Here is a 72,089-nt window from a genome sequence, read left to right as displayed (position 1 = left end):
TCAATAGTATACAATTTGAAACTAATAGAATACATAATCAAAACTAGTAAATTAATATTGTACTATAAATATAATATTTGATATATACAACTAAATATTTTCATTTTTAAATCACAAAGCCATGAAAGTAGGTTAGCTAACTATTTCCTTATCCCTAAACATAGGATTGAATGTCCGTAGCCACCTACACTTTCTAAATTTAATAATATCTAAAATTTGTCTCATATATTTTTTGAATTTCTTCATTTAATAAAAACACTTAATATAATATCATCTTATATTTGTTCACTTTAGAAAGTTACATGTATTCAAGAAATAAAATTATGTTTTTCAATGAATTACTTAAGTTGTTAGGGGAAGAGTACCAATTACTACCCATGTTCTAATAATCGTTGACTCCTTGCACACAAAAGCCTCCAATTACTAACTTTAAAGAAATAAAAATAAAATAAAAAATTCTATTAATAAATTTCACATGTACCAATAGTTGCTCATTATTTTAGCATTTATAGACCATAATTGTGTAAGGAAGCAAAGGTGTGCGGAAATGCTTCCTATGCTAATCTTGAGAGGGCGATTATGCAAATTTCAACTTAACTATCACAGAGATCACAAGAAGCACATCGAGTAGAAATAAAACTATAAACACATAGCACAACGATTATCATGGGGAAAACCCATACGGGTGAAAAACCCCACACTCTAAAACCTGCATAGTATATTAACAAATCAACAAGAGATTACAATACACTTGCAATGCAAGTTCTTACAAGAGCATCACCTCAACTCAAGCTCGGAGAGACTTCACTAGCATCCTTCTAGCACCCAGCCTTGCAAACCAAACTCCATCATGCAAACTTCTCTCCAAGCCCTCATTATACTATGGACAAGGCAGGAGTTGAGAAAATATAACACCATAAGAGCCCAAATAATCTCTGCAAGCTAAAAAACCTGTTACAAGGAGAAGCAATGAAGCAAATCACAGAAAGAAAGAATACACAGGAAAAATATGCTCCAAAAGATGAGAGCTCAATAATCTCCAAAATGTATTGTCAAAATAATCCTTCTTCTTACAATGAAAAGAAAGTACTCAACCTTTAATAGGTCAAGAAACCCTAAAAGGGAAAACCTAGGTTTGCACATAATAATTAATTATATGCACCTAAAGTTAGCTTAAGTGTAAAAGAGATAAAGGGAACTTGAATAATTAAACAAATAATATTTAATTAATCAAGTAAATACCTGAATACTCTAACACCCCCCCTTAAGCTAGACTTAGGGAGAAGCTAAAACCTAGAACAACTACTGAAAGCATCAAAGATGGGTCCCGACAACAAGGCTTGATCAAGTACCCAAATATAATGAAATCTCTATGAACTGGAGAAATAGAGAAAACCACGTGGGAACAAAACTCTACTCCAAAAAGAGATGAAAAAGAATATCACTGAAGCATGAAGAACCTACAAACTCTGTCTAAAAATAACTGCTAATCTGGAGAACCTCCACTGAAATAGAACATGACCAGGTAGAGAAGACTATAATCTGCATGAGTGCCCTCAAATGACACTACTCGTATTAGATGGTAAACAAGGCAAACATTGAACTCGAAGATACAGATGGCATGAGAAACCAAAGCCTGAAGAGCTGATCAATCGAACCATGGAAGCATTAGAACCAAGAGGATAAACCTCCCCATAATGCGGAAGTGGGAGAGGGACAGGAACATTGAAAAGGACAGCCAAAAAAACTGCATGACGAAGAACCAAGAACATCAAGGTGCTGAGACACATCATCATGAGGCGAATGTTGTGGAAGGAACACTCACTTGATAAAGGAAGATGGCAAACAACGGGCAAACATCAACCCCCTCATGGCACTTAATCAATAGTGCATGTACAACAAGACACAAGATATGCAAGATTCCAAGTAAACAATGCATGATGGCACTTTATCTCAGTGTGTGTGCATATATACAATGCTACAATGATAAGAAGACTGGAAATAGAAACGAGAATCAAAATAGAGACACCCTACTCAGAAAAGAGATCCCAGGACCTGAAACATCCACGATATCCACCAGAGTGCTGAAAAGAAAAAAACTAAATAAAATATGCATGAAGTAGAATCTAGAAAAAAAAATCATATTTCTCGAAAGTACACAACACACGCTTTCTGAAAATATAAAGTTTTCGAAAAACGGAGGTTGGATGCTCATTCTACGTCTCCCGGAGTGCAAAAAAGAGACCTCACTTTGACTGCAAAAAAAATAGTCAAACAACAAAATTGGAAAAAATTACCAACACCATGAGGTCGGCCTCGAAACCAGCTTTTTGACGCCTATTCGTTTTCAAAAAAAGTACTCCGTATGCCCAAGATAGGGCCAAAAAACCAAATCCACCCCTGAAAAAGCCAAAAAAGGGGGTTTGGTGGCCAATGGGTGGTCCGGTGGCTAGGGAGCGGCACTCTGGTGGTGCTTCAGTGGCTCGGCGGTGTCTCCCCGATAGCTAGGTGGCGGTTCTGGGCGGCGGTGGCCGGAGGTGAGCGGAGGCCGGGGTGCAGGGAGGTTTCTGGTAGGGGCCAGGGAGGAGGCTGGGGGCTACAGGCAGCGGCGGGCCGGTCGGGCGACGGCCGGGGAGCTGGGGGCCGCAGGGAGCAGAGGCCAGGGGCTGCAGGTGGCGGTGGGCTGGTCGGGCGGCGGCCAGGGAGCTGGGGGCCGGAGGGCCGGCAACCGGGGAGTGGAGGGACAGGAGCCCAAATAATCTCTACAAGCTGAAAAACCTGTTACAAGGAGAAGTAATGAAGCAAATCACAGAAGGAAAGAATACACAGGAAAAATATGCTCCAAAAGATGAGAGCTCAATAATCTCCAAAATGTATTGTCAAAATAATCCTTGTTTATGGTGAAAATGGATAACAATAATAACAAGATTCAAAGGCTAAATGAATTCAACCACCAAACCCTAGCCTAACAACAACAAAGATCCACCATAACATATGAAGATTACCTAAGACAATGCAAATCAAATGAAATCACAAAGATTATACCATCACATGTCCAATAGGGTTTTGATCTCCATTCTTCCTATCTCCATTGATCTTGCTTGATATATTTGCTCTCAGATTTTATGTGCACAAGAGCTCAACAAAGAACGGAATGTGGTTGCAAGTAGGATCGTAGTATAATCAAGTCCTTAAGATTAGCGATTAGGGTTTGATAATGAAGAAAACATCTCCTTAAATAGAAGACACAATATGAAATGGAGGGATAAGATTGAGAGGTGTAAAAGGAGGTCGGCTAGGATTAGAGGGTAGGTAGAAGAAATAATAAAATAATGAAAGAGGTAGGTAGTGTAGGAATTAAGAGATGAATGACATGTGTCATGTGTAGAAAAAGCTAATGAATTAATTAAATAAATAAAGATTTATTTAATTAATAGAAGAAATGAGATCAATTAAATAAATAAAATATTTATTTAATTTAGGAAAAGGATAATTTAAATAAATAAATGTATTTATTTAAATGAGAAATAAGGTTAGAAGAGGATAAATGAATTAATTAAATAAATAAAGATTTATTTAATTAATAGAAGAATTAGGCTTAGATAATTAAATAAATAAAATATTTATTTAATTAGACATGACAATTTTAGGTGTCTACAGTTTGCCCCTCTTTGAGACAATGCGGCTTGTCGCGTTGTTTCAAAGAAGATAAGATGAACTGATACAAAGTTGCCCCAAGATGGGAATTATATGCCCTCTCGAGAGATTGGATGAAAATGTCTAAAAAGATTGCAGACAATCTCTCGATAAGAAAGACGGGATAGAATGGACTAACCGAATAAAGTGACAAAGTCACGGGATAAAGAAGACTGACTCGGGAAACGAGGGCGAGGGCTAGGGTAGGCTATAAGATAGACCACGGGGGAAAATACGTCCTCATTGTCATCCACACATCCACGAGAGTAGAGTGCAGAGCGAGAAAAGAGCAGCAACAGTCAGCAGTGATGGCTTTCGTTCATAGATTCGACCGCGTTCGCCGATTCCAGAGGCCAGCAAAGGCAGAAGAGCCGGTAAGTGTCGCAAAACCTCCTCGTACTTTGACGTATCTAATTTTGTCATTAATGCACGTCGAATAGGGTAATAAATGCACTTAGACTAAGGTCCAAAAAAGTGTCAAAAGTCATTTAGGCGCGTCTGCGTTGGTGCCAGGCGCGTCTGTGTTCGCTAGGCGCGCCTGTGTTTGTGCTAGGCGCGTCTATGTATGGACCCGCGTCTGTGTCAAATGCGGCCACGTCTGTGCTGTTCAGGCGTGTCTGCGTTGTTTGGGCGCGTTTATGCACAACATAGGCATGTGTGTGTCAAGCAGGCGCGTCTACGTTGTACAGGCGCGCCTGTGCAGTCTGTAGGCGCATTTATGTAATGTAAGTGCATTTGTGCTGAACAAAATGCAAATTTTGTCTTCTAGGTCAAATCGGCAGTTCTGTGATGAACATACGCTGTCGATTGGATAAGCTGCTGAGAGGATACACTCAAGCAGGTCCTCTAGAGAAGATCAGGATAGATCAAGGCACTTTGTGATGAACAGTGAGTACCAAGATAGAGTACTTTGTGATGAACAGGGAGTACCCAAAATGTGAGCAACACTTTGTGATGAACAGGGAGTGCAAAACACGTAGTACTTTGTGATGAACAAGGAGTACCACTAGAATAGAAGCAACACTTTGTGATGAACAGTGAGTGTCACTTGGATAGATAGAAACATTTTGTGATGAACAGTGAGTGTCACTAGGATAGATAGCCATTTAGATAGCGAGTAGCATTTTGTGATAAACAGTGAATGCCACTATAACTGACATGATTGATTTGCTTGTCTGCAAGAGTATTTGCCTATGTTGGAGTCACGGGAGAGATTCCCGTCGACGCAGAGGTTGCGACCTGAGTTGACACTTGGGGACAGAGCTGCCATCGAGGAGATGGGGTTGAGACATGTGTTGTATGTGCCTGAGTTTTGGGCAAACATGGGTTTGCTGAGTACGTTGGCTGAGAGATGGCACTCAGAGACGTGCACATTCCATTTGCCGATGGGTGAGATGACCGTCACCCTTGAGGATGTATACAGGATTCTGCGGGTGCCAATTGATGGGGATCTGATTCCGTATGATCGAGACGGAGACAAAGAGGCCTTGAGACGGGTATTTCAGGACCCTGGATTGGAGATGAGGGCAGGACATGTGGCATGGGACACCATGACAGCCACAGGGTTAGCATTGCCGGCAGTGATCGGAGGAGCTATCAGTGGGTTCCTGTGTCTAGACAGGGCGACACGGGGGTTGGCTGTGGGCTGGGGGGGAGCACTGGAGACACTGGTGACACAGCACACCAGATATGCCTGGGGACCATGTGTGCTGGCCCATTTGTATTACAAGCTTCACCAGTTTGTGTATCATGGATCAGTGGGATTGGGTTGTGGAGTGACACTGCTGCAGGTATGGGCTTATGAGAATCTGCCAGTGACGAGGCCGATACACTTCAGAGGCAGGGGACATGGACGCAGTTTTGTTCATTTGTATGACATGATCATGTCGCAGCCATGGATTGGCAGGTTGGAGCACTGGCGACGAGTGATAGACGACATTGATGTGGTCATCTGGAGGCCATACCTGGGATGCGAGGAGTGGGAGGACGATGCAGTAGAGCTTCCCTACACCTTTCGGAGCATGTATCTGATTGAGCAGATGCCCTATGTGCTGGAGAGACAACTTATAGATAGGGTTTGCTGACAGTATGGCAGGATCCAGAGGATGCCACGGGGCTCGGGCATGTATGCCCGCAGAGTCAGAGATCAAGCGCAGTTTGGGCCGTTACTGTCATATGATCAGGCACTCACACAGCTAGCAGAGATGGTGCCCCTACCCTGGGACATGTGGCCTGAGATCGAGGACGCCGGGATGGATGCTGAGTATATAGCATATTGGGCAGAGCATCCATTCCCCCGATTGACAGATCCAGGAGAGGCACTGGAGGGAGATGGTGGGGGAGATGATGATGATGGTGGAGGCGATGGGGGCAGAGGCCGACAGAGGAGGAGAGGAGTAGTGGGAGAGAGGCGAGTTGCACCTTGGAGGGAGGGTGGGGAGGAGAGACAGGCTCAGGTGGTGAGGGGTCGCGGTGGATTGCCCTTACAGGTGCCAGCAGCACAGGGTCCCAGGCAGGTACAGAGACAGGGACAAGTACAGGGACAGGGTCATGTACAGAGATAGGTACTCGTACAGGGGCATGTACAGAGACAGGTACCCGTACAGGCACCAGTACAAGTACAGGTACAGGGGCAGGCACCCGTAGAGGGGGAGCCACAAGCAGAGGCAGAGGGGGCTGACCCAGAGGAGGATGAGCTGATTGAGCTCAGGGAGATCTGTCAGGGACAGGCAGATGAGATTCAAGAGCTGGAGAGGGAGAGGGATTGGCTCAGGACCAGGCTCAGAGATACTGAGCGAGAGAGAGATCAGGCTATCCAGCACTATACAGAGGCTGAGACAGCACTGAGGGTAGGGAGACAAGCAGCTGAGGACACAGTGGCAGGATATGCTTATGTCCTACGGGCAGGAGAGGAGATAGCCTACTGGAGGGACCTCTACTATGGTGTAGTGCCAGCAGATCAGCGGGCGAGGAGCTTCCATAGACCGTCGCGTACAGCGACAGCTACGGGAGGGAGTCGGAGGAGACAAGCATCGAGTGGTGGGGTCATGGGTCCTCCACCACCACCAAATAGAGGGGACAGGCGGGATGATCCTGGGGTGGGTCCCTCAGGGGCTCAGATTCCATCGAGGCCAGGCGGCTCCGAGGGAGGGAGTTCATCATAGCCGTAGAGGGCTCCCTTTGTATCAGTATTTGTACCATTTTTGTATGATGATGTAGACACCTGCGGGTGATTTTGTAGCCATATGATTTTTTACATCATTGTATCATGACACTTTTGATTATATATATGAGATGATTCATTTTTGCGGCAGCTATATGCATGTGTACCTATGTGATGAGAAGTTCTTATGATGTATGTGTGATGCTTATAATATGGATGCAAATATGTATATGATGCAATGCAATATATTTTTTTGTTCTTTTATGTTTTATATGTGTATGCATGATGCAAATGTGAATGTATGTAATGCAAATGAATATGATAATGCAAATGAAAATTGTGCTAACATGTGTTATGTGTAGGATGTGATGCAGTTGTAATATCTATATGTATGTATGAAATGCTTATATGTGGTAATGCAGGTACAAACTACATGAAATGCAAATGTTTTTGGTGTGTCATTATACTCACTCATGTGATAGCGGGCTACACGGACTCAAGAAGGATGATGGAAGTCAATCAAGAAAGGGGGATGAAAGATAGAAGATATGAATGTGAAAGAGCTTCTTGTGTGTTATCATCATTGAGCTTTATTATGGCAAGGAGGTGATGACAATCGAGGCATATGTTCGACCCAGAAAGTCATTGTACCTGTTTGCATGGAGATAAGACAGTCACAAACAAGGAATGCCCCAGTTCACACTAGACTCACAGTGTCCTCATATCCTTGGACAAGTCATAGCATTACTAAAAGACAATCCACAGACAGCAAATACAAATAGGTGATGAAACCCCATCCTCGCCTTTCTAGTCAAAGACATCCTGGAGATATAATCTCTAGTCAGAGACATCCTGGAAATGCTAAAAGACATGTCACCAAAAGATAAAATCAAAAGAAAACCAAGACTCGACACCAACATCCACTGTATTCCTCAAGTTTAGTGTCTCTTGTCACTTGTATAAGTCTTATTTGATTGTGGTCACAATGTTTACTTTCACAAAAAGGATAGATAGCACTGAACCATATGTTGTCTGAGTCTGTTGAAAGATTTGATTTTGTTGAAGCTCATTGTTGCTACTGTGTCTCATCTGAAACTGATTGAATCCATGAAACTGATACTTTATTGCAGAGAAGATGAAACTTTATTGCGGACTGGCGATGCAGATGTTGTTTTATTGCGGATTGTGCGCGGATAGACTGAAGGAAGCTAGAAGAAACTGTACTCCTTGAAACATGTGATGTTCTCAGTTCCACCCATCAGTAGACGTAGGATTTGCCTTAGCCACAGATAGGATCTGATTTATTATGGATGGAAAGGGAGGTTTATTATGAATGGCTAACCAATCTTGGGTAGATCAATAACAAGCCATGATGGGAATGTGTAAGTTTATTGTGAATGGATAGGTTGTGAGTGTGTGCAAAGTGAAAGGATGAAAGTGGATCCTGAAGGAAGGAGGAGCAATGTCTCTACAAATGGTGCTGGTGACCCAGTTTTCACCATGGTACTTTCCCAGGGCGCCACCGAAGTGGTTTTCACTGTTGGACGAAATTATTTCTCTTTACTTTTTTCGATTTTTTGTTTTTTTTTCTGTGTCACAAGGCGCCTATTTGCCAGGTTTTCACCAAGTAACGATTTTTTTTGTTTTTATAAACTTTTTTTGTATTTTTGAATTAGGATATTCCGAAGAGCTATGTGTAGAACCTGTGAAGGTGCATGTTGTTGATAGGATCCTCTAAAGGTTCACCTTCTGTAGTTGAAAGCTGATATGCCCCGGATCCATATACTGTCGTAATGATGTAAGGACCAAGCCAATTTGGTTCAAACTTGCCCTTCTTCTCTCTGTCCTACTGATTCTTGGGGTTTTCTCTGAGGACCAAATTACCTACCTCAAATGTGCGAGGCTTGACCTGGTGATTGTAGTTGCGACTCATTCGTTGTTGATAAGCCTTGAGATGATTGAAAGCAGTTTGTCTCCGTTCATCCAGTAGTTCTAGTTCCTGTAAGCGAGAGACCCTATAGTCTTCATCATTGATAATGTTTTGCAAAGAGACCCGTAAAGAGGGTAACTCGACCTCAATAGGCAAGATAGCTTCAGCGCCGTAGACAAGTGAATAGGGTGTAGCTCCTGTAGGTGTGCGAACACTTGTACGATAGGCCCAAAGTGCAGGATTAAGTTGGATATGCCAATTGCGGCCAACGTCGTCGACTGTCTTCTTAAGGATTTTAAGGATTGTTTTATTAGATGCCTCAGCTTGGCCATTACCTTGGGGGTAATATGGTGTGGAGAAATGATGGGAAATATGAAAGCGGTCACAGAATTCACGAACATCCTGATTTTTGAAGGGACGCCTGTTATCAGTGATAATGGAAACAGGGATACCATATCGGCAAATGATATAGTTCAGGATGAATGTAGCAATTTGTTTTCCAATGACTTGTGTGAGAGGCATGGCTTCAATCCATTTTGTAAAATACTCTGTAGCAGTGATAATGAATTTATGACCATTAGAAGAAGGAGGGTGAATCTTGCCTATGAGATCGAGTCCCCACTGACAAAAGGGCCAAGGAGACGCAAGTGGTTGTAGTTCTTGTGCTGGCGCATGTATGAGGTCTCCATGAATTTGACATTGCTTACATTTCTTGACAAACTGATATGAGTCTTTTTCCATGTTGGGCCAGTAATATCCAGTCCTAATGAGTTTCTTGGCCAAGGTAGGACCACTAGCATGTGGACCACATATCCCTTCATGCACTTCACGTAACGCAATCTAAGCTTCATCGCTTTCTAGACATCTAAGAAGAGTGCCATCTAGACCTCGCCGGTATAGGATATCAGCTAAAATGACATATCGAGAGGATTGACGAATGAAGGTGCAGCGTTGATTATTTGATAGATCAGGAAGTAGGGTATTGTCGCGAAGGTATGTGAAGATGGAACCATATAACTGGGATTCGGGACCAACAACACATATCATTTCAGTAGGAGTGATCTCATATGAAGGAACCAAAAGGTTGTCCACCAAGAACTCATAGCAAGTCTCATTTTGAGGTAGATCAATCAGTGAAGCAATTGTAGCCATGGCATCTGCGGCACGATTCTGCTCTCTTGGTATCTGCTCAAAATCTATCTTTGTGAAATGTTGTTTCAGGTCATCCACCATTTGTTTGTAAGGCATTAATTTTTCATCTTTTGTTTGGTAATCATCAGTTGCTTGACGGATGACTAGTTGAGAATCCCCAAAAACATGAAGTTCCTGAATCTTCCACTGAACTGCAATTTGTAATCCAGTTGTTAATGCCTCATATTCTGCTATATTGTTAGTGCAAGGAAATGATAAGTGGTATGATTTTGGTATAGAGTCGTCTTGAGGAGTTATAAAGAGGATGCCAGCTCCTGCCCCATGCTGTGTGTATGAGCCGTCAAAGTATAATTGCCATGGTTTTGCATGTGATATTGCTAAAATGGATTCATCTGGAAATTCTGAACTTAGAGGAACATCATCAATCATGGGAGCATCTGCTAATTGATCTGCGATTGCTTGTCTTTTTATTGCTTTTCTGTCCACATACTCGTTGTCGAATTCACTCAGGATCATTACCCACTTGGCTAGTCGCCCAGTAAGTGTTGCTTTATTGAGAAGGTATTTCAATGGGTCTATCGTTGCAACCAACTTAGTCTTATGAGTGAGCATATAATGTCATAATTTCTGTGAAGCAAAGACCATGGCAAGACATGCACGTTCGATTGGTGTGTAGTTTAGCTCATATCCCACCAATGTGCGACTGATATAGTATACTGCCTTTTCCTTGCCCTCAGCAATTTGTTGTGCTAGGAGTGCCCCCAGTGCTATTGGATTAGCTGAGATGTATAGTAACAGAGGCTGATCTGGAACTGGTGGCATCAAAACTGGCGGATTCAAAAGATAATCTTTGAGCGTCTGAAAAGCCTATTGACAGTTATCATCCCATTTGAATTTGATGTTTTTATGTAGCAGGTGCTGAAAAGGATTACACTTATCTGCAAGTTGTGCTATGAATCTCCATATGGACTGAATTCTGCCTTGTAAGGATCGAAGTTGACTGATATTTCTAGGTGGTGGCATTTCCAAGATAGCCTTGACTTTTGCTGGATCGGCTTCGATTCCTCTTTTGGACACAATGAATCCTAGGAGCTTCCCGAAGGTTACTCTGAAGACACATTTCTTGGGGTTTAACCTTACTTTGTATTTTTCCAACCGATCAAAGACGACTGAAAGTATGTCCAAATGTGTATCTCTGTCTACTAATTTACCCAAGAGATCGTCAACATAATCTTCCACGGTTATGTGCATGAGATCATGAAAGATAGTAGTCATGGCTCTTTGATATGTAGCACCTGCATTTTTTAGCCCAAAGGGCATGACATTCCAGCAGAAAGTTCCCCAAGGACAAGTGAATGATGTTTTGTGTTGATCCTCGGGTGCGATCCTTATTTGATTATAACCAGAAAATCCATCCATCAATGATAACATCTTGTGACCTACCGTGAGATCCACAATCAAGTCAATATTTGGCAATGGGAAGTCATCCTTTGGACAAGCTTTGTTGATGTCTCTGAAATCTATACATATTCTGATGCTGCGATCTGGTTTACTGACAGGTACCAAATTGGAGATCCATTCAGGATAATCAATTGGGCGTATGAATCCGACATCCAATAATTTTTCAAGTTCTGCTTTAACTAGTAATGCCACTTGTGGATGCATTTTTCTTAATTTCTATTTCACTGGCTTTGCCCCCGGTTTGACTATCAAATGATGCATTACCAAATCCAGATCTAGTCCAGGCATGTCAGCGTATGACCATGCAAAGTTGATTTGTCGTTCTTTGAAGAAACTTATGAATTTTGACCTTTCGGACTCCGTCAACGATTGAGCTAGGAATATATTGTGTGGAACCTCTTCTGTACCAATGTTTGTCTTGATAGTCTCCTCTACCAACATGGATGACTTTTCCTCATATGATGCTGGGAGAATGTCGAGCCTTCCATCTTCGGGTGCCTCAGAGAGGTTTTCGTCCTCAGATACGTCCTTTCTTTTTACTTTTTTGGGATCAGATAGTGCCATAGTGTGGTTTTCGCCATAAGACCCTTGATTTGTTCTTATTTTCACATTTTTGCGACTGGAAGGTCCGACACCCTCACCAAAATATGCCATGTTGTTGAGTTCTATAGTGTATCCTGCTTTGTGGTCCCCAGGGGGAAGATCATCTCGTATGCCAAGATAGTCAATAATAGCTTCATCATTTTGGAATGTGTCAAACTGTGCTGGTCCTTCATGATCCCAGCCAATGAGTTGGTGGTGAACAAGGGGAAGGCCTTTAATATCTTCGAAGTTAGCAGGGCTAAGAGTGAAGATGTGGTTATATTCAGGTATATCAAGGAAATCGTCGAGGTCATCGATGGCACTCTCCTCATCAGTTTCGATCGCGAGCGAATCCAAATTGTCATCACTAGTAGCGCATTCCGGGATAGGTGTTCTCATCCTATGTGATTTCAACCTAGAACCTTGAGACAAAGACTGTGTGGAATTATCTTGGGTTGTTTCTTGACCAACTCTGAACTTTTTATAAAATTCCTCTTCTTCTATGGGTTCATCTGGCTCTCTGAATGTCTCTGTGAGCTCATAGTCACTGGAGGATTTGTCTGAACCCCATTCCCATTCGTTGGAGTCTGTGGAGTAGCAATCCTCTTGTTGAATTTTGGCAACTTTGATTTGTGATGCTTTTTCTGTCCTTTTAGTGTGGATCTTGGAGGTTAGAAAACCAAGTCCCTTCGAACGTTCCCTTTTTACAATCAATTCAGGTTGTAAAGGTTCAATGACACCTTCCTTTCGTAACCCAAGAGGGCTTTTTCCATCATACCCGAATTTTTGTAGAATCTTGAAGCCTTTGCCATATTTGTCACAGGGTATATTGATGTGACCTTGTGTGTTATCTTCAATGTCTCTGTATAGCATTTTGTATAAACCTTCCTCTTCCAGTTCGCCCCATCTTTGAAAGGTAGTAGGGTCCCATTTGAATACCACAATAGATATTTGCTTGTTAGGATGTGTTCTTCCATATTCCTTTGGAGAACTCATGACTTGTCGTAAGTACATGGTCTGATTTAAAGTGTATTCTCCCATGCCTTTGTCTTGAAATTTACTTTTAAGCTCACCTTGCTTTGATGTCGAAGGTTTTAATGACTCAGGATCAATGTATGCCGAAGAAGGAACAGCTCCACGATTACTGGGAATGATGGTCTCAGTATGTGATGTCAGGTTATTGCAATATATGAATGGATTAGGATCACCGTTAACTGTTACCTCGACTCCATTGTGAGGAAACTTAATGCATTGGTGATATGTCGATGGGACTGCCCTCATTTCATGGATCCAAGGACGTCCTAGCAATATATTATAAGTGAGATCTGGATCCAAGACTTGACAAACCACATCCTTTGTAACTGGTCCAATTCTTAGAGGTAAGGTGACCGTGCCTTTGGATGAGCACTCTTCATCATCATATGCCTTGATGGTGATTTGATTTGTTGAATTCACAGCTTTATTAGAATATCCCAATTGTTTAATAGTGCTCAATGTACAAATGTTTAGACCTGCTCCTCCATCTATCAGGACTCATTTGATTCTATGTTTGTGTATGAAGGCTTCAATGTGTAACCGTGCATTATGTGGCTGACTTACAGAGGCGTCATCGGCTTCTGTGAATGTAAGGGAATGTGGAACGGAAAGGTATCCCACCACGGCTTGAAACTGGTCCACGTTCAAATCAGTGGGAACGACGGTTTCTCTCAAGATTTTGTCAAGAATAGCTTTATGAGCGGGGGATATGCGTAAGAGCTCAAGGATGGAGATGAGCGTGGGTGTCTTCCCTAACTGTTCTACAAGGTCATACTCAGGTTTGGTTGATGAAGAAGCGGTATTTTTAATGGAGGCACCTGGCAAAGTAATTTTACCTTGACGGGTTGTAACATGACATTTAGAGGTAGGTTCGGAAGAAGATCCAACACCTCTTAGGATAATCTTGGGTCGCTGGGTAGAACTCTCAGGAGTTTTGTCCTTAATGATAATAGTAGAGACATGATTGTCCATCGAGATATGATTGATAGTTGAATCATAGTTGTAAGGTGCTCTAGTATAGTTGGTTTGATCATTTGTGGCTTTAGCTTTTCCCTTGTCATGCTTTGGGAACGACTCCTTAAACATCTCATGTTCTTGATTGGATGAGTGTCCCTCAATCTCAATGTCACCTCTATCAATGAGATCTTGTATGATATTCTTCAGTCGATGACAATTCCCTGCCTTATGACCCTTGCTCTTATTAAATTCACAATACTCATCATCATTCCACCAATTTGGTTTAACCTTTGGTTCATATGGAGGAAAATCTGGAACTGTGATTACCTTGTTTGCCACTAGCTTCTTGAAAACTGACTCAAGTGGTTCTCCCAATGGAGTGTACTTCCTTCGTGATCTAGAAGTTGTTTGAGTATTCACTTGATTGTCTGTAGAACTTGATCCCGAAAAGATGAATTTGGGTTGCACTATGTTGGCATCAACAACACCATCATTGACTGTGTTCTTGTTTTTATTCCAAAATCTTGGCTTGTCTTTTCCTTTAAAGTCATATTTGTTTTCCTTGAATATCTTAATGACTCCTTGTTCAATTAGGACCTTCTCTGTTGCTAAGCCTTTTTCAATAACATCCATGAAGGTGGACAAACAAGCTTTCCTTAGATCATAGTCAATGTCTTTGTTAACATTCTGGGTGAACATTTCTACCATTTGTTTTTGTGGAATTTCACAAGAGCATCTGCTGGCTAGATTTCTCCATCTTTGTAAAAATGATGCAAAAGACTCTCCCTCTTTTTGCTTGGTGTTGCACAAAGTAGTGACTGAGATGTCTGTCTCTATATTGTAGGAGAAATGTTGAATAAATGCCTCTGCTAAGTCACCCCATGACTTAATACCAGGTGGTAGTTGGGAGAACCATTCCATAGCTTGATCACCTAAGCTTTGTGGGAATAATCTCATCAAATATGTCTCTTCTGAAGCTACTTCAATGCAAGCTGTGAAAAACTGTCTTATGTGTGCCTTAGGATCCCCTTTTCCTCTATACTTATCAAATTTAGGCATCACAAAGTGTGTAGGAAATGGAGGCATTGGAATGCTCTTGTCAAATGGATAAGGACATATGTCTCTCATTGTGTATGTTGGCTTCGGTGTATTTATGTCCTCCATTTTCTTTTGTAAGTCCCTGATTTGTTGCTCCAAATTGCTCTTAGGTGGAGATCGACTTCTTGAAGCATACCCCATGTTTGAGGCACCCATTGGAGGAGGAGCCTGTTGCATATATGGATGATATTGATCATACACATGTTCATATGGAGGAGGTCTATAGTGATGCTGCATATATGGACCACTTGGTATAGATTCATGTTGAGGAACACCATATCTATTTTGTGCATGTATATCATACTCTACAGGTATGTCATGTTCTAATGTGTTGCCCCCAAATTTGACATGGGGTTTCCTTGTGTCCAAATTTTGAGCATGCCTTTGCATATCCAATTGTTTTGGTTGATCCGTAGCTTGAGTATGTGATTGAGCATATCTGTCTGCGTAAGACTTCCATAATGGTCTGCGAAGGTGAGTATCATATGCTTGACCATGTGTATGTGGGACCTCTGGTTTTTGAAGCAAAGATGATGGCGATTCAGTTACCATATATGGTCCTCTATTTCCTCCAATATTAGGCCTCCTTTGATCCATGTTGGAGTGAGTTTGTTGCAAAGGTCGATTTTCCATTATTTGAGACATGTCAAAATCATGAGGTATCTTGGCTCCACTTTGTGCCATCATTTGTAAGAAGTATTGTCTATCTGTCCTCATTATTTCCTCAACCAATCGATTGAAATGGGGATTCATAATGGATTCTTCCACATCTGCTAAATGTATTGAAAAATTGTCCATATTGTCATTGTGTGTAGCATTGTTGTTTGTAGTGTCCGTGTTCTCAATATTTGGAATGTTTCTATAGACATCCATGTCAAGTAATGTAGTGTGATCAGTATTGAAAAAGACATCATTGTCATACTCATAAGAACTCATGTTTGCGGACTCTTGAGCCTCTTTAGTTTCTCTCCTAGATTTTTGAAGATGAGTTTCAACCATGAAGTAGGTATTGACCAAGATGTGTGAGACTAGATGAAAATGGAAAGAGTATGGAAGACCAAGAGCTGGATGGAATGTAAATGAATCTGAAGTGTACTTGCAATGCCCAAAGTGTAAGACCAAGTATGTATGTAGTAGAGTAGGTGTGACTTCCAAAGAGAGGATAGTTTCTCTTGATGAGGTAAGTTGACCTTGACTCTAAGTAGGACCAAATGAGACCCAAAGGTAAGAAACCTTGATGAGGGACCACTTAGCAAAGTGTTGTTGTATGTAGTGTGTTGACAAAGTATGATGAGGACAAGCAATTGACCTTTTGACTCAAGTTTAGACAAGTGTGAATGTAATGCAAGATGTGAAGCAATGATGGACTGTGTGAGACCCAAAGACAGGTTGAATGCTAAATGAAACCCTGGAGAAATGACCTAGGAAGCTCAAGAATTCCGAAACTGATTTCTTTTGTTTGTTGGACTGTGAAATTTTTTGCAATTCTGGACATAGACGCTCCTGTATACTTCACAGACGCGGTTCCCCGACACAGACGTGTCTCTGTTCAACATAGACGCTGTTAGAAACACATACGCGATTCTGCCCTTCACAGACGTGCTTAGATGACATAGACGCGATTTGAATAGACACAGACGCGTTTCTGTAAATTTTGTGCAATTTTTTCCAATCTGTGAAGTCGTTTTTGTTGTGACCAAATCTCCCTGTTTGATTGTTTTTCGTGACAAGAGGACACAATGTTGATGAGGACTCAATGTTTGCAAGTGTCTAGACTCAAAATGACTCCAAGAAAAGTGTGTTGTTTGATGTAAAATTTGTTTTGCATACACTTGAAGACACAAAAGACACAATGTTTTGCTGTTTGGTCTTGAATGTTTGAATGTTTAAAATAAGTCAAGCACAATTCTTATGGCTGGCCAAGACAATAGTTGTTGATCCCACATAGGGTTTTACCCTCGAGGCTATGCTATTCAGAGTGGATACTTAGATGCTTGACCTCACTGGCTCCACCCTCGACACTCACTTCTCGGGTCAGCCAAGCATCAGTCCCCATGAAAACTCCCCATGGAGAACTTTGTATCTCTACTAAGAACCGTATGTGTGTGGGTCGCTACCAGAGGTCCGACCTCCTGCCCCAACAACTAGAAGGATTTGGGCTTCTAAAACAAAAAGGTGCTAGTAAGGGCATTTGCTCGTGTGGCCATACATGCGGCACTTTCAGCTCTGTAAATACAGAAGGCTCCCAGCCGGTAGGGGTTACGCCCTACAAATGATCAAATAAATTTGATCAAACGGGTTTATGGGGAGACATAGTGTCGGTATGAACTAATCAGCACACGTTATTCATAGTTTTCACCATGAATACATTTGATTATAGTGGTTCAGAAGAGGTGGGTTTTCCTCGCTACCACTTGGGTCATTCTCTTCTCACTAGTAGTCCTAATGACCACACGGGAAGACAGGCCCTCTAAAGATTAAACAAAAAGAGCCTATTGCTCAAGACACAAAAGACAATGATTCAATTTTAGTGCACCAATGGAAGTGTTTGCTAGTCTATGAAAACAAGGCACACAATAAAAATCCAAAAACCCTTGCCAAGGACCTGCAACCAAAGGTTGTTAGTAGTTTGGATTTGTTTCAAATAATCACCCTTTCCTGCAAACACACAAGTTAGGTAAATTTTAAAACCCAAAAGACTTTGTGAAATAGGGGCCTTCAACCAAACAATTTAGCATATTAGTATATTTTTATCTAGGAAAATTATTATGGTTGGGTTGTACTTTGACAACTTATGTTGCACAATTTTTCAAAAAATTATGCTAGGACAAGACTACCATTAAACCCAATTTACCACATTCTGGACAATTGAGCCTCAATTAAATACATGCACAAAAAAAGATCAATTGTAATGCATCCAAATTTGATTAAAAATATTTCAATGTTGAAAGCATATGACACAACCCTCAACATTGAACCCACTTTACCATAGATGATGCAACCCTCTACATTAAACACAGTTTAACACAATATGGACAATTAAAACTCATTTGAATACACACAAAATAGAAAAATATCAATTGTAATGCATTCAAATGAGTAAAAATTATTTCAATGCTAAAAGTATATGACAAAACCCTCCACATAATGAAAAATACAAGTTGTCTAAATGCAACAATCAATATATCTAAAATTCATTTCAATGGGAATAGAAAAATAGAACATGTTTCAAAATAGAAGTTCCAATCTAATTGAGAAACCTATTTAAGCATAATCAGGTCAATTTCCATTAAATCCACACCACCGCAATGTTGAACAGTAAAATACAATTTGAATGCATATAGCCACTATAAGTACTGCAGTCCATTTATCTAAAATTCATTCGAATGTGGGCTAGGCATGAGATCTACTTCTATGCAATCCAAATACAACTCATATAACAAAAAATAGTCCTATGTAAATGGATTCATGCAGTTTTTCTAAGGCAAACAAAATCACATGAAACTCATCTAATTGCAAACATGTAACCAAAATTTATTTTAGTGGAATGAGCTGAAATGAAACTTATTCTAGTGTAACTAGACAAAATAAAAAATCGTTTGATATGTGAGACCAAATTCAATTAGTATAGAATAAATTAAGCTAATTTGAATGCAATGAGATGAATCAAAATGTAATCCAAGTATATAAACCATTCCACTATCAAAAGCAAATTGTGGCATAAGCCTTAAATGAATGTAGCCTATCTTAATGGAAATCAAATGCAAAAAAATTCCTATAATAATTGAGATATATTTTAGTGTATGGAAGACAATTGAAACACATTAGGAAGACACAAGACACACCTCAATGAAATTCAAAATAGATAAAGACCATTTGAATGGATTGGATTAAAAAAAAAAGAAGATTATTTTATAGTCCATGATGCCAAGCAATCTATTTATGGGTCTACAAATGGCTTGTGGCAACATGGGACTACCCTATACTTTGTAGGAGGCACATAACTATGCTACAAACAAGGCATGCATACCTTAACCCCTTGTGGGATTTGAACTTGTGATCTCTCTTTCAAGAGAACAAGTTTTCAATTCAATCCACATAAGTAATGCATATCCCAATCCTAAAAACCAAATATATGGAATCCGCAAGCCAAAATAATGAAACTAATTCAAATGTAGCCTATATTGACAAAGTCCTTTGAGCCCATTTTTAGTGGTGACCCAACCAGAAAGACCCATTTAAAAGCTTGGAAGCACATCAATCACGTGCAATCTAAACCAATATAACCCATCTAAATAGAGATATACCAATTCTAATGCGATTCAAATAAAGAAGAACCATCCCAACATAATCTAGATGAGAAGATAATTCATCCTAGTACAGTCCAAATGAGAAATCAGCATGTCCCAATGCAATCTTTTAAATCCATAAAACCCATCTAGATGTAGGTGATATAATTGAAGTCCATTTCAATGGAGGCTAAACAAATGAAACCTAGCCCATTTAAAAAAAAAAGAAACCTGCTTCACTTCCTACTCAACCAAAATGTTATCGGATCTTGGTCAATCAATGATTCCCACATGCTACAATCACCACCATCACAATCACCATCATCATCAAAATCCATTATTTTGAACACATTCTTCAATCCAACCATTTCTATATCTCATTCCAATCCAAGAACTTAGATTTTGGATCCTGACAACTTTGACTTGTTCTTCTACTACTTAATCGAAACCCAGTTCTACCATCTACCATATAAATAGAACAGGTATTGTGATTATGATGGTCTTCTCATTTTCCTTTTCCTTTCCCAAGATGCAAGGAACATATGCTTATTGCTTTGATGCATCTTTTGATGATTTTACTCTAGGGAACTATAGGGCTACACATTACCATGTATTACTTGATGAAAAAAAGTTTAGTATAGATGATATTCAATTTTTTGTGTATGCATTTTCATATGTGTAAGAATCAATGTCTTTTTCTTACTTATGTGTAATGTTATTTCTATTATAATCTATAAGTATTGTAATATATATTTTTTGTCATAGGTATCAAGAAGTACCACAACAATATGTACAAGTATGTTTGGAGTCCCTAAAGACTTCTAGAGAAATTTCATTGAGTTTTTTCGTCCAATTATTTCTATTGAATTTCTATTTTTAAAGTCATAATTTTGATGCTTATTCTTGAATTGTATATAGTGGCTCCAATAAACTATACCTATCAGGTTGCTAGAGAGATTCAATAGCTCTTAACTGTGGAGGACAAGGCAAAAACATTTTAGAAACTAGAAGAGACAACTCAAAAAAATATCATGGATTCAAATGCATTAATGTCTTCAAATTTGATTTCTCCCTTTACAATTTTTTTATTAATGCATAAATTGTTTTTGTATGAGCTTTTGGATTTGATTGTGTGAACTTTTTTGCATCAACATTTCAGATCACATTTGTGATTCTATGTTGCATCAATGATTGGTATCTTCTTTCATCCTAATGATGGATCACAGAGTGTGATCCGAAACGTTGATGCAAAAAAGTTCACACAATCAAATCCAGAAGCTCATATAGACATACTAATGGATTGTGGAAATCTACTAATATTGCATAAATTGTTGTCCATAACCATGATTTCTCTATCATTGTTGTTAATCGCCATCCAAATTGTAGATAAATACATCAAGCTCCTAATGTGTATTGATCAATCCATCAATGAGAGACAAGGTAGAATACCTATGGAATTAGGACATTTGCATCACAATAAAAAGCTATTATTACTTTCTTTCAACAAGTAACAAAAATAATTTTCTTTAACTTTGTTTCCATAGAAAATCTCCAATTAAATTTCACCTTTAATTTCCTATCAACAAATCCTTTCAACCTCATATGGGTGCAAGTGCTAGTATAATATAAATATTTTTTCTCTTATTCAAAATAGATCGATAAAAAAAGAGAGTATGTAAGGACAATTTGTGTCTAGAGTTCCTTCTCATCAAACAAATGTAATAAAGTCATCTTAAATTTGTCAACTTTAGAAAGTTACTAGCATTCATAAGACAAAATTAAGATGTTCATTGAATTGATTATATTTCTATCCTAAACATTAGTTTTAAAGCAATCTTAAAAAATCATTTTGCAAAGAACTTTAATTATGAGAACCACCATCTTGGCCACTAGGAAATTATGGAGAAAGAGATAGATGATGTGATGGTAAACCACATTCTATACTTACAATTCAGTTCTAGTTTGTCTATAGAAAACAGGTAGTATTGAATCACATGGGCTTACTATTCAATTTGACTTGTAAGTTGTTATTTTTAGATTGACTTAGAAATTATTTTAGTTGGTCTATTCAATTTTATAGTTAGTATATGCTCATTAAATTGCTTATATTGCTATCCTAAACATTGGTTTTAGCAATCTTAAAAATCATTTTCCAAAGAACATTAGTAATGAGAAGCACCCTCTTGGCCACTCATAAATCACAAAGCAGGAGATAGATGATGTGATGGTAAACCACATCCTATGTACAATTTAGTGTTACTTAGTCTATGGAAAACAAGTGATATTGAACCGCACAGGCTTGCTATTCAATTTGACTTGTAAATTATTATTTTTAAATTGACTCAAAAATTATTGTAGTTAGTCTATGTTTATTGAATTGCTTATATTTCTATCCTAAATATTGGTTTTAGAATTCTTAAAGAAACATTTTCCAAATAACTTTAATAATGAGAAGAACCCTCTTGACCACTTAGAAATTACAGAGCAAGAGATAGATGATGTGATAGTAAACCACATCTTACGTAAGATTCAATGCTAGTTAGTCTATGGAAAAATATTGGTTTTAGAATTCTTAAAGAAACATTTTCCAAATAACTTTAATAATGTGAAGAACCCTCTTGACCACTTAGAAATTACAGAGCAAGAGATAGATGATGTGATAGTAAACTACATCTTACGTAAGATTCAATGCTACTTAGTCTATGTTTATTGAATTGCTTATATTTCTATCCTAAATATTGGTTTTAGAATTCTTAAAGAAACATTTTCCAAATAACTTTAATAATGAGAAGAACCCTCTTGACCACTTAGAAATTACAGAGCAAGAGATAGATGATGTGATAGTAAACCACATCTTACGTAAGATTCAATGCTAGTTAGTCTATGTGGTATTGAATTGCATGGCTTCTATTCAATTTGACTTGTAAAATATTAAATAAATTATAATGATTGTTTCTCAATTTTATTGACTTGTAAATTATGACCAATATAATTTTTAGTTTCACATTGTAATTAAGGAAAATGTTCTTATATCTATTAATTCATTGTTTGTATTCTTTGTAAATTTATTTTATTTATAAATATTACTATTAATTTTGACAAGTAAATTATTAATGTTGACTTGAAAATTATGAACGCTGAAGACTTGTCAAAAGTGTTATAAATACACACTCTTCTAAAACAATTAAAAAAATATTATATTATTAATGTTGACTTGAGAATTATGAAAACTGAAGACTTCCTAGAAATTGCCAAAAGTGTTATACACACTCTTCTAGAAAAATAGAAAAATATTAGATTTTTACTTTCACCACGTATGTGGAACTAGTCCTTCACCACGTATGTGGAACTAGTCCACCACAAGCCCCCTAGTCTTCGGCACTGGCTATGCAGGGGAAAATTTGCACCGCACGGCCAGCGCCTTCCTCGATGCATTGCACGACCTGTCAGCAGTCTGCAGCACCTTTAAACGGAAAACGCCCACTTGCACCCGCCGGAACTTCCAACCGTTCTCGCCGTTGAATTTTGTTTATAATGTTTGATTTTATATTTTAATTTATTTTTAATAATAAGTTGTGTTTAAATTTTTTTTATTTTTTTATTTTTAATATAAATAGGAAGTTTTTAATAAGCATAATTTTTTTTGAATTTATGTATTTAAATTTTTAAATAATAAATTATATTTTTTATTTTATTTTTATATTAATTATAGATTAGTCAAAAAAGGTAAGAAACAGTACGAAGAGTTCACAAGAAGACACCAACTCCGGAGGCAAGCCTCACACGGAGAGAGAGTCACAACCAAAAAGGACCGAGTATAAAAAATATATTACATACGGAAACACAATTTACATAGGATCGGTAAACTGTAAGGAATTAATGAGGTAAATCCTCAAACTGCTCAACCCAAGCAGTCCATCCAAGAGGCCCTTCCATCCAAGCGATGCTTTTGTTGGCTTGTATCTGAGCAATCATTTTTATCTGATCATCAGTCGCATTTTTATTTTTGGTAATCTTCTTGTGCAGTTTTTTCACTGTTTTGTTGAAGAGTGCCATGTTGATCACGTGTCTACGGTAGTCATACCCGTCCTTCATTTCAAACACGAACATTGTTGAGTGTCCCATTTTGAGGAATCTGCTAAGTTTTTCTCTTTCGAACATCATTGTGATATAAACCTGCGAAGAAATTTTAAGAAGAGTGAGTTTTAAGTACAACTCAGTAAGAGATCTATGCACACCTTGAAATCTTTCTTCGTTTCTACATTTCCAAAGCTGCCAAAGAATGTTAGAGGAGATAATGAACCATAACATATTAGCATCATTTTTAAGACCATGTATATATCCAGTAGCAATTTCAAATACATCAATGTATTTAGGGTAAGTAATTCCACATAAGGCCCAAATCTTTTTTGCAAATTTACATTCAAGGAATATGTGTCTAATAGATTCAGGTTTATTACAAATATAACAGAGATCATTAGACATCAAGTACCTGTTTATGGGGAGTCTGTTATTCATCAGAAGCCATTTAAAACATATGATCTTAGGATCAATAGGAGATTTCCAGATTCTATTAAAGATTTTACTCCAATCCATCATCTCCAGATCAGTATACCACAAGTTATTCACATGTTTTATAATATCAGGGTTATAATTCAAGTAGTTATATATATTTTTAGCTTTGACTTTATAAAGTAAGGTACCATCAGTGCACTTGCTATTGCTGTATCTGTGTGAGTCAATGAAACATCTGGAAGGGATATTCGAGCAAGCTCTAGTTAACATGCAGTAAGTTTTTTTATGAGCTGCCGGAAGATTGTAATTATTTTTTAACTCTTCCCAACTGACTAGGCAGTCATTTTCAAATAAATCAATGAATGTGGAAATTCCTGCTTTATTCCAGAATTTAGCCGAGCAGCCTTGAGTCAGGGCAAGAGGCTTTCCTTGATGGTACAGATTCCACCATATGGATCTCTCACCATGAAGAAGGCTGTCCGTGTGGAAGGAGTTATCAGAGATACAGTGTCTCGAGGACTCCCAAGCTTTCCATATGGTTTTAAAGACAGCATAACCATGAACAAATGTTGGTAATTTTCCAAATAAAATATCAGCAAATGGTAATTTTTTCCAAGATTTAGCTTTTTTTGGGTATCCCCTCAAAATGTTGTTTCTGACAAGCACTTTCCAGGGAACATCACCTTCCACACAGTGAGAGACCCATTTGGTGGCAAGTGCAATACCCTGGAGCCTGAGGTCTTTCAGTCCAAGACCTCCATATTTTTTATCAGTGCAGCACCATTCCCATTTAACCGCGTGATGCTTTTTGTTTCCTTTACCATCAGACCAAAGGAAGTTCCTTATGGTCTTCTGGATTTCCAATATTTGGTAGTTGTTAAACATCCAAGCTGAAGCGTAATATATGTTGTATGAAGATAGTATTTTTTGACATACTTGAAGTCTTCCAGCAAGAGACAATGAACGGTTGTACCAGTTATTAAGTTTTTTGGTAATTTTGGTCTTAACCCAAATCCACATATCCTTAATAGAAGGATCAACAGCAAAAGGGATACCCAGATATTTGACAATATAGTTGGGCCCCCCCCATTGGTATCCATATTTCAATAGCCAACTCGGAGGTTGCTCATTCCAGCCAAGACAAATGCATTTGGCTTGCGAGAGCCTAGCACCTGAAATCTTGCAGAAAAGGTCCAGCTTTTTGGTAAGATAACTAAAGTTATTATCATCCATTTTGACAAATAAACTAGTATCATCAGCGAATTGGCAGATGTTCAATTCTTCATTGTTAGGTAATGTGATGCCTTTGACAGCCGGGGATATAGTATTGTCAGTAAGAATATAAGATAAGGCTTCTGAGGCTATAACAAAGAGAGCAGGGGCAAGAGGACATCCCTGCCTGATAGATCGGGTCAGAGGAAAAGGATCAGATAGGGATCCATTAATTTCAACTTGAGCCATAGCATCTTTCAGAAGGATCTTTATGTAGTTACAGAAGATGATAGGGAAACCAAAAGCCTTGAGCATAACATCGATGAAACTCCATTCAATTCTATCATATGCTTTCTCAAAGTCTAAGAGAAATATAGCAGCATTCTGATTGGAAGACTTAGCCCAATGCATTGCTTCCCAGCTGGTTATGAGATTTTCCAAGATATACCTACCTTTAATGAATCCAGTCTGAGTGGATCCAACAAATTTAGGCAATATGCTTTCCAATCTGCGAGCTAATACTTTGGCAAGTATTTTGTAAGAAACATTCAATAAGGTAATTGGTCTCCAATTTTTTATATTTGTCTTGTCTCCCTCTTTAGGGATGAGCTTGATAATACCTCTGTTGATAATACTGCCCAAAGAACCTTTATTAAAGGCTTCAATATAAAGGTCAAGGAGCTCCGAGCTTATCCATCCAATATTTGCTTGATAAAACTCAGCCGGGATCCCGTCAGGACCAGGAGTTTTATCTTTCTTAAGAGAAGAGATAGCATTAATAATTTCTTGTTTAGTTATATTTTGGCCAAGAATGTCTGAATCGGTCTGTGATAGTTTTTTTGGGGATATTTTTTATTTTCTTTAAATAGCTTTATTTATTTTACTAATTATTATTTTATTAATATTGAAATTAATATAATAGTATTACATAAATATAATTTAAATAATATATTAATTGACATCATTCTTTAAATCAATGAAAATTTCAAATTAATAGTGTTTATAGATAAGATTTAAATGTATCTTTAATAATGTAAACACATATTTTTTAATCCAAAAATATCCATAAAAATAATTTCCGATGATTTTCTTGCTACCTTAGAGAGAATCATCTAACTTGTATGTGTATTATGATGGAGAGGTTGCAACATATTTGAAAGCATTGGTTGAAAAGTAAAATATTTTCGTACTTAACATAATAACAAGCTCATTACTTTATTTGATTATGTGGTAAAATGATAATAATTGAAAAAGCTATTTTTGTTTTACACTAAAAAGAATATTGTTATTCATATAATTTGACGTCATTTTTTGAGATGTTAATTTTTACATTTCTTGTTATTTTAAATATGATGTATCCATATGAAACACAATAGATCAAATGTTGGATGGGAAGTGAGAGACAACATAAACATACCACATGACGATGAAGAGATATAATATACAAATGAAAACTTAAAGCATCATAGAGACTTAATTGCAGAAACCAACCGGTCAGTATTCTCTACTGCACACCGACATATTGCATTAATGGTTGGAAGAGTGAAAGAAGTAATAGAGGAAACAGAAAATGCATGGGACATATTTCTTGTTGAGAAAGAAAAACAGGAAGAGTACAGGAACCCCAAACCAATAAAGGTATAGCAGAAGGAGAGAGACAAAGGAAAAGGAAAGGTTGGTGGACCTCTGAGCATCAAAGTAAAAGATAACTTATCCCCACTGCCTCAAATTACATCACCAGTAACAACTACTGAAGATCAACCAATAGATGAGAGTATGGACATAGAGGATACAAATCCTAATCCTAAGGTACTATACACAGTTGATGTTGATAAACAAAAAGTCAACATTGTGATAGACAAAGATACAACCGGCAAGACAAATATGGCTAGTGAGCCACCAACAATTGATAGAATTGACAATACTACAAGAAAAGTTGAAGTTGATAACATAGAGCAATAGGTAGAGACTCAGACTGAGACTGAAACAGAGCAACAAATAGAGAGACAAGCAAAGCAACAGGCTCTGGAATAGGAACAAATTCACATGGTAACAATGCCACCGGCAACAGGAGAAGATCAAAAACCATTGCTTAAAGAAATGGAAACATAGACTGACCTACCAGAGGTCACTGCAAGCTTGGTTACTTCCTCCATCGGCGGAATTCAGAATGTTGGTTCCTCCTCAACAGGTTACAAATCAACAAATGTAACTGAATTACTTTTGGACTCCATCAAAAAGATAACAGATTGTAGTTCACAAGCTTATAAAGCTATAGATGACACAATCCCAATTTTGAAGATGATAGCTCCTAACTGTAACATAGACAATAAGGATTCTTTAAGATAACTTGACACTTTGTGTAAATACAACCTCAAGTTTTCTTGCCTGAGTCACCTTTTATGACTTCATCATCATCAGAGTGACCGATCTTCTTGAATGATAGACCGGTTGGCTTAGTCTATCTTTCCTTGAGCTGATTGAACCTTTGGTCATTTGTTACCAATGTTGTTTCCATGTGTTTGTAAGTCATCACCTTTGCTTACTGAAAAACACCACTCTACAGATACCACTTCACCGGTTAGTGTCTTCATCGGTAAGTGTTAGACATCAATGACAAATCTTAGCACATATAATGGTTCTTTGGATCGACCGGTTTTGTCAATCATCCAACAATTGCAGCTTTAGATGGTCAACAAAGCATTAAAAAAAATGCAACAATTTTCTGTTGATCTTAATCAAATAATAACAATAATGGACACACTGCAAAGTGGAAATGGTAAGTATGAAATGAACTTGAGTCTTTAATTTGAAAATTAATTTTATAATTAATTCGATTTATTTTGCAGTTTTTTATGATATTTATATAGATAATCATGATCAACATTTTTTTGGTTATCATGTAGTGTATTATAAAAAATGTATTAATTTTGCAGTACTTTAACTATATTTTAAAAGTAGATCTTCAAGGGAGTGGATTGTGGAATTAAGATGAAAACATCATTTATATATTGTACTTTTGAGTTAGACTACTACTGTATATTTTAAAAATTGGGTGACTTTCTTAAGACCGCAATGGTCACATTTCTTATTATGTACATAAAATGGCGTTGCAATGATATCTCCTATGCTTACATTTGACAATAAATTTGGTGGTGTGAGCTTTCATATATTGTGATTGTAACTAATATGAATGATATGTGCATTTGCAATGGATTTGATTTCCAATCATGGTGGTAGCTCTATGATGCTTTAAGTTTTCATTTGTATATTATATCTCTTCATCGTCATGTGGTATGTTTATGTTGTCTCTCACTTCCCATCCAACATTTGATCTATTGTGTTTCATATGGATACATCATATTTAAAATAACAAGAAATGTAAAAATTAACATCTCAAAAAATGACGTCAAATTATATGAATAACAATATTCTTTTTAGTGTAAAACAAAAATAGCCTTTTCAATTATTATCATTTTACCACATAATCAAATAAAGTAATGAGCTTGTTATTATGTTAAGTATGAAAATATTTTACTTTTCAACCAATGCTTTCAAATATGTTGCAACCTCTCCATCATAATACACATACAAGTTAGATGATTCTCTCTAAGGTAGCAAGAAAATCATCAGAAATTATTTTTATGGATATTTTTGGATTAAAAAATATGTGTTTACATTATTAAAGATACATTTAAATCTTATCTATAAACACTATTAATTTGAAATTTTCATTGATTTAAAGAATGATGTCAATTAATATATTATTTAAATTATATTTATGTAATACTATTATATTAATTTCAATATTAATAAAATAATAATTAGTAAAATAAATAAAGCTATTTAAAGAAAATAAAAAATATAATTTATTATTTAAAAATTTAAATACATAAATTCAAAAATAATTATGCTTATTAAAAACTTCCTATTTATATTAAAAATAAAAAAATAAAAAAAATTTAAACACAACTTATTATTAAAAATAAATTAAAATATAAAATCAAACATTATAAACAAAATTCAACGGCCAGAACGGTTCGAAGTTCCGGCGGGTGCAAGTGGGCGTTTTCCGTTTAAAGGCGCTGCAGACTGCTGACAGGTCGTGCAATGCATAGAGGAAGGCGCTGGCCGTGCGGTGCAAATTTTCCCCTGCATAGCCAGTGCCCTAGTCTTCGGTCAATAAAAGTAAGAAAAATCAAGGAGGAATTGGTCTCCTTACCTACCAAACACTGGGTGCCGTGCCGCTTATGATACAGTAGCTAAACCCTGCCATTTGAGATTGTAATCTTTTGCTATTCAATATTCGCAGTGCTAGTCTAGTCTGTACTAATGGAGTTTACCGATGTTTACGACTGGATATGTCGTGCATGTCGATGGAAGGGGCAAGGGATTGAATCGAACGTGCTTAGTGTTTTTGCGGACTGTAAATATTCTGTATTGCTTCACGCCAAGCCTGATGAAGGAAAAATGTCTCTCACTTTCAATTTCTTGGAGAGTAATACTCCTAAAGCAAAATATGAGATTGGGAGATATAATATTGGGAATTGTAGTGAAGAATCAATGCAAAAGAATTTGCTTCCAGTGCTGTTATGGCTGTTTATCGATCCATTCATACTTCGTTCCTCAAAAGTTATCTGTGAAGCCGCCTTCTCAGGATTCTTGGGCATGTTCCAGGAATTGAAGTTAGAGGCAGGCATAATTAAACCCACAAAATTCAGGCTAGTATTTAACTCTCTGATCTCTGCTGGGTGTACTTTTTTCACAAATGAGATGGAAGATGAACTTGTGTTCGAAATTCTGGCACAAACACAACAAAATACTCTGATACTCATGGACCTGGAGGGAACACATCGTTTCATGGGCATTTTGGGTTCCACCTTATTTTTGTTTAGCTATCTATCCTCCAACTTAAGTCTTTCATGGGCGCGAAGGATTTTTAAGAGGGATTCAAGCTTTCAGGAATCGTATATGCAATTAATTTTTGAAAGGGTGTCAAGAATTTCATACAACTCAAGCAATGAAAGATCGTGGATGATGATGTCCTATTGTCCGCTCTCTTCCTTGAAGACGACAGAAAGGTATTTGGGCTTCAGGGAACAAGCACATCTACAATGGGCCGACGGAGAACGAGAAAGTCTACGTTGGGGTTTGAATAATAACCAGCTGCAATGCGTTCTTCAGTTCGAACCCAAAGTCAAGTTGTGTTCTGATTGCATTGAAGTTTCCTTGCATATGGATAATGTCAGGTGCAATGTGTATTCTTTGGACATCATTTCAGATAGTAAGAGTATACGTCGTTTACCAAATGAACGACACTTTCCCGCTAAGATCTGTTTGATAATTGGCCCTGAGAAGGGATCTGCCGTCCGATCTGTTTCTCTGTCTGCGTCATCGGCTAACCCCTTTACAGACATTGGAAACGGGAGCACCAGCGAGGCAACAATCCAAACTGATATGATTGGTTACAAGGTTTCCAATTCAACTACATTCACAGAGAGGATTAACAGATGGTACTTCAATCACTCGGTCGTCAACAATACTCAGGCAACGATAGACTGGATTCGGTATGATCCCATCACCAAAAACCCAGTGATTGAGAGTGAACCTCCAAAAATTTCACCTTGGACCAGAAAAGCAGTGAAGTCCATTTACAAAGCTTCCACTGAGCGAGGAATAGTGGTCTTTACCAGGGACGATTATCCAAAGCCCATAACTTGGCAGCTCTATAGGAAGTTGGAGGGACAAACCTTGAAATGGAAGGTGCAAGCTTGCATCTGGTTAACCTATTGGCCAAATGCAGACGGCATTCGCTATTTCGAGACTAGATGCCATCATTTCTGTCAAGAAGTTGATCTTACGTTGCAACAGTCTTCTTCTTGATTCACATCCGGTTGAATTTTCAGAGTGGTGGTGAATTTCAGGTAAAATTTCATCACTCTTCTATGCCTTGTATATACAGTTAATATCTCATTTTGAAAGTTAATTTTGTTTATTAAAGGGTAACATGAGCATGCAACTGTTAATGTTAATCGTTTCCCCACCCCCGAAGAAAAAAATAAATAAAGAAATTATTGGTTGTCCAAGGATTGTTGTCCACTAAAGGTCTGCATGAGTTTATACAACTGCTGGGGGGTTACATTTTAGGGCTGTATACGTGTGATAACTCCACAATAATTTCAGAGATGAGTAGGACATATGTACATATACTGTTTTCCCTGTAAAGAGTATGATGTAAGTTCCTCAACCAGAGTTTGCACATTAAACTTTTTTACAAACCGAAAGGAAAGGGCCACTATACTAATTTTATCTTTTGTCAGGTCCGAGTTAAACCCCTTTAAACAATATCTGCAGATTAAACTTCTCTATCGTTAATAAAGGAAAAACGAAGATTGAAGACTAACATTTGAGCAGAATATTGTGAGTTCCGTCAGCCATAGTTTGCCCTCAGAAACCGAAAAGGAAAGGGCCACTGTAATAATTTTGTTAAGAGGTTAGGATGTAGGTAAACATCAGCAAAACCAAAATCATGATTTGTTTGTTTGAAGCAGAAAAAACTAGTTTGGGTTAATTTTATTTTCGGAAAAAATTCTTTGGAGATAGTGGAAGAATACAAGTACTTAAGAATTGATTTTCACAACAACATCAGTTGCGAGACATGTAGGACAAAAAGGATTCAAAGGAGGTGGAATGCTTCTTAAAATAGAGCCTTGTTGCTTCTTTTGAGTGCTCTATAAATCTACACTTTAGTAGTTTTTACTTTTAGTTTGTAAAACCCAATTTTTTTAGAGATTGTATCAGAGAAGCTAAATGATAACCAACAAAATAGTTATACATCGGAAATGCTGAAAGAAAAGTCCAATATCCGTACAGAATTGCAACTCTAAAACAATATAATATATTAAAGAAGAAGAACTGTACGGTACATCACATTAAAAAAAAAAAAAATGTAATATGATGATGAGTGTTCTTAACTTTTCAATGATTTTTTTATTGAAAAAAATTATACTAAAATCAGCTGTCAAGATGAAATGGAGGGTACATGATGAAAAGTAAGATGTAAGGGCTATGTCTATAGATGAAATGCAGTAGTATTGGGATGGACTACTTTAAGGTCTAATGTTTCACTTTTGTGAACCATTCATTCTCATGAGAAATGGATTCTTGTGAACCATTCATGAAACATAAATCAATGAATTTGACTTGAAAATTATAACAATATCATAATTATTGAAGTGTTATAAAACCAAAGCTCTCTTCTTAAAAAATAGAAAATTATAATATTTTTTGAATTCCACCACTAGTCTTCGGTCAATACAAGTAAGAAAAATAGACAATTATAATATTTTTGACGTCCACCAGCCGCCAGTTTTCGGTCAATAAAACTAAGGAAAATCAAAGGGGAAGTGCCCTCCTTACCTACTGTAACGAGAAAATGTGGAAAGCCAATCAGACACTTTACGTGCCGTGCCGCCTATAAGGTAGTACCCAAACCCTGCCGTTTGAAGTGTTAAGGCTTTTCTGTTCAATATTCAGTGCTAGTCATGGAGTTTCCAGATGTTTACGAGTGGATATGTCGTGCAAGTGGATGGAAGGGACGAGGGATTGAATCGAACGAGCTTACCTTTTTTTATGATGGTAAATATTCAGTATCACTTTGCGCCAAGCCTTACGAAGAAAAAATGTCTCTCACTTTCAAATTCCTTGAGGGTAACGATTTCTTAGGGAAATATGAGATTGGGAGATATGATATGGGGAATTGTAGTGAAGAATCAATGCAAAACAATTTGCTTCCAGTGCTGTTATGGATGTTTATTGATCCATTCATACTTCGCTCCTCAAAAGTTATCTGTACTGAAGCTTTCTCAAGATTCTTGGACATGTTCCGGGAATTGAAGTTAGAGCCACGCATAATTGAACCCAAAAAGTACAGGCTTGTATTTAACTCTCCAATCTGTGCTGGATGTACCTTTTTCCCAAATCCCATGGACGATGAACTTGTGCTCGAAATTTTGGCACAAACACAACAAAATACTCTGATACTCATGGGCTTGGAGGGAACACACCGTTTCATGGGTTTTTTGGCTTCCACTTTATTTTTGTTTAGCTTCTCATCCTCTAAGTTCCATCGTTCATGGACGCAAAGTATTTTTAAGAGGGAGTCAAGCAATCAGCGATTGTGGATGCAATGGATTTTTGAGAGGGTGTCAAGAATTTCATACAACTCAAGCACTGAGGGATCGTGGATAATTACGTCCTACTCTCCACTCTCCTCCTTGAAGACGGAAGAAACATATTCGGGCTTCAGGAAAAAAGCACATCTAAAATGGGCCGATGTAGATCGAGATCGTCTACGTTGGGGTTTGAATAACCACCAGCTGCAATGCGCTCTTCAATTCGAACCAGTTGTCAATGTCTGCTCCGATTGCATTAAAGTGTCCTTGCATCTGGATAACGTCAGGTGCGACGTGCTTTCTTTGGAAGGAATTTCAGATAAAAGTATACGTGGTTTACCAAAAGAACGACACTTCCCGGCCAAGATCTGTTTGACAATTGGCCCTGAGAATGGATTTAGCGTCCAGGGTGTTTCCTTGAGTGTCTCATCGTCCAACCCTATCACAGACATTGGTAAGGGGTACGCCCGCGAGGCCGCAGTCCAAACTGATATGGTGGGTGTCAAGGCTTCCAAATCAACTACATCCACAGAGAGGATCAAGAAATGGAACTTCCAGCACTCTGTCTTCAATAATACCAATGCAAAGTTAGACTGGACTTTATATGATTCAACCACTGGGAAGCCAGTATTTAAGACTGAACCTCCAAGAATTTCAATTTTCAGCGGCAAATCTGTGAGTTCCTTTGATAAAGCTTTCACTGAGGAAGGAGGAGTAGTCTTTGCCAGGGACGATTATGGAAAGCCCATAACATGGAAGATCTACAGGAATTTCGAGGGACAAACATTGAAATGGATTGTAAGAGCTTCCATCTGGTTAACCTATTGGCCAAAAGCATACGGTATTCACTATTTCGAGACCAAACGCCATGATTTTCGTCAAGTGGTTGCCCTTACATTGTCACGCTCTTCGTCATCCTCATCCAATTGAATTTTCAGAGTGGTAGACAATTTCAGGTAAGTTTCAAGAAAGCTTATCACTCTTATATTTCTTGTATATATAGTTAATACCACAATTTCAAAGTGATTTTTAGTTTTTGAAAGGGTAGTTTGCCCAAAAAAAACACAGAAATTTAGTTGTTCAACGATTGTTGTCCACTGTGACGTCTCCAGAAGTTTGTAATACTGCTTCAAGTTTAGATTTTAGGGCTGTATACGTGTGATAACTCTACAATAATTTCAGGGATGAGTAGGATATTTATGTACATATAAGTTGTTTTTCTATGTAAGAAGAATAGGAGAGAGGAGTCAGATCGTGTGCACCTTAACTTCACACTTCTGAAAATCATATGTGAACTTTTCAAAAAAAATTGAATTTTACAGAGTAGCTTACTTGTCAAGTCTCCTACTCAAAAACAAAATTTCAAGTCTATATGGTCAAATTTGATGCCACATCAGCATGCATATTTCTGAAGGTGTCCAAAATGGTCCCAAATTGTCGTAAGATCCATAGGTGTGCACTAAGTCATGTTTACTTGTGCGCTGATGTGGCATCACATCATTGCCCTTTTTTTTTAATTTTAGAGGTTCTTTTTTGGGGATAAGCATTGACATGACATTTTTAAGAAAACCACTATTGGTCTAAAAGTGTCTATGTACTATAACATGTATTGGTACCCCTCTCACCTACTGGTTCCTCTCTCCTAGGGGAAGAGCACCAGTAGCCGTCATAGCTAACTTCGCGCACCCACAGATCCTAAACGGTACATCGGATTTTGATATTTTTTTTAAGTTGTCTTCATATGCGACTTAACTGTTTATAGCTATTGATCTAGCTTTTGTGTAGTAATGATGAATGTTGTGGAATCAGTTATGCGCATAAAGGTCAAAAAGTACACATTTCAAAGTGTCCCTGATACCTAACTAAAGATGTTCTAGTAACCGTCAACTCAAAATTGCTAGTACTTGTTGACAAATGTCCCAATAGTGGTGCACAAGTGTTCCAATAGCGGTATACAAATGGGACAAATGTTCCAATAGTTGTGCACAAATGGACCAATTAATTACAAAAAATGATCAGCTATTGGTACAAATTTTTTTTATTAATGCTGTTTTCACTATGATGGCTATTGGGGGCTCAACATGACAATAAGGTGACGGTTATTGGAACTATGTTATCCATTGATGCTCTTTCCCTACTGCTTTTCTATGTAAGAAGAATATGATGAATTGCTCGAGTCTACATACTTGCACTTTAAGCACTATATTTGGAGATGTAGTAATTGTATACAAATTTTCTTGGTCATTGGTTGAAGCCATATCAGCTTCAGATTCCTTCCTTATCTTTACCTAAACTATTCCCACCAACCATTTGATGTATTATTTCTTAAAATTTCCTGGTGTTCCATAATGAAAGCACTTCTCCTTCCTTTTATCCTCTCTATTTTTACTCTTCTTTGAAGAATTGTGCTATGAGGGCTATGGTCTGTTTTCACTCTTCTTCTTTAACTTATCCTGTTGAAAATAGAGCTGTATCAAGCTCATCATTCAAACCTGAAGGCTTCCTTTGATTTTTTCTTGAACTACTTGTTGAATGTCCAAATTAGTTAGAGGTACTACCAATCTGGAATATGGTGCTGGCAAACTCCCATGTGTTGGAGATTGTAATCCAAACTACCAGATGCGAACCTGTCACCTCCGAATCCTCTACATCAGCACTCAATCTACATCATTATTAAATATATGCATCAAAATCAAATCTCTGCATAGATTCGAATGGACTGCACATTAACTACTTAAATTGTTCACAGTCCCATTTGTTGAGCTCCCTCACTTCATGGGTATTCTGAAATATTATTTTATGTTACGTACTACTTCTTCGTAGCTGCTCAGTTCTCTATATATTGTATCGTATGTATTTGTTCTGCACTCTCTTCTGGGAGTCCAGCTTCGTAGAGCTGTTAGAATTAAAGAGTGAAGTATGTATGCAGTTGTTAGTATCTAAGATGTTAGAGAGTACTAGTCTGTGATTGTAATGGTGATCAAATCTATGAGCAGCAGCTCATTGTAATGTTTGATATTTAATATAAAATGTTTGCTTTTGTTTTTCATCTCTCCCTGTTTCCTTCACCATGAAGCATCATAACAATGTCTATTTATGGGATTACCTACCAACATGCTGCTAGTTAATTTGAGAGAGTCAAACTAGTTTGTGTGGTTTAGTATCTTCTAAGATTCTTGCATTTTAATTGCAAAACCTTCTCTGTTTGTTCTTACATCGTTCGATCCATAGAACTTCACTAAGTGTTACCAACCTCTTCTGTTATTTTTACTCACTCACATGCAAAATCACATCATCACTTAAACTTGAGTTTACAAGAATAAGCCCTACCTTCCTTTGTCTCCCACTTAGTGATAAATCTGCATCCGGGATCTAGGCTTAGTCTCATCCTTCAACTATTTTGAGCATATCCTTATGAAGAAAAAGCATTTACAGCTTCATCTTGCAGAGATTGAATCCAGTACTATCAAATCATTCTAAGATCCTCATAGGATCCTCTACCACAGATGTGGCCATATCTTATCTTACAATTTGATGCTTCCAGATTCGCAGCTTTTAAAAAGCAGCAACAGCTTTTCTTTAATAACTGGAACACCAAACAGCTTTGAAAACGTATCAGCTTCACAGCTTAAGCACACTCCAAGTAGAAGCTCCTTTTGATGCTTCGACAGTGCCCCTCCTACGCAGATCGTAGCCTTTTTGTTTTATGTGACTGTTCAAACACAAATCACAGCTTTCCTTTTCTGGGGGTGTTTTATATGGCTGCTCAAAATACAAATCATAGATCTTTTTGAATGTTGGCTTCTTTTGTAGCAGCTCCTTCACGAATCATCCAACAATCTTCATGGTTCAGCAGTACACCCTAACAGTCTCTCTTATGTTACTTCACGCTGCCTGATACTCTTTTTCACTTTTATCTTACAAACTAAAATAGAATTATTGTAGGAGAGTCCTTAGAAAAGACAATACAATTGCTTTAGATTTCCTCACTCTTCTACAGGTAATCTATTCCCCATAGCACTTACACAATTGTTCTCATAAAATGTCCTTTGCTAAAGAACAAACCCTAAATACATCACCTATTCCTAATAATATCGTTCCTTAATTAGATCCACTCTTGCCTTAAATCGCCAAAGGTGCATTAGATGCTGTTTAGAAGTAAATCTCAACATTTTTTTATTAAACAAGATCCAAAATGCCCTGTTCTGAAGGTGGGCAAAATAAGAGCCCCAACAAGAATATCCGCTGTGGTGGTTTCCACCCATACAGTTCAAATAGATTTTATTCTTAGTACATTTTTCATTTTCTCGTGTAAAAGGGGAAGATTAACAATTGGTGACTCTTTTACATTTGCATTATTTGTAAGAATAACAATATATCTTTTAATTTAGAATTTGTTATAGTTAAACTAAAAGAAAACATTTAATATAGATTTACACTTCATATGTTGTAGTAAATAAGAGATGATATCTCTATATCACCATTATTTTTTAAGGAAAAAAAACTGTTGCAGATTACTAATTTATGAAAATCAATTAGTGTGCATGTCACTCCCGTTTGGAGTCTCCCATCAGTTTCTTTCACTATGTATGAACATACTATTATGATGCGTCGGTCATTAAAACACAAACAGCAGAGAAGTGATATCATGGCTCTTAACTTCGATGCCTATCATGGGTGACTGGTGCTTCTGGTTGTATATTTTAAAGATAAACAATGTGTTATGATCTTTGAGGTTGCATATTGTAGGTGAATCTTATGATCCTCAATTGTTCACCTATGGATAGAATATGAAAAATTAGAGTTATTGAATTGTACGAATTTTTTTATCACATGATCAAAGATCAAAGATCAACTTATCAGAAATAAAAAATACATTATAATTGTCTCAAAAATAGAAAACTTTTAACACAATCAACGAATTCTAACAACTTGAAAACTTCCTATGTAAATTCATACTTAACATGCAAAATCTATATTTTGAAATCTTATTTTTAAGATTATACCAAAACCTGCGCATACCATTTTCCTGATGTGAAATGGGAGAAATTAAATATTCCAAACAAAATATACATTCATTCTTTCTATTGTCTAACCAGAAGTAGAAGAGTTGTTTATTCTCCCATTTCAACGACGTAAATGTCTGTTTTTATTTTAAGATTCAAGAATGCTTGGTTTGAAGAAAAATACTCTTCAAGTTTTGATGTAAATGTTGTGCTCTATATATAATTGATGTGTATTAACGCTCGTTCAATGTACTTTATGAACTATAACTGTACTTTTTTGTCCAGGTTACTTGTACTACTATCAAATGAGCTTCTAAAGGCGATTCCAGCAGCAGTTTCCAGCTTTTAAGTTTGAGTTTTAAGGGAGATTTTAGCTGCATTTCCAATAAAAGTATAAAATGCTCTTGTATTATTCTAAATTTAATCTGTAAACTTACATCAAATTGTTTGACATCATGTGATAAATGAAGATCCTGATTAATAAACCAAGTAATATTTATTAAACGTATTGAAAGTTTCACTATTACAGCATTTATCCGCATTTTATAATAGATATACATCTTTACTAATAAAATTGTAGTGTGTAGAGGATGAAAATGAGTTCACGTTAGAATATATATCTATGTATATGTATAAAAGCTGATTAAGATTTGAATCAGCTACTTGGTCTATGCACTTATGCACTTATAAGAGTTTATGTAGTTATATTAAATATTTTTCATATGGTTAACTCTTTTCGTCTACTTCTTGTCTTTGGTTCTAAACAATCACAATTTTTTTTAAAGTTGAATCTATGAACTATATGATTGATCTTGTGCCATGTGAATGTGATTTGATGCATGAAATTGTCTTGTAACACACATGATCAGTCTAGTTATTTGTGAACTACTAAAATGGATATTTCCCAAATTCTAAGGTCTACTAGCGCATGAAGATCAATAATGTTAAAAAAATACATTTGAAAGATCACCATATCACAAGAGCATGTTTTTCCAAGTCAAGCCTCTTTGATTAGATTGACTTTACTATTGTGGATGAATATCAAAGACACCACACTCAAATATGCAAGTATTCTTGATGATTTTTGATGTAGATTATCATCCTTTCCGTGCAACAAGTTGAAATATTTAATAGCATGATTTTAATTTATGTTCTTGATTTTCTCATATGAATCAGTTGTACAATGAGTGCCTTCAAATATGGTGATCTAGTAAATAAATCACACAAACATTTACCAAATTGACTCATAATAGCTAATGAAGTGGGCATAGAATGAGCTTAATTCCAAACTCTTTGAAATTAATCTAGCATAGAGAGGCATAAGTTAAAATGTGCAAAATGAATATTTAGATGCGTGCAAAAAAAAAGACATAATGATTGACTTTTAATGTAAAATTTATTTGAGTAAATATTAAAAAGGTTGAATTGAGATTTAAAGTGTAGAAATATGTGTGAATGGAGATGAACAAAATATAAGTGCAAAAAAGATGAAAAGATATTGAATCTCTGGAAGTATTGCAAGTAGAGATGGATTAAGGATTAAGAAGGGATTAACATTTTAACCTAAAATTTAAATTGCTATCACTTAAACAAGAAAACCATTAAAAAATTAAAGATAATGTGAATTAGTGATTTTTAAAGACTTTTGTGTACATTGTAAATAGATAAATTTTAAATTAAAGAATATTATCTTGTTTTTCAAACATTTTTGACAATTTTTTATACTTTATAATAAATGAGTGACATTTATTTCATAACGCATTTATTAGAAATAAAATAAATTTATAATTTATTAAAAATAAATCACTAACATTGACATCTATTGTGTGCATATGTTTTAATTATTTATTACTATAAATTTTTATTATTATTTAGATTAATTAAAATTTTATATAATTTGATTCCAAAAAGAGACATTTTTTAATTTATTCAAATTATTTATTTTTCTTTCATTAAAACAAGGACATGAATATGTATGAGCATACATAGTTTTAAGTTTTTTTTATTTTTTAATTTTTGCATATGCATCAAATAGACATCTTTATGTTTGGTAAAAAACCAATATTTACTGGAAATAGAAATCAAAAAATAAATATAACAATCTAATCAAATATATTTCAAATCATGATTTTCAAAAATCTTATTAAAAAGTCCAAGGGGTTGAGTTTAGTTGGTTAAAGCATTGAGTTCTCAATATGGAGACCCAAGTTCAACTCCCATGAGGGACACCTTTTTGTAGAATTCTAAGTTGTGACTCTTGGTCTTCCATTGGTTGTATTTGTCTCATTGTTTAAAGTGGATTTGTAAGTTGTGACCCTTGGTCTTCCAATTGTTGTTTCTAGTTTGGTGCTCGAAAGGAGCTAGAATTTGTAATAACGTGGATGCTCGAATGAGAAAAAAATGAGCTTTGTGATTCTATGATACTTAATACAAAAAAAAAATCTTACTCAAAGGACTACAATCTTACAAAATTTGATGATCTAACTCTTTCTTTGAAACACATATTTATTTAGAAAATTTTTTAAATAGCACTTAGGATGACATCAAAAGGATCTTCATTTGAAGATTCCTTCCATATAGCATTTTGAATGTGAAAATTTTAAAAATGAAAAAAAAGGACCTTCATTTGAGGGTTGTGATGATATCAACCTCAAGAAAAGGTCCTTCATTTATGTTCCTTTAAAGGTGTTTTACAATTTTTGGCACCGTGGGCTCATGTTTTTTGTTCCATTTGACAATTGGAACAATATTCTGAGAATGAGACCAACATTCCACATGAATGTGTCATTTACCAATATGTAATTGTATTAAGACATGTTACATAAAAATGAGCCAAAATTAAATAGGAATGGTCATATTGGTAATAGGATTTCATATTACATTTTACCCCCACTTTTATTTGCATGTTTATCCTAAAATGAGAATGTATTTCAAAGTATGACAACGTATAGTCATGTAAAAGAAGAAATATTTAAACTTAAAATAATATGGGTAGCCATATAATGTAATGGGTGTACTTTAATTTCTTCTTGTATTCTCTATAGGAACCTCAAAATTAGATTGAATATTTGCAATTGGTATCTTCTACAATGTGAGAAAAAAGAAAGACAATCAAAAAGTTGAGTAAAATATCTACAAAAATCTATGAGAGAGAGAGAGAGGTTACAAAATTCTACCTATATAAAAAATGACACTATAGTTTACTCAGTGTAGTTGCATTAATATGGCATACACTTCACATATGAGCATGTAATGTGGTCAGTATCTATTTGGAAATGGTGACGAGTATTTTTGTAGGCACCTATAACAATTTACATTCTCAACATAAGAGTTTTAGTGACAAAAAATTCCCTTTACAGTCTCTTAAATTGCAAAAGAAATAAAATAATACCTAAAATCTAAAGATGTGTCAATAAACAATTACAAACATAAATCTTGTAAACTCATGTAATGAGTATCATTTATACTATTAATAAAAATAGATATAATTGAAAGGGGAGGTGAATTAGTTGTAAGGTTTGGCTATAAAGGTGTAAGTGCACAAAGATGGTGTCCAAAAAGGGGTATAAGTGGACACCTTTTTTTTTGAAATCATGTAAACTTGAACTTGGAGGAGAAAGTTGAGAGTCGTCCACTCAGGATATGAAGATACGCAAAGAAAAAATATTGTAGTACTCTAAATTTAGTTTCCAAACTACTATTTTTTTTCAAAATTGGATAAGATTAAGGAGGTCAAATCCTTCGCGCACGAAAAACAAACCCTAATTTTTTCTGAAAAACATAACATAGTGTCTGACGTGCACATCAAAAGAGTCATAATTAGATTTGGTATTTTGACAAATCCTTTGGCAGAAAGATAGTTAAGAGTGAGCACTAGAAGTTATGTATTTTTTTGTAATTTTTTGTTGACTTTTTTTTTTTAATGATTTTTCTGATCGAGCACATCCTGAAAATCAAGTACCTATTCGTGTGTGAAACGTAACTTGCACCAAAACAATCGAAAATGCAAAATTTTTTTTTTTTTTGTAAAGAATCAAGTGCACTACAATAATATATAAAGTTTTTTTAAATTTGGATAAGTAGATCAAAAGTTATTTAAAAAATGGTACACGTATGTCTTTAAGAACTATGGAGACACTAGTAAAAGAAATTCAATAATGATATGTTATTATTGTTCAAATTTTTAAAAAATTATATGGTTAGAAAGCTCAGAAGATGGGTGAACATATGGTGGAAATTTTAGAAATACCCACTTGATGAAGTGTAAACCTGATGATGACAAAGTCGAGAAACCAAGTTGATAAAACAAAACATGTCAAAAAGGAGGGAAATTCAGGGAAATCAAACTTCCAACCCACATCTTTTTCATCCAAACCTATTCAAAATCATAAACAGTCAAAAGCACATATGGGCTTTCTTTTGTATAAAGACCACGTATGGGGTATTTTTTTATAAAACCATGTACGGGATGGTTTTTCAATAAGAAGCATGTATGCGATTCTTCCTATGATACTCCATCATAAAAATATTAATGTGTGTGTGTGTGCATACATATATGTATACATATAATATGTCTTCCTATGATACTCTCATCCCCCCCTCTCTCTCTCACTCTCCTTTTTCCATCCTCTCTCCCTCCCCCCTCTGTCTCCCTTTTGCATCCTCTCTCTACCCCCCTCTCTTTCCCCTTCTCTATTTTCCTCCCTCTCCCTCCCTCCCTTTTCCATCCTCTCTCCCCCTCTCTATCTCTCCCCCTCTCCATCTCTCCCCATCTCCCTCGCTCTCTCTCGCCATCTCCCTCCCACTCCCTCTCCCTCCCACTCCCTCTCCCCTCGCTCTCTCTCTCTCTCTCTCTCTCTCTCTCTCTCTCTCTCTCCTCTCTCTCTCTCTCTCTCTCTCTCTCTCTCTCTCTCTCTCTCTCTCTCTCTCTCCCTTTTCCATCCTCTCTCCCTTCCCCCCTTTGTCTCCCTTTTCCATCCTCTCTTAGCCCCTCTCTCTTTCCCCCTCTCTATTTCCCTCCCTCTCCCTCTCCCTCCCTCCCTCTCCCTCTCCCTCTCCCTCCCTCCCTTTTCCATCCTCTCTCCCCCTCTCTATACCTCTCCCTCTCCCTTGATCTCTCTCCCCCTCTCCCCCTCTCCCTCCCGCTCCCTCCCCCTCTCCCTCTCTCTCCCTTTTCTATCCTCTCTCCCTCCCCCCTTTGTCTTCCTTTTCCATCCTCTCTCTTCCCCCCTCTCTCTTTCCCCCTCTCTATTTACCTCCCTCTCCCACAAACTCCCTCCCTCTCCCTCTCCCTATCCCTTCCTCCTTTGCCATCCTCTCTCCCCCTCTCTCCCCCTCTCCCTCCCCCTCTCCCCCTCTCCCCCTCTCCCTTTCGCTCTCTCTCTCTCTCTCTCTCTCTCTCTCCTCTCTCTCTCTCTCTCTCTCTCTCTCTCTCTCTCTCTCTCTCTCTCTCTCTCTCTCTCTCTCTCTCTCTCTCTTCTCCCTTCCTCTCCCTCTCCCTCCCTCCCTTTCTATCATCTCTCCCCCTCTCTATCTCTCCCCCTCTCTCCCTCTCTCCCTCTCTCCCCCTCTCCCTCGCTCTCTCTCCCCCTCTCCCCCTCCCCCTCTCCCTCTCTCCCCCTCTCCCTCACTCTATCTCCCCCTCTCCTGCTCTCCCTCCCGCTCCATCCCCCTCTCCCTCTCCCTCCCACACACTCCTTCCCTCCCTTTGCTTCACATTTTCTTAAATACAAGAAGCACGTACGAGGTTTTGATGAGCTAAAAGCGCGTATGGGGTGCTAGGAATATTAACATTGGCTTGCTGAACATTTTTAGGGCTAAGAGCGCATACAAGGTTGTTAAAAATAGCGTGTATGCGGTTCTAGGACATACTTTTAGTTTCCCAATAGCCTCAATGACCACAATAGATGTTTTTGAGGTCGTTGAAGGCCCCACTGCAACTATTACTACGCTTTTGTGACTATTTTATATGTTGAAGTAATTGATTTTTTTGTTTTGCATGATTTCAAATGATTGAATTGTTGTTCTTATTAGTTTGGTCAATATTATTATGATTTTTAAATAGTTTTGATTCAAAAAAATAATGATAATGCTAAATTTTATGGTTATTTGATTGTTTAAGAACTTATATTTACATAAGCATGTAAAATGATTCTATTTAGGACAACTAGTATTAACGATGGGAAAGAACAAGCAAGGATAGATGGAACAATGAGAGGATGAAAAGGAAAGTCAAAGGTAGTGTATGAATAAATTACATGACATAAGAACAATGGGACAGGAAGGTACATTATCCTCAACATCTCAATTCAATTTACCAAATGAACATGATGCACCTAATGCAATTGAAGAAGAGATATTTGATTTACCGTATGAACCTAATGCAATTGAAGATGAGACCACATTGAATAATCAATTAAATGATGAACATACACCAACTTTATTTAATGAATTGAATGTATCCAATGCACACAATGCATTGATGTTAACACCTCCTAGAATCATTCCTCGGAAACCAAAGTACCTACTTGACATCGATGAGAATATTTTGAAGCCAATGCCCGACAAAATGAATGAATGAATGTGTAGGAGAATGGTTAAAATAATATGGCAAAGCCATTTAGAAAACTTAAATCAAACTACAAGATGCCAATTAATTGTTGAAATGATTAAAAATTTGAAGTTTAGAGAGACAATGAGAATTCTAAGCCTAAGATCATTTGAAAGTAATAGCGAAAGAACTATTGTGAGAAATATATTTGATGCATATCAAGCTATTGGTTCAAAATCATGGACTAAAGATTCTAATGTTACTTGACGTGTCATTACATCAACCATAATGAGAAAGAAAAAAAAAATCGTTTGATAAGAAAAACAAGTAAGCCATTAAAAATTAGTAGAGAAACATTACGTAAAGCATTAGAAAGGCGGGATAAAATAGAGGATCCTAACAACAATTCTGTTTGGGCGTTCTCGGGTAGACTACCATGCAAAGATAAGGTTGTTGTTGATGCAGTAAGAACATTAATTGATTTTTTTTGGCATGAAAACACAAGGGTTTCGCCTAACCAAAAATATGTTGTTAGAAGGCGAATCAGATCTAGAAATTGTGAGCCACATGACAAACACTATTTGGATATAACTCAAACAAAATTTTATGAAATATTTCTTGAAAAGTTTCCTCAATCAAGAATTAGTCAAAGATGTTTTGAAATGGGAAAACCTTTCTATGTTAATATTAATCATGTACGCACCACATGTTGTTGTAGGATGCATATTGAATTTTCCATGCACTATGATATTTATCATCATACATGTTGTACTTTGCACACTAACGATGTTTTGCAGGAATGCAATATACAACCACCTCCTAAGTCACCAAGAGAATTTATTTCAAGTGTGTTGTGTAAAAGATATGATGGTTTCACTTATTATAAGATGATGTGTTTGAAAGGTTCTTGTGCTACATGTGGTGGTTTGCAATATTTGTCAAGATGTCTACATCTGGATAGCACACATGAAATTGGTAAGAAACTAGTTTCTTTTAGAAAGTACAAGACAGTGAAATATGGCATTATAGATGGAAAAGAATTGAAGAGATGTGAGTTAGTGAAAAATAACATATGTGTAGCTTATTTTATGAGAATGTTTCAATAGAAACTAGTTTATGAGTACATAATGCATACACATAGAACTCGATGAGTAGATGAGAAATTCAAGTTATGCAATGACACATTTCCTCTTGGTACCATTGTCTCTATAGTTGATTTTGCTGAAAATTATACACTATAACCTCAAAATGAAGTGCAATCTATATTTTACCATTCTAAACAAGTTTCTATTTGTGTACACATAGCATTCATGCATGTGGATGATAATATAGAGGAGGATAGAAAGGTTGTAAGAGAGTATCACTTCTATATAAGTGACGATCGTACACATTCGTCAGAGTTTGTGCAAGGATGCTTTAAATTTTTCTATGATAGTTTAAGGGAAAGGAACATACGATACAACCAATACTTAATATGGTCAGATAATTGCACCTCGCAATTAAAAAATGCAAGGATGTTCTATTGGTTGAGTAGGATACATGTGACAAGTGGTGTACAGCATTTTTAGAATTTTACTAAGGCTAGACATGGAAAGGGAGAGCACGATGGTACAGGTGCATGCATAAAAAGAGCCCTAGCTAGAGAAGAATTGAAGTACGAAGGTGATGCTGAGTTGATAGATGTAGCAACAATTGTGTGATGGTGTAACTCTATAATGGGACTAGGTAATCCAGGTACGTCAATGGCTAATAGATATTTATGATTGATCACTGAATCTAACATTGAAACTATCAAGATTGTTGTATAGTTGTAGGATCTAGTGACATGCACTCATTTTGAAGTTCAAATGCAAGTTCACCGATAATTTATACTATATAGATTGTATTTTTTTTCTCTTCATGTATGTATTTTTGTGGGAAGAATGTGAATCACAAGAGTGGGTTGACAAATGGTCTTGTAGACCATTGGTTCCCATTGATACCTATCAAATTCCCAAAGAACTATTGTTGAACCAGATGGAAGCATCAATTGATTTTGATCATGTATCCGACCTAGTGGAACCAGCTGATTTTCTGGGTAAATTTTATTGTAGGAAATTTTTTTGGCTCATTTTGTTACATCAAACATTATTTCTGGTATTAATTACCATTCTATAATATGCAAGTCATATGTACCCAGTTTTTGCATAAGATAATAATGAAGAACAAACATATTACTTTTTGTGTGGTTGTATTGAGCCTAAGAGAAAATTGATAGAGAGGGTATTGAGTATCCAGTAGGGTCTATTGTCGTGACAGGCACATGGCTTAGGAGATACCCTATCAAAAAATTTGATGTTTGGTTGTTCGAGGACTTTGAAACACACAGACATTCTTCATTTCTCCAAACTTATTGTTGCAACAAATATTCTATTGATTAATTATCATGGTAGACCTCATAACAAAATTTTATGAAAAGTTTGTGAATCTTACCGCGAGGCATTACTTGAAACAATACATGTTAGAGCCAATCCAGAAGGCTCACTTGAATTATTCTATGGTTCAGCGTAGAATGATTTTGAGAATTTTGTATATATCATCGAAGAATTTTTCTATATTCATTTTTTGTATATTTAAATGGCTATGACCCGATTCGCACATATTTAAATGCAAAATTTTGTATAAAAGCCCATGAAATGATTTGTAACATATTTTTTTGTATATTTAAATAGCCAAGAGTTGATTTGTCCATATCTAGAGGCAATTTTTTGAATATATGTGACTATGTTTTGTGACTATTTTTTGAATATATTTTTCTATGATTTAAATATCTTAAGGGTTTTGAGTTTATGTGATGTGATAAGGTCAATCATGTCCATTCTTGATTATATCTTAAGGGTTTTGAGTATATGTGATGTAAGCAATAATCATGGAGATCTATGTTGTACATTGTATAATCATCGAGAAATTATTTGGGTTATTATTGGGTAATGGGATTCATAGATCGAGTCTAGATACAATTTGAGAAAAAATGTTATTATTGTCAAAAGAGTTGTCAAAAAACTTGTCAAAAAAGTTGTCAAGCAACTTCTAGATCGTGTTGGTAGGGTATGGCTCTCAACGTTTCGACACTTTGGGAGGTAAAAAAGGAACATTCCTAGTGTAAACCTTCCCACTCAGAGGGGCTCATGATGTTGGTTTATTCCCACGACAAACGAATTCAATTCTACCCTATCTTGCAACTACGTTTTCTGCAGCAGGCAAAAAAAAGCTACCATTCGAAAATGGCTCCGATTCGTTAGAAAGTAAGATAGTAAATTTTAGAAGATCCTCACATGACCCTACAAGTTTAAAAGGATTGATCATACGTGTCCTGGATTGAGAGAAACAATTTGTCAAAGTTTGACAATTTTTTGGACTCAGGGCAATTGAGAGATTGCTCTTGTAGGGTATGGCTCTCGACATTCCGATGCTTTGGGAGGCACAATTGGACAATGCCTAGCGTAAAAATATCCACTCGGACGCGCTCATGATTTTGGTTTGTGCCCATGATGGATGAAATCAATTCTAACCTATCTTGCAACTTTGCATTGCATACGAGTGACATGTTTTGCAGTAGGCAAAATAGCTCCGAGTCATCAAAAACCAAGATAGGCCATTGTAGAAGAGCTTCATGTGACTCTACAGGTTCAAATGGATCGATCATATGTGTCTTATATTGAGTGAAACAGTTCATCAAAGTTTGACAAATTTTTGAACTCAGAGCACTTGAGAGATCACATTGGTAGGGTATGGCTCTCAACGTTCTGACACTTTGGGGGCACAATAGGAGCATTCCTAGCATAAACCTACCCACTCAGAGGTTCTTGTGATGTTTATTTGTTTCCCACGATGAACGAAATCAATTCTAGCCTACCTTGCAACTTTGATAACAACTGAGCAACTTTGACAAGTGAGAAACTTTGACAACAACTTTGACAACATCTTTCAATTTTCTTGGTGTAAATTAAGATCAGAAGAAAAGAGAAGAGACTTACTATTTCTTCAGAAGTGGGTAAGCTAAATTTAACATTGGTAATACGTCTGAGGGGAGCAAAAGAAACATCTTTCACCATTTTCATCTCCATCTTTTTTGAATTTGCAGACAAGAAAGTAACGATCAACTTCTCACTTTCACAAATGAACAACTTTTACATATTTTATCCAAATGACTCCAAAATTTCACAAATGACTTCAAATGACCATTAATGGTCCCAAATCACCTTATTTAGATAAAAAAAATGGAGAACAATATGAAAACCAAAATTTGACCATTGCGAGCATGAGGGTGTTATCGCGCCACTCACATTGACAAATATAAATGAAAGGAATCAAAAGCATCTAGTGATCATTAACATGGATCAAATCTTACCATTACCATTGAATTATATTTTCATTGAGACAAGGAGTTTTGTAGGATTAGTTCAATATTTTAGAAATTTTATCAAATCATATTCCATGATTGCAAAGCTTTATATCATAGATTTTTGTTGTTTATATTCATATTGTTGATTACATAGGAAAATATTCATTTAACCTTATCAATAATTATTTAGTCATATATATATATATATATATCAAAATGCACAATAATCAACACAATGAACAAATTCGGTATGTATCGAAAATGCCTATCAATATCAACAAAATGCACAATAATAAACACAATATACATTTATTAGATCGAATATCAACATTTATATATATCAAAAAAGCATGTATGCCAATTCAATACAAGTTTTACAAAAATGTGGCATATGCCATGTCCAAATAAATATACAATAAAAATGTAGAATATATCTAAATGTATTGGTCATTCAATGACCACAACTAACACTATATAATCCTATAAAGTTTGTGGTGGATTATCAAAATCGAGCCTCTTCGATGTAGTATGTGGCTCTATAGATGGCTGCAAAACCACAATTCAAAAGATAAGTTAGAATACTTTTGTAGAAAATAGTTCACAATTATCAACATAACTATGCATTTAACTATAATTTCTTTGCAATAAAAATGCAGATTACCTCATCTGTTGATCTAGGATCTATTGTCTTCTCTGTCTTCTCCTTGTTAGCCTTAGGAGTTCTCTTGAATACCTTCTTCAAAGGCTCCAAGTTATGGCCGAACCACAAAGGGGGTTATTGTTGATTAAATGCAATTAATACAATGTACTTACATATATACATCAAAAACACTAAAAATCTATGATATAGAGAACAAAACTGTACCGGAGCCTAAGATGCTTCTCTAATAGAGTGAGGAGGGCTTTCCATTGATGGATCATTTGTCACTATTATCTATACGAAAAATGATCAAGATTAAATACAATTAATATAATGATAAGTATTCCAACTTAAAAATAATTAATGTAATATATAAAAAAAAGTGTACCGGAGCCTAAGATGCTTCTCCAGTACATGGAAGAGGGCTCACCATTGATGAAGTAGCTATGGATATTTCCTATATGAAAAATGATAAGATTATAATTCATCACAAGTTCACATGTACACATGCATACAATCATCAAATCAATAAAATAAAGTAGACATACATACCTCTTCCCTCTCTCGATCCTTAAACATATCAGGTGCATTCAACATATCTACAAATCTCAATGCCCATTGTATATAAAACAGAAAAAAAAAACACTTTTAATCAATCTACAAATTCCAACTAAGACAATTTTAACCTTTTCAAACAATTGTACAATTAAAAATGTGTTCAATTACCTTCTTCCCAAATTTAGGCATCCTCGAGGATTTCTTTCATTGAGGACTAGGCCTAGACATGGAGGGGGTACCCTAAAAAATAAAAATTAACACGAGATATTAGTACAAATAATATTAAACATAATTTAACAAATCTAAAATTAAATGGCTTGCATAAATTCCATCAAAAGAATACATAAAGTAAGGTGTACAAAATATGATACCACATAGCTCTGTAGGCCAAAATCAATCACCGAGAGCATGACATCATCAATCTGGGACATTTGGTCCCTTGACAATGTCTACAAAACAAAAAATTGTCAAGCACTAAAGAGAGTTAGTATATCCTTTTTTGTTTTGAATTCAAAGTGTACTATTCTATTTTAACATGTTACAAAATTTATACCTCAGGCATCAATGTTGCAGCTACAATAATTGCGGGAGGAATATCAGATGTCATTGTTGCATCCTGAAATTCATATTGTTTATATCGCTTTAAATTGATCTATAAATGAAAATTCATTTACAATTACAAATTTGATATGACTGATAAATAAAATGTTATGAATTCAAATCAACACACTTGTGTCCGCAGTTGACAACAAAACAATATGCCCATCAATTTATTCATCAGTGCCATATCCTCAGTCGTGCTGGTCTGACATCTACTGCCGCGAATCATGCACAAATGGGATGTGGAGCCATCTACAGTGGCCTCATCATCCATCCCTGTGCATATTCCTAAGAAAGTGGGACACACATGCTGAATAGGCTCACCAGTGCCAGTTGCCCTAGCTAATGGATCATCGTTCGATACAAGAGGGTGTGCTAACGGTGTCCCATTCTGGATGATCGCATCAGTCAATGTTGTGGCTGCCTGAAGAGTTTGTAGCTCCATCGACTCTTTCAAGGCTACTCGGACAGTCACATGCACCTTGGGTTTGGGTGCTAGGGGGCGATGACTCTGCGGGTCTAATACCCTACGAGCTCCAGGTCTATCTTGGGTAGACCTACCAACTCTACCATGGAACTCTCTCACGTCAAAATAATTAGGCTTCTCATTAAGGACAAACTCACAATATACTTTCCTCCAAAAATACAATGGAAACTCATAATTATTACAAGGTGGTTCGTCAAAGACCATCCACTACCTATTCCAAAATAGATCCCTCATCTATACATTGGTACACCAATGTATGGGAAACATCTTTCCATTAAGAGGTAAGGACACACTAGTTCTAGGATTAAAAAAAAGAGCGCATATTTATGCTTTACTTATGTTTTTGTTTTTCACTCCCTCATATGATAATCCATTCTCATAAAATGCACGACACCTATCCCTATAGTTTCTCTTTTTTTTAATCTGAGTGGAAACTGTAGTGGTACCACTAGCTAATGTTTCTAGGCTAGTGGCAAGGGATAAATGATGCTCAAGCTTAGATTTTTTCAATTTATTAGTTATTCTACTTATTTTAGCAATGTATGCCCTAACTGATTAAGCAATTGATCCTTTGTAGCTAGTGTATGCTCTAAAGGAGGAGCTGGAGGTGTATTTTACAACTTTTGTTGTGGGTTTTGCTATGGGTTTTCATCGTGTTGTGGTTCTGGATTTTGAGAATCTGATATATTTGTAACAAAAAATAAAAAAAACTAATCAAAATCAATGATTTTAAATTCAAAATGTAAATAAATTTTTTCAAATATGCAAAATAAACAAAAAAAATTAACAACCTACCTCTTTCCATGGCATTAGGAAGTGGAAATCAGGAGCCCATGGAGGTTTAGCAAAAAAAATGCCCCTCCAAACAACTTTCGATCGCGGGTTGAAATGAGACCCAATCAAATTAAAATATATATATTGACAAGTAGTGCGTACACGATCTTAAAAAACTAAGACCGTGTATGGGGTCCTAATTTCTAAAGGACCGTGTGTGTGGTCTTAGTTTTTAAGGACCACGTGCACAATCCCTTCCCTTTTGGCTCGACATAAATGAACCATAGCGCATACGAGGTTATTCAAAATTCAAAAACCACATACACACTATCTATTTTTTAAAACTTTTTTAGGTGTGTGTCCACTTTTTTGGCACCATCTTGGTGCACACACCCAAAGGTAGTCATCCAAGATCTACAGGCCTAATGGAAAGCACAAGAATAGGAGATAAATATTGTGACGAGAATAAATTTTATTCTCATAAATGATGCAAATGTTGAACACCTAACATAACTAAGGAAGGGGGGGTGGGGTTAATTAGTACATAAATTCAAAATTATTTTTTAATAAAAAAAATCAACTTATTCATTAACCATCAACACATAAGAATTAAACATTAACAAATGAACACCAAATGTACATGGAAAACCCAAATAGGTAAAAACCATTGTGAGAATCTAACTCACAATATGAACGTAGCATCGTAAATTGTACACCCTTAATAGGGTAGTACAATTTCATGCTTATGTTAGCACCTGTCTTAGTGTGTTTGCATCTTGTATATCAAATTTCCTTTAACTATTTAATTAAATCTAAAGTCTTCTTTCCTCATTCTACACATCATAAAATTGGGCCCTTATCCATAAGTGTGCCCCATTTTATTTTATTCTTCCAATTAACTATTTCATCAAAAGCCCTAATTATGTCCTATTTCAACCTTCAAGGCCTGATTTCGCATACCTAGACACCTCGAATCTCCACATACTCTTGGAATTAACTTTAGAATCACAATATCTTGCTTCCCTAAAAATTTTGAAAAAGTTGGTCTAACCAAGAGGCGGCCTCTTGGTCCCAACATTTTCTCCTCGAATTTCAGGAGCATGTTTTGGTGGTATTTTAATGTTTGAATCCAGAGAATTGTGAAATTATATTGATTCTAGGTTGGTCTATGACCAAAAACAAAGTTAGAGTTTCATACATATAGCCTTTCCTTTCCTCATTTGAAGGATCCATCTACAAGCAATTGAAAGAGTGTCTTATGAAGTGAAAGTGTAGGTTATGTGGAGTCTACAATCAGTACATCAAGCACTCATCAATCATCTTCAAAATCAATTAGGAGCTTTGGAGAATTTGAAGAATAATAGGAGATCATCGACTATTGATTGGCTTGTACCTCTCCCTTAGTGTTTTGTATGATTTCATGTTATTTTCATGTCTTTGTATGAGATTCATAACCTTCATTTTCAGATTTACATTCATGCTTTAGATCCATTATTACATTTGTGATTTGAAGTATTTACATTTACATTTACAATCAATTAGGGTTTGCTCTACAAAGTGTAGAGTAGAAATTTAGATCTACTTTCTTGTTCATTTAGGATCTTGCATACACACAAGATTCTTGCACTCATATTTTCAATACATCATCGGCTATTTATAGAGGTGGAAATCACCAAAACAAGGGGTTTCATAAGGAAAAACCCTATATAGCCACCTAGACACCCTTTTTTCAAGCTGCAAATGCAAGTACAAGAATCTAGCAAACACACGAATTTTGGGACCAACGAAACACATAGGTGAAGAGTCAGTCTCAAAGCTAGATCTTGGTTTTCTAGGACCAGGGCATGGCATCCTGGTCTAGGAACAAGGTGTGGCTTCCTGGTTCTCTATGTTTTACAACATTTATGGCAGATCAACATTTCATACTCTCAGGACCCAAATTATAGAGGTTCGGCTTTTTATGGTATCAGTGACCAGGGCATGGTGCCTTGGTCTTGCATAGCCAACACCAAATTTCAATGACAGTTGCACATCTGATTTCCTTTTCCATCTTTGTACTCAGTCCTTTAGCTTCAAATCTACAAGTTTCTACATTTTCAGTTTATGTTTGCATCTTGGTCATCTCCTAGCATAGTTGACTACCACATTTCACTTTGCACATCTCCTCTTCATAGTAGCAAAGGAATAGAAACCCTAAAGACATTCCTTGACCCTCTCTCTCTCTCTTACAAGAATTGGTCAAAGTGAATTATCTCTTAGGTTCTTTCATATTCCAATGTGTGCATGGGAGTGGGATTAGGTCTTAGCCGCTTCATTTCATTTTCATACATTACAATGAATAACAATGTTTACAACATTTTAAGTTTACATTCAAGGAGCACCAACACCTGGAGGACTTGCAAAATGAAGGCACATAACCTTAGGCAAGATACAAAAGGACTTGCACAATTGAAGAACACTTCTTTAGAACAACATACAAACTATTGCCAAATGACTCACTATCAATTAGTAACAAATGAAATAATTGAATTGAAATTGAGAAGGATTATCCTAATCATAAAATTATCCTTGAACAACTAAGTCAAGAAACCAATATCATGGCAAACATCTCTGATACTCTTCGCTATCCCAACACATTGTCTTAAATAATATATTAGTTTCAAAACTCTTCTCAAATTGTCTTTCACATCACCACAAACTCAAATTTGCTTGCAAATCATTCACATACACTTCTCACACAATTCACTTCTCATCCACACACAATTCATCTATATGTACATCTTAAATATGAGACAACATTGAAAACCTTAATAAGGGTCAAACAAAATAAAATAAGCCACCCAAACCTAACATACTTAGATCGGTCCACTTCAAGAGAAAGAGGAAACTAAAACATATCACAATAAATCCTTCCACGATTGATCCAACAATCTACACACGCTAACATATTCTCCAAAGGGCTTTACCAAATGTAACATGTAAACATAATGAACCAATCAGCCACGTAACCTCTTCTAATGAAAAATACTCCATGTGGATCTCTACATGCCATGGTGAGACCCAAATTAACATCTCAACACATACCCGGACCAAAAGACCATAATACAATTAGAAACATATCCAAAGGGAACCAAAATAATTTTGGATAGCCCTAAATATAGGATGACATGTCAACGAAAACCAAAAGCATATTTGAACCAGCATCTATCCAGATAATTGGGTTTGATAAAGCATATCTGGACCAAAATCCATCCAAATAACTAGGTTTGACATCAATGACAACCATATCAACTCATGATATTAACAACCCCCTCTATCATTGATGGCAACAACAATATGGTCCTAATATTCTCACAACAACTCTCTCTCCAATCTCACAACAATTCTCTCCCCCCCTTTGACAATAATGACAAAGGGTATTGAAAACCATACTAACAACTCACACCACTTCTACCCCTAAGAGAAGTAACAACATCAATCTAGGAGACAAGGATAAGAGCTAAGTCTCCCCATAGAAAAATGTACCACTAAAAATACATCTAGCTAGAAAAAAATAGGGTTAATAACCTCTAATTTCTGCTTGAGATACTCAAAAGTATCATTCTCCAAATCCTTAGTAAAAATGTCTACTATCTGCTATGATGTAGAAATTTATTATATTCTAGCTTCTTTCTCTGCAACCTTCTCTCTTAAGAAATGATAATGGATTGAAATATATTTGCTTCTTGAATGTATAACCGGATTCTTTGAGATGTTTATAGAATTGGTATTATCACACATAATAGGAATGGCTTCATCATACACTACTTTGGTATTATTAAGAGTCTAGTTCATCCACAAAACTTGAGTACAACAAGATGTTGTGCCAATATATTCAAATTATGCAATGGATAAAGATACTAATTCTTATTTCTTACTCATCCATGAAACCAATTTATCTCCCAAAAAAATGCACCACCACTGGTACTTTTCATATCATTGACACTTTCAGCAAAATCAACATCTGTATAAGCTTTCAACATAAAATCTTCATTCTTCTTGTACCTAAGCCAAAATCTTGAGTTTCTTTTAGATATCTAAAATTCCTCTTCACTACTTGATCATGAGTCTTCTTTGAATTAGCTCGAATCTCCTATGACCAAACACACACCTTGCATAATATCAAGTTTAGAAGTAGTAAGATATAACAATCCTTTGATCATATATTTGTACTTCTTCTAATCAACTTGTAAAGATGTGTCATCTTTGTGTAACTTAAATCCAATAGATAAAGGATAGTAATAGGTTTACAATTATTCGTATCAAACTTTTTTAACATCTATTCAACATACTTAGCTTGAGAAAAAAAGATTTCATTATTAAATTGAGTAACTTGAAGAGCAAGAAAGAACCACATCTCTCCAAACAAAGACATCTCAAATTCTTTATGCATCTCTTTTGCAAATTCTTTACACAAACTATCACTTCCTCTAAAGATAATATCATCAACATAAACAACAACAATAAAGAACTTAATGCCTTCAACCTTGAAATAAAGATTATTGTTTGTAGTACCTTTCCTGAAATTTTATTATAATAAATATCTATCCAATGTTGCATAGCATGCTATAGGTGCTTGTTTGAGTCCATACAATGCTTTCTTTAACCTGCAAACCATTTTTGGACCATCTAACAATCTAAATCATTTGGTTGTTTAATGTATACCTCTTCTTCTAGTTATCCATTCAGAAATGTCAACTTAACATCCATTTGATATACTCTAAAGTTCTTGTAGGCAGAAAAAGAAAGAAACATTCTAATAGCTTCCATCCTCACAACTGAGGCAAAATTTTCTTCAAAAGCAATACATTCTACGTGAGAAAAACCTTTACATACCAATCTTGTCTTATTTCTTGTGACTTTTCCTTTCTCATTTAATATGTTTTGAAACACCCAATTAGTTCCTATCACATTTTTATCCACCGGTCTAGGTACTAGCTCCTAAGTTTGATCCTTCTAAATTTGATTCATTATTCTTCCATTTCTCTCACCCAAATTTCTTCTTTGCTTTCTTTTTCATATGATTTAGGTTCAATAACTAAAAGACAACAACAATTAGTTTGTTTACTTACCTCTGTAACACTCCTAAATCAAGATAATCAGGCTCCATTACCTATAGGCTCATGTTATGTTTGCAATAGGGAGAGATGGAGAGAGTGAGAGCAAAATACAAGGAGAAGAGTGAGAGAGAGGAGAATAAGGATAAAAAGATAGAGATAGAAGTGGAAATTTGATGGAGATGGAGAAGGAGATGGATATGGAGACAATGAGAGGGATGCTGATGTAGGAGCATCCCTAGTCGATGGGCAATCTTACATCAACCAAAAATATTTCCTTTCAGTTTTGTTCTTGTTTTGTTCTTTGTGTAGTTTTCTAGTTCTTGATGGTTGGCATCGGTAGTTTCTTGTTCTTTGTGGAAGATATTTTTTTCGGTTTGATTCCAGATTTCTAGTTCATTTGGGTTCTTTTTCGGTCAGTTATCGCTTCTGATTGGGTTTTTTAGGTTCGCGGGGCAGTTCTTGTGCTTACCGATTGGTTTTCCTTCATTACTAGCACAATTCTTACCGTGTGGATTCATTTTGGGTCTTGTCCGATGCTCTTTGGCGTGTGGCCGACCTTCTTGCTGAATGTCATCACTTGGCTATTATTTTCCAAAAAGATTTATCTAATTCTTAGGGTCGACCTAATTACATGTTTCATTTACCTGCATTGGCGAATGTAATCTTATGAGGTCGATCTAGATGTGTTCCGATGGGTATAAATATGAGGTTAGGTAATCATTTGTAGGGGCGGGGGAAGTAAAACTCAGAATAAGGATTGAGATTCGCATGTTATGATCCGGTTGATTCTTAGAGTTCTAGTTGGATTGTATTTGGCTTGAAGTCTACATGTAACCGGTTAATCACCAAATGTTTTTTGATGATAATATAATGATTGATGGATGATTGTCAGAATTTCTATGGCTTTAATATGATTTGTTTATGTGAATTTATTATGTTTTCTTGTTTCTTTCATTGTGTCTCCCTCGCTGCATAAGCCTAATTGACTCTTTTGAGGGTTTTTAGTGGTTATGGCTGCATCAAGTGGTATCAGAGCTGGTTATGGACTAGCTGGTGGAAGAATCATTTGTGAACATTGAGGCATTCCTTGAGGTGGATAGATTGTCGGTTGGAGGTAGGTTGTGTGTATATTCAATAGATTGTCGAGGGGAGGCAATTGAAACAGATAGTCAGATCACCGAGCTGGGGCAGTTCACTAGAGTGGAAGAAGAGATGTTGTCAAGGAGAACAAACCCTGGGAGGGTAGAACAGATGATGGAAGACTTCAAGAATGAAGTGAGGAATGAAATTCAGCATGCTTTTGCTGGTTTTTGAAGAAACCCTGATTTTGAGGATGAATATGAGGAAGCCGATGAAGAGCTTATGAATCTAAACAACTAGAAGATGAGAGAGAGGAAAGATTCCTACAAGAAATGACACAAGCAAGTAAAGCGCATAAAGTTCAGGTTTCTAAATTTTCTGAAATGCTGAACCCAGAGGATCTGATTGATTAGATCGGAGAGTTGGAGGACTACTTTGAATTTGAGGATGTCAAGGACCTATAGAGAGTCCGATTGGCACAGACCAAGTTGAAAGGGCATGCTAATTTATGGTGGAAATATTTGCAGAAAGACAGAGTGGAGAATGGTGAATTGAAGATCATCTAGTGGAGACAGATGCTTGCAAGATTGAAGGCCAAGTTCATACTGGGAGACTATGAATTGGAATTGTTCAAGAATTTTCAGAATCTAAAATAGAGAAACATGTATGTGAAGGAATATACTAAGGAATTTTGCAAGGTGGTAATGAAATCTGGACATAGAGAGATGGACAAAGAAAAGTTGGCAAGGTAAATCAATGGACTTTCTTTTAACATTCAAGATGAGATGACTATGTTGAAGATTTCCACAATTGAAGAAGCTTACCAGTATGCTTTGAAGGCTGAGGAGAAAGTGAGGAGAATACAACCGAATAAGGGAAAGGAGAAATTCAAGATGAGTGATAATATGAAGAAACTGGTAGAAGAAGAGGAGTCAAAACCTAAGTGGAGTAAAGAATTAGAGTAGAAGACACTGAGGGTAGGGAGCAGTAGTACTGGTAGAGAATTTCTTGGCAAATGCTTCAAGTGTGGAGAAATGGGACATAGATCCTATGAATGTAAGCAAGGAATGACACAAAGTTGTGTGGCAAGTGAGGAACTAGAAGGTGAGGGTATCGGATCGGACTGTGCACCGAAGCAAGGAGAATCTCTTATGTTCAGAAGAAAGGATACTGAATCTACTCAGAGGAGGATTTTTTTCCAAACTATGTGTAAATTAGGTGGTAAGTGTTGCAATGTCATTGTAGATAGTGGAAGCACTGATAATTTAGTATCTAAGGAGATGGTTGTGAAGCTTGGGTTGAAGAGGCTTAACAATCTTTGTCCTTATTAGGTGAGTTGGTTACAAGATGATCAAAAGATAGAGATAAAGGAGTAGTATTTGGTGAGTTTCAATATTGGGCCTTTCAAAGATGAAGTTTTACGTGATATTGTGTCAATGAGTGTTTGTCCTATCTTATTGGGAAAACCTTGGCAGTATGATAGAGGAGTTATTTATGATTGTAGAAGAAACCTAGTTACAATTGAAAAGGATGGGCAAAAGTTCACATGGAAAGTTGATGGAGATGGAGAAGGAAATGGATATGGAGAGAATGAGAGTGATGTTGATGCAAGAGCATCCTCGGTCAATGGGCAATCTTGTATCAACAAAAAATATTTTCTTTCAGTTTTGTTCTTGTTTTGTTCTTCATGCAGTTTTATGTGTTCTTGTCGGTTGGCACCGATAGTTTCTTGTTCTTCATCGAAGATATTGTTTTAGGTTTGCTGGTGGTTTCAAGCGCGATTCTTGGTGTCTGGATTCATTTGGGGTCTTTTAGATGTTCTTTGGTGTGTGGCTCACCTTCCTGTTGAACTGCATCACTTGGTTGTTATTTTCCATAAATATTTATCTAATTCTTAGGGCCAACCTAATTACACATTTCATTTTTCTGCATTGACGAATGTAATCTTATAAGGCTGATCCAGATGTGTTCCGATAGGTATAAATATGATGTTTGGTAATCATTTGTAGGGTCAGAGGAAGTAAAAGTCAGAATAAGGATTGAGATTCGCATGTCGTGATCCAGTTGATTCTTAGAGTCTCTGTTGGATAGTATCTGGCTCGAAGCCTACATGTCACTTGTTAATAACCGGATGTCTTTTGATGATAATATAATGATTTTTGGATGATTTTTGGAAGTACTATGACTTTAATATGATCTTTTTATGTGAATTTGCTATGATTTCTTGCTGCTTTCATTGTGTCTCCCTCCTTGCATAAGTCGGTTGACTCTTTTGAAGGTTTTTACCGGTTATGGTTGCATCAGATGCAAAGGTGGGAGTAACATCAATCAACATACAAGATATGCAAAAAAATTCATGGTGTATTCTAATTATACCACTTCAATACATTGCTTCCTCGGTCTATTTCACATATGTCATATAAACTTAAGAAAGGACATACAATATTGGCCTAATAATGGCCTCTCACTATGGATTTTGATGGCCTACAAGTCATCATTACATCAAACAACTCAACAATGTATTATTTTGTTAATCCCTCATGGCAACATTTACTATGAAAGAACACACAAAAACACCCACATCTTTCCCAAATGATCAAATAATCAAAATTCCTTTGTAGGAGCCTTGTGTAGAAATATAAATAAGACTCTCACCAAGTTTGAGCCTTTTGGGATGATGCAATACAAAGATATAGTTTTATTAATGCTTGCTGGAAACTCTAGTTTTATCACATGCATGCTCTCACCAAAAATGTCATAACTCATTCAAAACTTAATAAAATTAGATCAGATAAAAATAAAATGAAACTAGACTCATTTATCCAACCTATCCCATTGGTTTCAAACCGTTATTGTACTATACCAATGTGTACCAAAAATGACATAACTTTTACAATTCCCAATGAAAATTGATGAGACCAATTGAAAATGGAAGTAGGTTCACATAAATAACTTCTCCAACCAGTTTCAGATCATTACATGAAAGATAAAATTTGAATAAACCAAGAGAACAATCTGCAACATGAGAAAATTCAGAAATATTTCACAAAAATAAGGGTTTATTCTTCTTCACAATCTCGAACAATCTCAACCCTCTCCAACCTTAGGAAAAAAATAGAATTTGATTTGGAGGCCATATTTATGTCTTTCTAACCAACAATCATCAGTTACAACTAACTGTTAAATGACTTGACCCTTCACCTTCCACATACAACCAAAAATACAAAGCTGCATGATAATATTTGACAAACAAGACAAATTTTTATAATATTTGCCATATGGCCCACAAATAACATCCTAAGTCTCAAAATCAGTAAAAATAAGTCCAAAATGGTCTAAAAGACCTTATTACATTATAAAAACACAATACCAAAGCAAAAGTTACAAAATTGCCTCATGGAGGCATAAAGTCCATTAGGTGCTCCTGCACCAAAGAGGGAGAGATAAAGAGAGAGAGGAGAGAGGGGTAGATAGAGATGGAATAAATAAATATATAAATATGGAGAGAAAGTGAGTGGTAGAAATTTAAAGATATAGATATTAATTGATATAAGAGAGGTAGAGAGAGATGGAGAGATAATTAGATAAATGTGAAGATGGAGAGAGAGAGAGAGAGAGAGAGAGAGAGAGAGAGAGAGAGAGAGAGAGAGAGAGAGAGAGAGAGAGAGAGAGAGAGAGAGAGAGAGAGAGAGAGAGAGAGAGAGATGGAGTAGTGAGAGGGAGATAGAGGTAAATATGAAGATAGAAGTAGGAAGGAAGGAGACAAATAGATGACGAGGTAGAGGGAAAGATAAAGCTAGAGAAGGATAGGGATATAGAGAGAGATATCTAGAGGAATATAGAGGTAGATATAGGGAGAGATATGTATGTATGTATGTATATATGTATGTGTGTGTGCGTGTAAAAATATATATGTATACATATGTATGTGTGTGTGTGTGTTTACACACACACAGATGTATGTATGTATGTATGTATGTATGTATGTATGTATGTATGTATGTATGTATGTATATTTGTGTGTGTATATGTATATGTATATGTATATGTATATGTATATGTATGTATGTATGTATGTATGTATGTATGTGGGTAAACTCACAATAGTGGTTCCCACTTTTTCCAACGAACAAAGTTGGCGAAGGTGGGGAAAAAAAATTGCAGGGGTTCAAACAAACTGGGGGCGTTTGAGCGAACCACCCCTGAGAGTTAGATCAAACCACCATCAGATCCGGGTTTGATTGAACCCTAGATGGATATGGGGGCTCGATCAAACCCCATAAAATATTTATTTTTATAGGGTTCGATTGAACCCCTATTCGATCAAACCGCAAAAAACAATATTTTTTTAAAATCTCTATAAAAGTCAAAAATGACAGTTAAACTAGCATTTTCAAGTTTGGAGTTTACTATGGAGAGTGGGTTAGAGTGAACCCAAAGTGAGCATTATGTCATTGTGCCCTATCAGAAGCAACCAACGCTTCTCATCTTTCCACTTTCGACCTACATTATTTCAGGTGCACAAAATAACCACTTTTTTGTTTAATAATATTTTTTTCTTATTTAATTTATTTTTTGTTAAATTTATTTAAAATTTAGTAATAATTTTTTTTGTATATGTTTTTTTAGATAAATAATTGTATATTTATTGTTTTTTTCAACATTTTAGAAAAACATTAACAAAAACTTAGAAAACATATATATACTAAAATTTTAAAACTTAGAAAAACATCTAAATTTTTTTAGAAAAACATTAAAAAAATTAAAACTTAGAAAATTTTTAGAAAACTTAATTTAATGTTTTAATTTAGCGTCAATTTTTTTTTAATTAAATAACTTTATATGTATTACTTTTTTCAACTTTTTAAAAACATGTTATAAAAAACTTAGAAAACTAAGGTAGTAAATTAAAACTTAGAAAAATGTTAAGAAAAACATTAGCAAAATTAAAAATTAGAAAAATGTTATAAAACTAAATATAATAAATTAAAATTTTAGAAAAATTAAATAATAAATTAAACCTTAGAAAACATTATAAAACTTAGATAATAAGTTTAAACAAATTAGACAAAATAAAACCTCTATGACATCTTTTCACAACCTATTTTACACACAACATGACCCCTTAAGACCACATATGCCCCTGACAACACTATATGACCCCTTAGGACCATAGAGAATCACATAGTGCCCTAAGGGTTCATATGTAGTCCTAAGGGGTCACACATGTGTTAACATTAGGACCACATATGACCCCTTATAACATCCTAGTGTATAAAACATACCCCTTAGGATCAAAGTGTCCTAAGCGGTCATATATGGTCCTAAGGGGTCACGCATGTGTTCTAACACATGTGTGACCCCTTATGACCACATATGACCCCTTATAACATCCTAGTGTGTACAACGTACCCCTTAGGATCACATAGTGTCCTAAGGGGTCACATGTGGTCATAAGTGGTCACGCATTTGTTCTAACACATGTATGACCCCTTAGGACCACATATGACCCCTTAAAACATCCTAGTGTGTACGACTTACCCATTAAGATCACATAGTGTCCTAAGGGGTCATATGTGGTCCTAAGGGGTCACACATGTGTTCTAACACATTCGAGACCCCTTAAGACCACATATGACTCCTTATAAAATCCTAGTGTGTATGGCATACCCCTTAGTACATCACATAGTGTCCTAAGGGTTCATATATGGTCCTAAGGGGTTACACATGTGTGACCCCTTAAGACCACATATGATCCCTTATAACATCCTAGTGTATACAACATACCCCTTAAGATCACATAGTGTCCTAAGGGGTCACACATGTGTTCTAACACATGCATGACCCCTTACAACCACATATGACCCCTTATAACATCTTAGTGTGTATGACATACCCCTTACAATCACATAGTATCCTAAGGGGTCATATGTGGTCATAAGGGGTTACACATGTGTGACCCCTTAAGGACCACATATGACCCCTTATAATATCCTAGTGTGTATGACATACCCCTTAAGATCACATAACTTGTCCTAAGGGGTCATGTGTGGTCCTAAGGGGTCATGCATGTGTTCTAACACATGTGTGACCCCTTAGGACCACATATGACCCCTTATAACATCCTAGTGTGTACGACATACCCCTAAAGATCACATAGTATCCTAAGGGGTCATATGTGAACACAAGGGGTCACACATGTGTTCTAACACATTTGTGGCCCCTTAGGACCACATATGACCCCTTATAACATCCTAGTGTGTACGACATACCCCTTAAGATCACATAGTGTCCTGAGGGGTCACATGTGGTCCTAAGGGGACACAAATGTGTCCTAACACATGTGTGACTCATTTGGACTACATATGATCCCTTATAAAATCCTAGTGTATACAACATACACCTTAGGATCATAGGTCATGCATATGTTCTAACACATGTGTGACCCCTTACGACCACATGTGACCCCGTATAACATCCTAGGGTGTATGCCATACCCCTTAAGATCACATAGTGTCTTGAGGGGTCATATATGGTCCTAAGGGGTCACGCATGTGTTCTAACACATGTATGACTCCTTATAAAATCCTAGTCTATACAACATACCCCTTAGGATCACATAGTGTCCTAAGGGGTCATATGGGGTCCTAAGGGGTCACGCATGTGTTCTAAAGCATGTATGACCCTTTACGACCATATATGACCCCTTATAACATCCTAGTATGTACAACATACCCCTTAGGATCACATAATGTCCTAAGGGGTCATATGTGGTCTTAAGGGGTCACGCATGTGTTCTAAAACATGCACGACCCCTTTGAACTGCATATGACCCCTTATAAAATCCAAGTGTGTACGACATACCCCTTAGTCCATTACATAGTGTCCTAAGGGGTCATATGTGGTCCTAAGGGGTCACACATACGTTCTAACACATGTGTGACCCCTTAGGACTATATATGACCTCTTATAACATCCTAGTGTGTACAAAATTCCCCTTAAGATCATATAGTGTCCTAAGGGGTCATATTTATTCCTAAGGGGTCATATTTGTTCCTAAGGGGTCATGTATGACCCCTTATAAAATCCTAGTGTGTATGACATACCCCTTAGTTCATCGCATAGTGTCTTAAGGGGTCATATGTGGTCCTAAGGGGTCACGCATGTGTTCTAACACATTTGTGACCCCCTAGGACCACATATGACCCCTTATAACATACTAGTGTGTACGACATACCCCTTAATATCACATAGTGCCCTAAGGGGTCACACATGTGTTCTAACACATGCATGACCCCTTAGAACCACATATGACCCCTTGTAAAATGCTAGTGTGTATGACATACCCCTTAGTCCATCAAATAGTGTCCTAAGGCGTCATATGTGGTCCTCAGGGGTCATGCACATGTTAACACATGTGTGACCCCTTAGGAACACATATGAGCCCTTAAAACATCCTGGTGTATACAACATACCCCTTAGGATCACATAGTGTCCTAAAGGGTCATATGTGGTTCTAAGGTGTCATGCATGTGTTCTAACACATGTGTGACTCTTTACGACCATATATAACCCCTTATAACATCCTAGTGTGTACAACATACCCCATAGGATCACATAGTGTCCTAAGGGATCATATGTGGTCATAAGCGGTCATGTATGTGTTCTAACACGTGTGACCCCTTAGGACCATATATGACCCCTTATAACATCCTAGTGTGTACGACATACCCCTTAAGATCACATAGTGTCCTAAGGGGTCATGTGTGGTCATAAGGGGTCACACATGTGTTCTAACACATGCATGACCCCTTAGGACCACATATGACCGATCCCTTATAACATCCTAGTGTATACGACATACCCCTTAGTACATCACAAAGTGCCCTAAGGGGTCACAGATATGTTCTAACACATGTGTGACCCCTTACGACCACTTATGCACCTTATAACATCCTTATGTTTATAGTGTACCCCTTAGGACCCAATTTGACCACATACTTATCACATTGTGATTTAGTCTTTTTCTCTCAATTCCCTTAATTTTCTCAGCATGTGTTAGAACTAGTATATACATGTACATGATCTATTCTTTTGAGCTTTGTTCCCTAAATTTTCTCAACATGTGTTTTAATTTTTAAAAATTATGTTTTAATTTAGTGCGTTTATATATCTTTAATGATCTCTCTATCTCTCTCTTTGAAATTAATGATATCTCTCTTTGTGATGAAAATGATCTCCCTCCCTCTATCATTAATGTTTTAATAAATTAAAATGTATGTATGTGATATATAGATAAATTTATATATTTTTAATGATCTCCCTCTCGCTCTCTTTAAAATAATTTATTTAAATTTGAATTATGCGAGAACTTCATGTATAGAGATGAATTATGCGAGAACTTCACATGTGTACATTTTAATTTGATGAGCTCAATATTAACGATCTCTCTCTCTCTCTCTAGAATTTAACTGATTTTAATTTAATGTTTTTAATTGAATGCACTTCATGTGTGTGTGCTTACGCAAATTGTAACTTTATGATCTACCTAGATAGATGGCATCCCAGGAGATTCCCGATGATGTACCTGATCAAGATCCACCTACATAGGCTCCTGATCAGGAGCCACATCATGTAGATCCTCCACAGTAGGATCCTCAGTTGCCTGATATCGGTACCATCTTTCATTATAGTGATAATGAGTTAGAGAGATTGAGATTTATATTAGATGACCCACGAACAGATGGCGTGTACAAGAGTACATGTGAATCTATTTTTTCATAATTTGCAGACATTGAGGGACCGTCTAGTTAGTCATACCTCATTTTTACCAGAGTTTATCTATAGATAGTTGAGGAGTTTAAGGTGAGGGGTCATCATTCTTTTGTTTATGTGGTGAGGGTGGTCACGAAGGATAGATACCATCAAGGAGAGATATTTTCCACAGTATCAGGAGAAGAGTAAGGTGAGAGGATATAAAGTTATGAGATGTATTGATCCATAGGATCCATCATTGGTTTACCCATGCTTCTTAGCTGCCCATGGTCGTTATCCTAATAACAACCAGATTCCATTATACTTTGCACAACAGGTCTATGTTGAGGTTCATTATGGGTTGAAACCAAACTACCTTGATATTCCAGCATATTATGGATAGGGGAGGGGCAAGATTGTTGACAGAGATGCATACCATAGGCATGATAGAGCTCCACCTAGACATAGGGACCTTGTTGGTGAGAGATTTCCAGTGATACTCTCAGCCCTTTCCCCCACAACGGATCACATTGTGATTGATTCTCAGAGAGAAGCAATTGATAGGATTGGAGAGAATGTGTCAGCAGCAGCCACCATATCGTCTGATAGGCTGAGCAGATATATGATGAGCCAACCACATTCCAAATCATCCACAGATGCATCTTCTAGTCACAGGGTGGTTTCAGATTTAGATCAGTATATTATTCCTGGCATCCCCTCGCCAGATGTGGTAGCGGCTATAGAAGGAGATGGTAGACATGTAAAGATGTCGTAGTATTTATCTGAGGATACCATTTTATTTCATCTTGACTTGGGATACCATTGGTTGTTGTTAGAGAAGATATTCTCAGAGATGCGCAAGCTACCACATCGTCGCATACCTCGGGACAGTCACAATATTCTCATCACTCTATGCATGCTCTGGGAATTGACCCACCTATAGATCACTTTGTTGCTACAAAGGAGGAGATATGAGCTTATCAGGTCCATATCATAAATGAGGGCTTAGATTCATTTGAGGAGCAGGTACGAGGTTTGAGCTAGACTTGGTTTAAGGATATGCTACTAGAGTCAAACACTTCATCCTCGATGCCTAGTCATCTAGTTAGCCCCTTACACTCCTTATTCATATGTATATCCAGATAGAGATATGCAGGCACGAGTGATGTGGTTGAGGACATGAAGAGACTATACAGCCTACTCCTGATACACAGGTATGTATGTGTGTTTATTTTTAAAAGATGTATGTTGTAATGTACAATTTCTATATCATTTAATAAATAATAGAAGTTAGCTATCATTTAAATTGTTCAGACTAATCCTAAAATACACATGTATTTACAACAGTTAGCTCATGTCACTCCTAGCTTGAGCTCTGAGTGTGTGCATAGGAGAGATTCTTTTCATACTACACCTGCAAGTGGACAGGTTAGTTATGGATTTTGTATATAAATGTACATGTGCATTACAATTTTAATTTTAATTTAAAACTAGTCAAATTTTATTATTAAAATAATATGCATATGTATGTGTAGATCTATATTTAATATTTAAAAATAAATTCTACTTTTGCACGGGTCTATTGGACATCTAGACTCTCACCAGGACTCTCCCGAAAAGGGCCACTCTGTTCATGGCCTTTATGATGCATGTTGATTTGCCACTTTATAGCTCATTTGTTTATCTTTTTATATGTACATTTTAGACTTTCATATTATATATTCATGCACATGTTAGATTATACTTTATACGATTTGTGTTTGATCAGATTATATATTTCATGCATGTATGTTAGATCTTATACTTTATAGAGTTTGTGTTTGATCAAATTATATATATCATGCATGTATGTTAGATTATACTTTATAAAGTTTTTGTTTGATCAGATTATATATCATGCATTTGTATTCAGATTATATATGATCATGCACATGTTAGATTACACACACTTTATATACATGTATAGTTTGTGTTTGATCATATTTGCACGTTTGATTATATACTTTAAATATAAGTTTGATGTGTTTGATTATATGTAACTTATTATCACATGTCTATGTATGCATGTTTGATTATTCTTTTGAATATATAGATCTAGATTATTGATGTTTGAAATTTAAAAAAATGTTTAAGAACTCTAAAACTTTCAAATATATATCTGTGATTGAATTTGTCTACATATATAGATTAAAAATATCATGTTTATATTCTAAATTTGATTACATATAATGTACAAATATGCATTGAATTTAAATGAATTTTTTAATATATGTACATGTATAAACATCTTGAGTAATAATTTAATATTATTAAATTTCATAACTTTGTAAATTTACACACACACATGTATCAGGTAATTTAAACACACATGTCCTAATTTCAATCAAACTTTGCATTTTTAATTATTAAATGAATTTATGTTAAACATGCATGTTCTAATTTCATACATCCCCTTTAAGACATTTTTCAACTTGAATCCACATCACAATTACTTTGTACATGTACACGCGTACTATTATTTAACATCACAAGGAATATAAAAAACACATCATAATTTAATATATCCACTCACACAAGTCATTAACAATATAAAAATCACACTTGTTCATATCAAATGAGCAAACTCAAGTTAATACATATTCAATAATTTATTCTAGAAGTTTCATTTGGAACAAGTTAAGTAGAAGTGAACATTCTAACTTGTATTAAATTAAAAATTCATACATTCAAACACATGTACTTAGGTGTACTAAATAGTTCATACCACATCAAGTGGTTTAGACTGCTCTTCAATAACACTTAATATTTTCTCATGATCGTCAGTATCTAGTCTCCACTTTTGAGACCGCCCGCAACGTGGAACTGTATGAAGAACTAGGCCAACAACAATGACCAAGTGGCTATACTGATATACCTTGTTGTCAATTTGGTATTCAATGAAATTAATCCCATGTTGAACAAGTTTAACTTGTTTGAAATATGCTCCTTGCACTACAACTAGTCCTACATGTACATGTATAAGAAACAAAAAAATTGAAGTTTTGTGTAAGTTGTGTACATATAAAAAATAAAACATGTGCACATGTGCATGTTTAAAATAAATTAATTAATTTAAATGTTCATATTAGTTCAAACCTATGGCAAAGGAAATTCTATCACTCATTTTAGATTTTGTTAACTTCTTTCTCTCTTCTATGCAACGCAATAAATAATAACTAACACCTTCTATATTTCCATCTTCTCCTATGATTGCAAAAATATCTCCTGCAATTCGAAACAAGTTATAAATTTAAAATGTACTCGATTAAAAATTTATTATTTATTTACACATGCAACATTTTTTATACCTTCTTTAATCAATCCCGAAATATGGTCATAATTAGCAGAAATCAAAGGAATGTCTTCAAAGATTTCATCCTCATTTTCCTTGTATGTGTTAGAAATATCTAGTGGCACCAATTTCCATTCACTGACATATCCAAGCTCTTGGTTCTTTTAATCATCATAGTTTTCCAAAATGCAATCAGAACAAAAACATGAATAATCCCTAGTGTACAATATCCATGGGCAATTATTTGTACTCGTGACACAATGCAAAGATCTTGTCCTCTCCACACTCTTGCATCCATGCATTGATCTTCTATCCACATCTGCAAAATGTACATGTGTACACAAACATACATATCAAGTTGTCTTAAAACATTTAAACTAGGAACATTTTTAAAAATTAAAACAACATTTTAAAACACTAAAAGAGAACACGTACCGGTTATCTCCCAAAACACTCTATATGGAATGGGTCTGTATGTTCTCGGTGATAATTCACCAAGATAATTAGGTTGCACAAAGTGTGTCTTACACCATTCAAAAACATCATGTGCATCATCTATACGATCTCCTATATAATTTATTTGATGTTTTCTTAGAGCACGTTTGATACAAGCTCCTGCACCATCATGTTCACCCTTTCCATGACCACTCTTAAAATAACTCCAAACATGTGGTATTTTGTCATTTCAATGATATCTACATATTGCATAAAATGTCATCCAAAATTTGAATTGTGTCCCACATCCATCAGACCAAACAAAATGTTTAACTATTGTTATGCCTCTCTCTTTCAAATATTCAAAAAGCTTCTTAAAGCAATGTTGTACAAAAAGTGTGTCATGCTCCTTATCATCACTAATATAGAAGTGGTACTCTTTCTTAATGGCACGATTTTCAAATTTACTATCAACATCATCCAAATCCATTTGTGCATGTCGATAACACACATGCACCATAATAGTGATTTGGTTTGAAAAGTAATACTCTAATTGAATCTCTTTTTGATGTGCAAAAGAGTAATTTTTTGCGAAGCCCACTACGGATAGAATAGTTCGAAGTGCGAAAGTGTCTCTTAATGTTTGAAATTGTTGTGCTTGCCACCTGGCAAAAAAACCATTGCATATGTATGGTTTTATCAACTTACGAAATTTTTTCCATAAATGTTCCAATAGGTAGCTCCTCTTCTACATAATCTAACCTTGTAGATTCCTTTCCAAATTTTGTTTCAAAATTTTTGTACTTGTAACTCTTTCAATTTACCATCTTCGTCATGTCAATATCTTCATCTTTCAAAGGCAATTTAGCCAACTCCCCACATGATCCACAAATTCCTTTTATGCAATTTATTTGACCAGTTGCATAATCATCTGATTTATCACATAAGATGGATGCTATGAATTGACTTGTTCGTTCAGGAGGATCTTTTTCATAACCATCACTATCTTCTCTAATATTTCAAAACACCTGATAGTACAGATCAAATTCGATGTGATAACGACAACAAGTTTCGAAGACTTTGTTTACCTTCACATAATATGGCATTAACCTTTCAAACATGATTTG

The 72,089-nt window shown here is 36.2% G+C and overlaps 2 protein-coding genes across 3 annotated transcripts; one reads left to right on the top strand and one right to left on the bottom strand.

The window, feature by feature from the left end:
- Window positions 1–23,239: 23,239 nt before the first annotated feature.
- LOC131859839 (uncharacterized) lies at window positions 23,240–25,501 on the bottom strand. The gene has a single exon (XM_059214004.1). It carries the CDS (start codon window positions 25,499–25,501, stop codon window positions 23,240–23,242), a length of 2,262 nt encoding a protein of 753 aa, XP_059069987.1.
- A 3,860-nt stretch (window positions 25,502–29,361) lies between these two features.
- Window positions 29,362–38,778, top strand: LOC131050736 (uncharacterized). 2 transcript variants are annotated; one of them, XM_057984987.2, is made up of 2 exons: window positions 29,362–31,014; window positions 38,556–38,778. In XM_057984987.2, the coding sequence occupies exon 1, from the start codon at window positions 29,423–29,425 to the stop codon at window positions 30,971–30,973; it is 1,551 nt and encodes a 516-aa protein (XP_057840970.2). In that variant the 5' UTR covers window positions 29,362–29,422; the 3' UTR covers window positions 30,974–31,014; window positions 38,556–38,778. The 2 variants fall into 2 exon arrangements, with proteins under 2 accessions (XP_057840970.2, XP_059070213.1); XM_059214230.1 differs by lacking the exon at window positions 29,362–31,014 and adding an exon at window positions 32,504–34,220.
- Window positions 38,779–72,089: the final 33,311 nt, after the last annotated feature.

The sequence above is a fragment of the Cryptomeria japonica genome, chromosome 11, assembly GCF_030272615.1.
Source record: "Cryptomeria japonica chromosome 11, Sugi_1.0, whole genome shotgun sequence".
Lineage (NCBI taxonomy): Eukaryota > Viridiplantae > Streptophyta > Pinopsida > Cupressales > Cupressaceae > Cryptomeria > Cryptomeria japonica.
Note: the sequence above shows the minus strand (reverse complement) of the source record. Positions and strands in the feature narration are given on the sequence as shown.

Coding starts and splice junctions, on each gene's coding strand:
- LOC131050736 (XM_059214230.1), top strand. CDS start 32,635: ATGGAGTTTCCAGATGTTTACGAGTGGATATGTCGTGCAAGTGGATGG.
- LOC131859839 (XM_059214004.1), bottom strand. CDS start 25,501: ATGCATTGGGCTAAGTCTTCCAATCAGAATGCTGCTATATTTCTCTTA.